The sequence below is a fragment of the Hemiscyllium ocellatum genome (assembly GCF_020745735.1).
Source record: "Hemiscyllium ocellatum isolate sHemOce1 chromosome 27 unlocalized genomic scaffold, sHemOce1.pat.X.cur. SUPER_27_unloc_28, whole genome shotgun sequence".
NCBI lineage: Eukaryota > Metazoa > Chordata > Chondrichthyes > Orectolobiformes > Hemiscylliidae > Hemiscyllium > Hemiscyllium ocellatum.
The window spans coordinates 248,973-316,910 of NW_026867496.1; the positions used below are offsets into that span (position 1 = coordinate 248,973).

The 67,938-nt window shown below is 44.0% G+C and overlaps 1 non-coding gene across 1 annotated transcript; it reads left to right on the forward strand.

The window, feature by feature from the left end:
* Positions 1-37,200: 37,200 nt before the first annotated feature.
* Positions 37,201-37,274, forward strand: trnan-auu (transfer RNA asparagine (anticodon AUU)). The gene has a single exon. It is a non-coding gene; the product is annotated as a tRNA-Asn (tRNA).
* The last annotated feature ends 30,664 nt before the right edge of the window (positions 37,275-67,938 follow it).

Consider the following 67,938-nt stretch of genomic DNA (forward strand, 5'->3'; position numbering starts at 1 on the left):
AATGCAATATTGAAAAGGTGCTCATCGTCACGGGTCTTTTAGTGAACGAGACATGTTCAACTACCAATCTCAATAGACCTGGTATACACCAATATTCCAGTTTATCTGGGGCAGACAGTTCGAATTCGCCATTGGGACGCTGAAAATGAGAAAAATTCTAATTGCTCTCCTGTTACTCTAACACTGAGATTATCTTTGAGCAACATGACTGTCAATATTTCTATCAGTGAACATTTTAGCAATAATTCCTGCCAGGGAAAGGTTTTATGGTCATGCATTACGTATTTTTATCATGCTCATTCGTGACTAATCAGTTCTTCGTCTTCTTCATCTTTGTATCTTCGTTTGCTGACGTGGTATTTTCTTTGTTATTACTTCTTTTTTTATCAATTTCATGTTTCTTTGCTTTTGTACTTCGTGAAATTGATTGGTTCTCATCAACACATATCTGAAATAAATCGACCTGTTGTTTTTTCACCAGTATAATTATGTTAATATCAGTAAAAGATAGCCATAATATGAGAAAAAGAACAATCTTAACATCACATCTCAAGAACGCAATTTTGTTTCTTTTTGTTTCGATACACGGAATGAATGTAACTGGCTATTCAACTCTTTATTCCTCCCTGTATTACAGCTAACCTGGCAGTGATTGTGATATTGTGCCGAAAAAGATGTGGTCTCTCTGGATGTATCACATATTACTTGGTGTCTATGGCGGTGACAGATCTCAGTGTCATGTTGGCTGTAGTCGGATTGAATCGGATAGTTGGCATTTATTTTCCAACCCGTTTCCTGTCTATCACTCCAATCTGCAGTGTACGCTCTGTTATATGCTTTGCAGTTATTGATTGTTCTATCTGGTTAACAGTCGCATTCACCGTTGATCGATTTGTGGCCATTTCTTGCCAGAACCTGAAAATAAAATATTGCAAGGAGAATACTGCGAGTTGGATTATAGGAACTGTTTCCGCTCTCGCCTGCATAAAAAATATCTTCAATTATTTTTCCTATGAGCCATTGTACATAATCAACAATGTCCCTTGGTTCTGTGCAATTACACCAACATATTACACCTTGCCTGTATGGGCTGTATATGATTGGATTTGGTCCATTTTAACTCTTTTTCTCCCTTTCATTCTGATTCTTTTCCTCAACGTACTGACGGTGAGACACATTCTAGTGGCGAATAGAGCAAGGAGGAGACTCCACACACAAAGTAATTCGGAGGTCCAGACTGACCCAGAGATGGAGAAGCGGAGAAAGTCCATTGTTTTGCTCTTCCTTATCTCGGCCAGCTTCATCCTTTTTTCATTATTATTGTTTATATCGGTCATCTATGTCCGAATTTCGAATGTCCCTTATTCATCAGTTTCTAATTTCAGAAGTTCTACGTTTGTTCTACAACAAGGTGGATATATGCTTCAGTTGTTGAGTTCTTGCATCAATCCGTTCATCTATGTGGGAACCCAGAACAAATTTAGACATGAGTTAATGAAAGGGACAAAGTATCCATTGAACATACTGAATAAACTTGTAACGTTGGGAAAGAAGTCAGCTTGTGTTTTGCTTGGACTTGTGCAAAAGACATGAAAGCCGGTTTCTCCTGCACAATCAGTTTTAAAAACTTTGCAAAGTCCATTAAGTAATGAAAATGAAACGGAAAATTACTGAATAATGCAGTTCTACAAAGTATCCTGTTCACACCTAAATCTGCTACATTTTTCCCGATTACAGTCTGCGCATTTGCATTATTATTTATTTTTTCAGATTAGTTGCATTCAGTACAGAAGTGGAATCGGTACGTTATGTGCCAGAAATTTTAATATCGCTGTTATGCACATTACTACGACAATTAGCAATAACATTAGTACTGTTCTTATTTTATTAACAATGTTAGAAATAACAACGAGACGAAGAGGAACAATAATCGTCATGATTGTGCTGCAATCAGTAGCTATTGCAGTTGTGATGGCTGCAGAGGTAAAACCTGTACGATAATGTCTGAAACTGAAGACAAAGCAAGCACTGGAAGAATTGTGCTAAATATTGCTGCACACAAGAGATTCAGTAATAATGATGACAATGACGATAGTACCAACGTTGAAATGAGAACTTCAGCAATGACATTCGAAATGATGATAATTTCAAAATAAGAGAAAAGAAATGGGGAAGAATGATAATTCACACCCTGGGGGTGGCGATCTATCGCACACTTCATCACATCGTTTCTCTCGTCCTAGGCTTCACCTGCCATTACACATACAAGATGATACAAGACTTTAGGCCACTAAAGAAAACAATTAATTACAGGCTAGTTATTAGATTGACAGCCATATGGACTGAAATAGAACAGAAAAAAGAACTGTCATCATGTGCAGACCATATTTCTATCCTGCTCATTTTTTGTAATAATAAAAGGATACACAACCCACCGACTGTGCTTATTTTGAGTTGAAAAGGCACTAGTGAGCAGTTATTCCAACCAGCATTCACGTTTCATCTCTGTCACCTAACACAAAAAAAAACTGGGGAAAGTGAAAACGATCACAGTTTGAAATGCAACCACAGAGATGGAAAGGGAGATTAGAAGCGGCCATAATGGAACTTCTCTGATTGTTTGGAAGGTAGGAGAAATATAATCACAAAGATTTGAAGACTGTGAAAGACAGAAAAAGACGTGAATGGAACGCGAAAATTAGCACGAGAGAGGTACTCTTGGTCAACCAGTTCTTTCTGCTAAGCAAATATTTTACCACTCTGATCACTGAGACTCCTTTCCACACTGATTACTCAAAATGCTTTCCTTCCATTGTGAATAATAAATATTTCATTGGTCAAACCCACGCAGATCACACAAAGTTTTTCATTGTGTACCACATAACACTGAGTGAAGTTGACTCTGTTCTCCTCACTCAGTCTTCTAGACCAGATTATTCCAGTCTTTTTCCACTTCGCCGTGAACCCATCATTATCTGTTCATACATATGTGATTAGTTTCACTCGGTGACTCTGAATGTGTTATCAGGTAACGGTACAACAGACAGCGAGGGCTTCATGGTATGCCTGCTGGACCTCCATGTTGAATAATTGGAACCAAATATCCCCTCCGTTCTCAGGATTTTTATGTGTTGCTGTGTATTCATTGAACGGATGTGGGCATGACTAGCCATTTAATGCCCATCTCTAATTGCGCAAAAGGTAAATAAGTATCAAGTACTTTGTTCGGTGTGTGGACGTATATGCAGGTCTCACGAGGTGAGGACACAAACCTCTGTCCTGAAAGTGCATTAGTGAACAAAACACGTTTTTCTTATCAATACACAATGGTTTAATAGTTATCATCATACTCTTGTCCTCTGTTATTTGTTAACTTCAAATTCCACCACCCACAATGCCAGGAATCTAAGCCGCATATACAGCACACCTCCAAGGTCTCTGGATTAAACGTTGGACAATAATGCCACGAAGCTTTCGACAATCAGCTAAGGCCACTGGTCCTGTGCGATACTACTGACAGGCACGATGGAAATCTTGTCAATAAGAGAATATATGGACTCATTGGTGAAAAAGTATTGGTTCAGTTAAACATTTGTCAGCGTCTACTGAAAATAAGAGTAACCAGAAACGTTTATAGGAATCATGGCCATATAACACTTCCCTTCACAAGGCAATTCCCAACAACTGTTGTGGATGGCACGGTGGCACAGTGGTTAGCACTGCTGCCTCACAGCGCCTGAGACCTGGGTTCAATTCTTGACTCAGGCGCCTGACTGTGTGGAGTTTGCACATTCTCCCCGTGTCTGCGTGGGTTTCCTCCGGGTGCTCTGGTTTCCTCCCACAGTCACAAAGATGTGCGGGTCAGGTGAATTGGCCATGCTAAATTGCCCGTAATGTTAGGTAAGGGGTAAATGTAGGGGTATGGGTGGGTTGCGCTTCGGCGGGTTGGTGTGGACTTGTTGGGCCGAAGGGCCTGTTTCCACACTGTAAGTAATCTAATCTAAAAAGAATGTTCAATAAACTCTATTGTTCCTTAGTGATCACTTATTTTCATGGCTGGCATGCTGGGCACCATTGTTTAACTCCTTGACAAGGCCAATTGTGTCTATACGGCTATTCGCTAAAAGAAATAAGCGAGCGTTGAATATAATAACCGTAAGTCATAGCGTGCTGTTGGCGACATATCCAAGACCAGATGGGTTCATGCTCAAATGCATCATCTGTATTGAAAACAGTTCACACGAAACTCAGAATACTTTGAAACTACATTGCAATAGACAGATTTGCACCGAACAGGACATACTCACATCCAACATAACTGCTCAACTGATCATTCGCCTGTTTTGACTGATGTATTGGTACCAACTTAAACAAGTTACCAAGAATGGAAGAATTGTGATTTTGCGCAGTGAAGATAACCTAACCAAGATGACCCTACCATAGGGTTAGGCAGCAGAAGGTAATTCTCACAGAAATTTGGAAACATATTGCTACTGTTCAGTGATGAATTGCTTGAAAATTTTTGTGACTGATGTCTTCCTTGGGTTGTTCCAATGAAAGTGCATTTTTCAGCGCAGTCAATGGCCAATGCCATTTACTTTGCATTGATCCAATTTTGAAACAGTTATTGATTTTAATTTAGAAATACTAATATCATTGCACTATGTGTGTTATTATAGATGCATTTCTGATTCCATTGAATGTAAACATCCATTCAATCAAAACATGAGCACCAGCCGAGCAACAGTTGCAGTTATTACTTTCCTTACAGTCGCTTGGTCAATATAAATAAAATTCAGTTTAATTAGCACGTTGATGCTTGAAAATTCAACAGGTTTTCAATGCAGTAACGGACATGCCCAGAACTTAACTTAGAAATGCATGGACTAGAAATAGGTCTGGTGTTTGCCATTTACTATCCTGTTCTTGCAGTGATTAGAGTTGCAAGTAGCAAGCGGCACGGTGACATGGTGGCGCAGTGGTGAGCGCTGCAAACTCCCAGTGCCAGAGACCCCGCTTCAATCCCTGCCTCAGGTGACTTACTGTGTGGAGTTTACACATTCTTCCTGTGTCTGCGTGGGATTCCTCCCACAGCCCAAAAATCTGAAGGTTAGGTCAGTTGACTGTGCTAGCTTGCCCATGGTGTTAGGTGAAGGGTGGGTTCTTCTTCGTAGGGTGGGTGTGGACTTGTTGGGCCGAAGGGCCTGTTTCCACGCTGTAAGTCATTATTTTCGATCTTTAACTGTGGTTAATTGGAGTCTGGAAAAGACGTTATCAATTGCTTTAGAAATTCAGCCAGCTAGACAGCTCCTGTACAAATAAAACAAACCCTGAACTGAAGCAGAATCAGTAGACTTGAAAGGTTAACTGTGTTTTCGCTCCATAGGATCTGCCAGACGTGTTGAGTTTGCCTTGCTTCACTCAATGTAGTTAGTCGGTGCCAGCTATGAAAATCGTTGGTTAACTGCATTGTTTCGTTAATTTTCACAACGATATATAATTGCATTGGCGATATCCTGCCTCACAGTTAATGTAAGATTTTATTCACAGATTCTTCTCAATGCTTATATGATATTCCCTTGAATGCAAAATCATCTTCTACTGTTGATTCCCATTTAATTCCTATAGTTATATTTTTGTCACGTTTACTGTCACCGTATGATCTGAAAACAGTTTTATTGCAGTATTAACACTGTCAGTGTGAGTGGAATTGATTTATGTCAATGCACCTGAAATTCCATTGCAATATTGATCGTCTAATTGTGAGTCCAATTATTGAATGTCATGATGATATCACCATAGTTTCATTGCAGCTTTGGCAGTACTGACATGCGTTTAAAGGTTATGTTGGAATATGATGTGAGTATTGTTACTTAATAATGCCTTATGGAACAATTGTGTCCCTGATCATGAGATCTATTTTATTCTGACAACATTTGCGTTGATTATAAATATACTTCATTCGCATGCCAATGTGGATAGATCATTTTTACATCGATTTCAAGGCATTATTGTAGATCTGTTACAGTATTGCCGTCGACAGTTATAGTATGATTCTGAGAAATTTGTCTTTGATCGGATTGGCGGCAGCTGTTTGTATGTAAATCCATATCTGCCATTTGGAAGCTTTTCAAAAGCTAGTTGACCAAACTTCAGGAACAACACGTTCCTGTCAGGATGAAATTTAAACACGACAAATTCAGAAACTTCGAATGATGAGAGTTGTAAGTTTAGACAAAAAGAAAAATGAAATATTTGAAAGGTTCAGCATACACCAACAAAACAATTTCCTTGAAGATCATAACGGAAATGAAAAGATTTTTTAAAAAATTAAGATGGCTGGAACGTGCCATGAAATGTCTTTGGCAAGGAGGATTTATAAAAAAAAACAAATAATTTTACATGTATTAGGAAATGCATGTAATTACAAAATACATAAATTGGAAAAGGGGAAAGGGCAGCAAAGATGATTCTTGATACGAGCGAGAGTGACAGTGTAGTTATTATGAGTGACTTCAACTTCCCAAATATTGACTTGGAATAGTACAGTTCAAATATGTTAGCTTGGTCAGTTTTTGTCCAATGTGCGCAGGCGGGTTTTCTGACACAATATATCGAAAGTCCAATGAGGGGCGAGGAAAATTACGATTTGGTACTGGGTAATGAACACGGTCAGGCATTAGATTAGGAGTGAGGTGAGCTCTTAGGTGATAGTGACCACAACTCAGTTATGTTTCCTTTAGTGATAGAAAGGGATCGATAAAGATCGGAGGACAACAGCTACAGCTGGGGGAATGTCAATTACGATATGATTAGACAAGGTTTGGGATACAAAGGATGGGGAAGGAAACTGCCGGGGAAGGGCACAATAGAAATGTGGAACTTATTCAAGGGACAGCTACTGTCTGCCCTTGATAAGAATGCACCTGTCAGACAGGGAGGAAGTTGCCAAACGATTGTCCCGTAGTTTACTCAGGAAGTTGAAACCGTTGTCTGGAGAAAGGTGAAGGCTTTTGTCAGGATAATATGTGTAAAGGCTCAGTTAGGGCGATTGGGCGTTACAAGCTAACCAGAAAAGACCTGCAGAGCGAGCTAAGACGAGCGAGGAGGGGATATGAGAAGTTGGTGGCAGATAGGAAGAAGGAAAAACCTAAAAATTTCTCTTGGTATATAAGCGATAAAAGGATGATTACAGTAAGATTAGGCCGATCAGCGTGGAGTGCGAGGAGATGGGGAAGAGCTAAATGAATATTTTCCAGCAGTATTCACACTGGAAAATGAAAAAAAAGGTTGAGGAGTATATTGAGAAACTGGCTATTAATCTAGATGGAATTGACATTCATAAGGAGGATTTGTTAGCAATTCTGGAAAGTGTGACAATAGATAATTCCCTGTGCTGGATGGGATTTATCCGAGGATACTCTGTGAAGCCAGGGCAGATTGTCGAGTCTTTGACTATGATCTTTATGTCATCATCTACAGGAATAATGCCCGAAGACTGGAGGATAGCAAATATTGTTCCATTGTTCAAAAAGGGGAGTAGAGAAAACATTGTTAATTATTGATCAGTGAGCCTTACTTCAGTTGTGGATAAATGTTGGAAACGTTTCTAAGAGATAGAATTTATAATCATCTCGATAGGGATAACTTGATTACAGAGTAGGTCGTACCTCACGAAACGTTGTGAAGACGACTAAACGGGGAACGAGGGTAAAGTCATTGATGTGGTGTATATGGCTTTCGGTTATGCGTTTGATAAGGTTCCCCATCTAAGTCCACTGCACATAATATGCAGGCATGGGATTGAGTGCAATTTAGTGGTTTGGATTAAAAATGGGCGAGCTGAATGAAGACAGAGGGTGGTGGTCGATGTGAAATATTCATCCTGGCAGTCAGTTACTTGTGGTGACTGCATGTATCTGTTTTGTTTCCACTGCTGTTTATCATTTTTATAACCGACCTGGAGTAGGATGTAGAAGGTAGGGTTAGTAAATTTGCTGATGGAACGAAGGTAGGTAGAGTTATAGATAGTGCCAAAGGATGTTGTAGGTTACAGAACGACATACATAACCTGCAGAACAGGGCTGATAGGTGGCAAATGGAGTTTAATGCAGAACAATGTGGGATTATTCTTTGGATGAATTAACAAGAATGCAGAGTACTGGCGAATAGTAAGGTTCTCGTTCGTGTAGATGTGCAGAGAGATATCGGTGTCCATGTACTTAGATCCATCAAAGTTGCCACACAGTTTGATAGGTTTGGATATAGATAAATTGGAAAGTTAGGCAGAGAAATAGCAGATCGAGTTTAATCCAAGCAATCCGTAGTTTGCTGCATGCGACAACACAAGTTGACAAAGAAGGAATGTGACATACGTTTGTACATCTTTTGGGGGACGTTGACTGGAAATGCTGGAAGGTTTTAAATATACAAGATATTAGTAAGCATAATTTTGGAGTGCAAAGCAAACTTCTGGTCTTCGAACATTATGGGAATAATGTGGGGGCTTTGGCATGAGTGCAGGATGTTGACTAGTTTGTAGTGTATTTACTTTGAGGAGACACTGGACAAACTTGGGTTGTTGTTCTTATCGTGGTCGGAGGCTGAGGGGTCCCATGATGTAATAAAACTCAATTTTGAGAGGCATGTATAAGGTGAATGTCAAGCATTTCGTTCCAAAGGTGGGAATTCGAATTATTCAAGGTTGCAGGTTTTATATAAAAGGTTGTTATGAATCGACCAGACGTTCAATTTTTGTTTTCTTCAATAACTGTGGTGCTCCACGTTTAATATTCGTAATGTAGCTGAGTAGATCAGGTAGGTAAAAACAAGGACTGCAGATGCTGGAAACCAGAGTCCAAATTAGAGAGGTGCAGGAAAAGCACAGCAGGTTAGGTAACATCCGAAAAACAGGACGTTTGCCCAAACCGTCGATTTTCCTGCTCCACGGATGCTTCCTGACCTGCTGTGCTTTTCCAGCACCACTCTAATCTAGACTCTGAAGAGATCAAGTGTCAACCTGAAATGGTGTTTGATCAGTGTGATATGTCTACCCTCAACTTCTCATTCTTAGCACTTCAGTCCAGTCGTCCAGTGTTGCACGCACTCTCACTGAATATTTTAAAGGCATAACTATTGCTTTGGAATGTTCTTCTAATCTTTGAATGCAGTAATATTCCGGATTGGTCAAATGTTTCATATTTTCTCTGCTTTAGGTCGGTATCATACCAGTTGACACACTGTTTATTTCTAGTTTAATAATTTACGATACTATCGGGTTTGTTTTAGTTTAGATTCGCTACAGCATGGAAACAGGACCTTTGGCCCAACAAGTCCACACCAATCCTCTGAAGAGTAACCCATCCAGACCTAAGCTCTTACCTTATATCTACCGCAGACGAATATATCTAACACTGTGGCCAATTCACCTGGCATGCATATCTTTGGATTGTTGGAGGAAACCAGAGCACACGGAGGACAGTGAAGCAGACTCGGGGAGAATGTGCAAACTCCACACAGATATTTGCCCAAGGTTAGAATCGAATGCAGCATTGCTAACCACTAAGCCACCATGCCGCCCCTCTCATCGGTCTTTTGTTTGCCTGTGTTGTGTATCACAAAGCTAGGATTACATTGTAGGAGCTTTATACCCGAATGAGATCTCACTATATGCTACGACGAATAATTCAGATCGACACACAATATCCCAGATGATCAGTAAGGGAAGATTACAGAATTCAGCAATGTCCAAATATCAATACCATTGTTTTTTGTCAAATTTGCAATTCGTATTGTTCTGTTTCAAGGCATTGAGGAAATTGACAAGCAACGTTGCTCAGAGTGAACAATTTCACAGCAATCCGTTGGAAAGAGCCGCATTTGCTCATTACTGAAACATAATTCGTATTTCTGAAAACCCCAACACTTCTTTTGATTCTTTTGATATACAAATAATTTAATGTTTTCCATAATTTGTTGCAGAGGTGTTATTCTTTCTTGCCTCTTTGTGTTTACGCTTTGAAATTGTTTTTGATTACTTCTAAATCTTCCAGTATTTGTAATTAGGATGCTTCATATTTCTTTTGTAATAGACCACATTTATTTGCTGATGCACAATCCAAGGCCCTTTCACAGGAGAATACAGAAAAGAGTCGTTCAGGCAAATGATTTTGTTCAGAGTCGAATAACTAAGTTCACGATTGCCTCAGTGCTTCAATTGCCCATTGGGGTGGGATGTTGGATCAGCCCTTAGAACTGCTGGATAGGGTTATTGGGTCGGGCACCTATCTATGTGGATTTTCCACGTTCATTGCATGTTTGCATAGGGTTTATCTGACTGCAGATGTCTGTTTCCAAAATACGAAAAATATGAAGGACTGACTACGCTAGATTGCTCATAGTATTCAGAGATGTGCAGACAAGTTGGGTTAGCCATGGGAAATTGAGGTTTATAGGTGTAGAGGATTGGGTCAAGATGGGATGCTCTTCTGAGTAACTGTGTGGACTCAATGAAAAAAACGACCTGCTTCCACATTAAGGGGTTTCTATTATTTTGCAGGCTAATCTGCCTGTTTCTCATGACCTATTTGAACATAAGACCAGAGGAGCATAAATGAGGCCATTCAAAAAATCAGGTCTGCTCTGTCATTCGATCACGGCTGACAAGTTTCTCAATCCCATCCTCCACTTACTCCCCAAAACCTTGGTCCTTTTGATACTCAGGAAAGTGTCGGTCTCAGACTCAAATAAACTCAATGACCTGGCCTCCGCACCCTTCTGTGGCAATTAATTCGAAAGATTCACCACTCTCTGGCTGAAGACGTTTCTCTTCATCGCCGTTCTAAAATATCTTGCCTTTACTCTTAAGGTATAAGCTCGGGTTATGGTCTCACCTACTAATGGAAACATCTTTCCAGCATCTAATGTTTCAAGGCCATTCAGTATTCTGTGTCTAAACTAGGTACCCCTTATTCTTGTAAACTACATCACGTAAAAACGCGAAAAAATCGAAACGTTCCTCATAATTTACATTTTACATTCCAGGGAATCATTCTCATGAACCTTCTCTGAACACGCTCCGGGGCAAGTAAGTGATTCTTGTGATATAGTGTGCAAATCTACTCACAGTCCTTCAGATTTGGTCTGACCAGAGCCTCTTAGAGAATGACAAGTGCATCACTGCTATTGTAGTCACGCCCTCTCAAAATCAATATTGTCATTGCATTTGTCTTCTTAACTACTGACTCAAACTTCTAGTTTACCTTGTGAGAATCGTGGTCTATAACTCACAAGTCTCTTTGCATTTCATAATTCTTAATTTTATGCCCATTTTGGAAATGGACCATGGCTCTACTCTTCCTACAACAGTACATGTTCTTACGCTTATGCGCGTTGTACCCTATCTGCCACTTCTTTGCTGACTCTTCCAACCTATACAAATCCTTCTTCAGTCTCCCCACGTCATCAAGCAGTCCCTCGACCTGTTTTTGTATCGTCTGTAAACTTAACCAGCATGCCCCATTCCCATCATCAAGATCGTTAATGAAAAACAAGACAAATTGTGGTCCCAATACTGACCCTTGTGGAAAAACAACATTTGTCACTAGCTGCTATTCTGAGGATGACCAGTTTATTCCCACTCTCTGCTTTTTGCCAGACAGTCAAGCTTCTATCCATGCTAGTGTGACATCCTTTTGAAGGACTTCTTGAAGTCCAGGTAGATAAAATGCATTGGCTCTCCTTAGTCCAACCTGTTACAAATAATTGTAACAGCTTTGTCAGCGATGAACTCCCCTTGAGTAAACCATGCTAATATTACCCTATTTTACTAAAAACTTCCAAGTTTTAAAAAATCTCATCATTTACAATGTGTTCTAGGATCTTACGCGAGACCAAGATTAGGCTAATCAGTATGTAAGTTTCTGTTTACTGCCTTATTCGTTTTTAAAACAGGGATGTTACATTAGCGGTTTTTCAGTTCTCTGGAACCCTCCCTACTTCAGTAATTCCGGAAAAATAACCACTAACACCTGCACTAGCTCTTCAGCTATGTCCGTTTGAGTTCTGGGGTGTAGTCCACCCGGTTCAGGTGACTTATCAACCTTCAGGCCATTCAGTTTTTCTGGCACCTTCTACTTGTTGTTGGACATCATATTCAGCTCTGCCCCATCACTGTCTTGAATTTTTGGGATATTGCTTATGTTGCTGCTGTAGAGGCTGATGCAAAGTAATCATTCAGTTGCTCTGCCATTTCCTTGTTCCCCATGACTGGAAAGCGTTTCCAGCAGAGGTTAAATTCATTTTAGATGCATCTGGACAGATGCATGAGTAGGAGGAGAGAGGAGGAATACAGATACTTAGGAATTTGGCGACATATTTAGACATTCGATTTGAATAGACTCAGGCTTGGATGGCTGAAGGGCTTGTTCCTGGGCTGTAAATTTTCTTTATTCTTCTTTGTTCTGCTATCTCTCAAGCGTCACTTTCCAGCCACCGAAGTTTAACCGTTGTTTCTCTTTTTGGCCTTTATATATCTAAACAACCTGACGTCCTTTATGTTATTAGCTGGCTTGCTCTCATATTTAATCTTGTCCTTCCTTTTACTTTTTCCTGCACTCTGTTGTTTTTATTAAGATTCCCAATCCTCGGGTTTCCCTCTGTTCTTCCCCACATTACATGCTTTCTCGTTTGTGTTTACCTATTCTTGACTTCTCCCATCAGCCATGATTGCCTCCCTCTCCCTGCACCATGCTTTTTGTTCCTGGAAATGAATCACTGCTCTGACTCCTGAATTATTCCCACAAAGTACTGCCATTGCAATTGCACTGTGGTTCACGCGAGGCACCTTCACCATTCAATTCTATCCAATTCCTCCTTCATGCCCCTGTTGTTGTCTTTATTCAGCTACAATTCCTTTACCTCTGGTTCTATTTTCATCTTCACAAATTGCAAAGTATATTCAGGCATATTTTGATCACTACCTCCTCAAGATTCAATCACCTTAAGCTCCCTTATCAAGTATGCCTCATTGCACAACACAAAATACAGCACTGCCTGACACCTACCAGGTCACGGTCTTCAAATAGCCATCTCATAGATATTACACGAATTCCTTTTCTTGCAATTCATGACTAACCTGATGTTCCGTGTTCCCATTCGACTTGCATATTGAAATCCCCTGTTATTACTGTAATTTGACCTTTCCCACGCATCTTTTCTATATCATTTTGTTTCTTATAATCTTTTTCGCGAGTAATGCTTAGAGGCCTGAACATCATTTCTTCTTTATTTTTAACTTTTGCGTTTTCTCAATTCTACTCAGTCCGATTCCACATCATCTGACCCCAGTTCGTTTCGAACTACTGATTTGATTTCATGTTTTGATAATAAGGCACCTCCACTTTCCTGCCCATCTGCCTATCTTTTTGATAAGATGTATATCCTTGAATATTCGGCTCATAATCCTGATGACCCTGCAACCATCGCTCCATAATGCCCGCCACATCATACCTGCCCAATTTTGATATGTGCCACATGTCCATTTACTTTATTCCTTATACTGAAAGCATTGAGAAATAACACCTTCAACCGAATATTAATTGCCCTTCTTTTCATTGCCATTCGTTCATCCAGTTTGTCCAATGCTTGAAGTTTGACTTTCAATTCTTAGTATAAATTCTGTACTTTTTGTGTCAGTGTTGCAGATTTTAATAATTTCTTCTGAGTTCTGCTTGCTTACGTCGTTCTTTTATTTGGGTTTTCTAATTATCTGGACGGTCCGCCCCGCACCCCGCCATCCTCACTCATTTAGTTTAATGCCCTGACTGCAGCTGTAGTTATTTGATTCTCTAGGAATCTAGTCCCGGCACTGTTCAGATGAATACTGTTGCATTGGAACAGCCCCTTTCTTCACCAGCATGGGTACCAATGTCACATCAATTCAAACATATTTCTTCCCCGCCAATCTGAATCATTTACCTTCTTAATCTTACTGTCTCTATGCCAATAAACTTGTCGCTCAGGTAAGAAATCCAGTGATTATCACTATTTTGTTCCTGCTTTTTAATTTAGCTCCAAGCTGTTCATACCCCCTTCGCAGAACATATGCCGTAGTTTTATCTACAACATTGGTGCCGATGTGGGCCAAGACCACTGGACTTCTACTCACCCACTCCAAATTTCTCTATAGTCAGACGAGATATCCTGAACCCGACGAATAGTCATGCAACAAAACCTTGGGACTCTTTTAAAAGTCACACAATACCAGGTTATAGTCCAAATTTAATTGGAAGCAGTAGCTTTTGGAACGCTGCTCCTTCATCAGGTGATTGTGAACAACTTGATAAAGGAGCAGCAGTCCGAAAGCTAGTGCTTGCAAATAAACTGTTGGACTGTAACCTGGTTTTGCGTCATGTTTAACTTCGTAAACCCCAGTCCAAAACCAGCACCTCAAAATTTGGAAATCTTGATCGTGGTCACACAGAACAGTGTCTGAAACACTAACTATAATGCCCACAATTACAACAATATTTATTTCCTCTCCCATCAGTTGAATAGCTTCTTGGTCCACGGTTCTCCTGTCCGTTTGTTCATCCACCCTGAAGTCCCTATTCCCATCCACCCAGGGAGCAAAACTCTTGAACCTCTCGAACAAGGACAGGGGCTGAGACTACTGCAACTCTGCCTACTGCATCATTCTACCTGCCTCTCTCACAGCCACACCCTCCTGTCCCTGATGGTGTTGCCGTACTTGATTTAGTTTGCTTCGAGATATGACTGTCTCCTGAAATACAGCATCCAGGTAATTCTATGCCATCCGGATATATCGCAGTGTTCGAAACTCGGACTCCAGCTCATCGACTCTAAGCTGGAATTCTTCTTGCAACCAACGTTTGCAACAGGCGTGATCCGTGGGAACCACAATGGGATCTACCAGCTTTCACATTGTGTAGAAACAACCTATCTTCTGACTTTCCATCCTTACCTTGTATTTTTTTTATTTAATTTTTAAGATGTAACGAAAACATTGTTGTAATCAATAAATTAACAAGATTCAATTTAACACAGATTCAAATTTACCAGACCCCTTTTGGCTAATCAACACGCCATTCTCTTGTGACATTACTTTTCTGCTTCTCTCACTGAATCAGAATCACTTATCTTCTTCGGATGCTCTCTGTTCCCTCCCGTTCAGCTCTGGTCCCAAAGTGTAGTTCCCAAAACCACAAGATGAGTTTTTATAATGCGTTGGCTTACCAGACTATTGTCCATTTGCTACAGGTGAGTTCTGGATCCAGAGATCTCTCCATTACAGCTCAGCTGACAATGAACGTCATCCTGTCTAGAGATAGAATGAAGTTCTAGGGATGTATTACTTATTATCTTGTGTCAATGTCAAAGACGAAATTCGTGCTCATCATCATGGCTGAAATGTTAAAATATATTGCTAGCATTTACTTTCCATTTAGTTTTGGGTCCATTCCCCCAATAAGCAATCTCTTCATAGCCTTTAATTTTGAAGTGATTGACAGGTCTGCCTTGTTAACGGTCAACAATGGGTATTTGATTATTTGAATTTCTCCATTGTTCTGATCAACACATTAACATTATTGTTTTGAAATACAATGTATCTGTTGAGCATTATGATATTACACATTTTAGAGCTTCGCAACCGTGTCACCATTAACCTGCCCGTCAAGTGTCAGTCTTTTATCATGAATGTACGGATGAACATGAATGGCACAATGCCTGCGATTCATGTCCTTCAACTGTGTTTTACCTCCCTTTCTCTGCTAATATGTACCCATGTGTTATTGAACGTCCGTCAAACGCACGCGCGCGCGCACACACACACACACACACACAAACACACGATGTCCTTGCTCACATCAGAGGGCATCAATGAACAATCGACATCGCTCGTGCGCTTATCCATTCAGTATTGACTGTGGAAAAATCACTGACGCCATCACATTGGGATATGCAACTAACACTCTTCCAATAAGCAATGCTGGTTTCTGTGCCCACAGTGTTGTCCAAAGCATTCACAACAGGGGACAGAAGTTAAATATAAATGGTGAAAAATGGCGCCTGCAGATGAAAATGACTTAAAGCTATAATTTAATTATTTAGATACTTCATAAATTGCTTATTTACGCGTTGGAGGCAGGTTAAACTTCTTTATTCAAAAGGAAATTAACATTTGGCAGATTGTACTAAGCGAAACTGATCAAGAGTGACAAACGTTCCTGTGAAGAAGTAGACAGAATTCTTTCGAAAAAAAAACCCACCATTCATATTTATCAGTTCTCCACCCTAATTTATTACTATTTAAAAAAATACTTCGCCACATGTCAATGATCTTGCCATTTCCACTTTCATTCCTTCTTTCGTTTTCTCCTAATTTTAGAAAGAAACTTTGCCACAATATTGAGAATATTTCAATGACTGCGATTCGGGCATTGCTCATTTATAACCATCATTACAACTGCAACATTAAACGTTTCTGGATCTGGATATCTTCTTTTTGAAAACAGACGTTTGCTATTTAAGTTAGTTCTCAGTTATCATCTGGATTTGTGTGATAGATATTTTGACACATAACACCGATAAAGCTGAAGCATTTGCAACAATTTGCATGCAGAAGTGCAGAGAGTGTCTGAGTGCCCTATATCATACCGATACACTCGAGAACCTCACACTGTTCAAGTAACATGCTTTTTGGAGATGTGAGTGGTCTTCTCCTGTTCTTCGTCGGTTTTCTATGAACTGATTCGCAAAACCACTTCTCTGAGATGCCAATGAGCTGATAAAGCTGAAACGCATACCATGCGGTTTCGTCCATTCCCTGCAGTAATTCGCCACGCCGGGTTGGACGTGAATGACAAGACGATCAGCATGTCAGAAACTGTATCACCACTCAGACACAGTCCCTTACTATTTGGACAGATATCACTGATTGTGAATAACCTCAGAGAGAGAGAGAAAGTGACAGACAGTTGCCATGACTCAATGGGCTGAACCGCCTCTGTCGGCGGGAGAACGATGCCTCGCGTTTATGCCGTCCAGCTGCCTGTCTCTGGGACAGACAGACTGAGGGAGCAACAACGTTCAGTATTAACCGTCCCTTCCGTAATGGACTGCTTGCAGTCCCTCAGCTCAGGGCCGTGGGGATGACTCTCAGTGAGCGAAGGTTTCACTCGGATTCTCTTCATCTGGGACACTTGGGGCTCAGATGTTAACTGCTGCGTGGTAGTAACAAAGAAAGCGATGCCCACTTTGCAATAGACTTTCCGTAAGATTGCTGCGTGTGAGGAATTCTGAACATTAAGCAGGCTGCACAACAATGTATTCATATGGATTTACCTGAGGGAAGAGTCCTCGGTGTCCATTTCTCTCTGATCCGCCAGCACAGCATCTTTCTACCTCTCCGATAACAGACCTTTGGAGCAAGTTCACAATCAAAATTGTTCACTTCCCACGCGTTAGTGTAACTGACACCTCTCACCCCAAGGGTTTCAGAGAGAGAGAGAGAGAGCAGAAGAGCGAATGTACTCGCCCCCGACCCCAGGACAGTTTGCAAGTAGGAACAGATTGGGTTAATTATCCGCCAGTGGAGAGAATCCAGTTCCTGGGGATGAGACAAACATCAGCGCCCCGGGGACAGGATGACAAGCAGAAGTTCTGGAAACTCTGCTGCTTGCAATTCTTGGAGCAATGTGGAATGTATTTCACACTGAATAAGTTTCAGCTAGCTCAGAGTCTCCAGTGTACATTGCTCTCTGAGTTTATATTTGCAAATCGGCGACATGTCTGCACAACAGCACATGACACTACAGCAATGAAGATCTTTTCGGTCATTCTCGAACGTGCAAGTCACACGCCAGATGAAAAGCTGAAAACTTCTCTGGAAAAGCGACCGTGCAATGCAGGAGAATGGCACAGCGGGTGCATGCTGGGATCACAACCCAAAAGCGAAGCCATTTTCTCCTATTCACTCAATGTCGTCTTCGACAGCTTTCCCGTATAACGGCGCTTTGTTCTGTTCCTTGCCTTGTCATCTGCTTCCCAAAACTTCGGGTATCTGAGTTAAATATGTCACATCGATACACAAGTCAAATTTATACAATTGCACTGGCACACTTGTGGAGTTCTGAGTTGTCTTGTCAAGTTTTCTGTCGGTGTGTTCTGATCTCAAGTATTAAACCTCTTCTTTCAGATGGAAATGTACCGTTGAAGTTGTAACGCATGACTTGCTGGTTTGGTCCATTCCTGCAGTAAAGAAACCAAAAGAAAGTAAAAAGACTTTCTGTAGGATTGCTCTGTCAAGACAAATTCTGAACACCAAGCAGGCTGCACAAAAATGCACTCATATCAATTTACGTGAGGGAAGAGTCTCCGGTGTCCATTTCTCTCTGTCCCAGCAACACAGCAGCTTTCTATCTCTCCGTTGACAAGATTTTTGCAACAAGTTCAAAGTTGCCCATTTCCTACGCATGACTGTAACTGACTTCTCCTGCCTCAATTCATACTGAGAGAGAGAGAGAGCAGAAGAGCGAATGGGCTCTGCCTTCCACCAGCACAGCTTGTAAGTAGAAACGAAATGGTTCAATTATCCACCAGTGGAGACAGCCCGGTTCCTGGGGACGGAACAACCAGCAGCGTCCTCGGAGCAGGGAGACAGATTGAGAAGCAGATGTTCTTGAAACTCTTTGCTGCTTGTAATTCCCGGAGCAATGTACAATATATTTTGTACTGAGCAACTCCCAGTTGCTTCAGGAGCTGGACGCGCACATAGTTTTTGGCTCGTTGGTCTCGGGGTATGATGCTAGCTTTGTGTTTTCTAGCTTATACAGACGGGTGTGAGCGGATGAGTTCCAATCCCAGGCGAACCCTCATTTCTTAAATTGACCTGAGCAAAGATGCCGGGTCAGTTTTCTCAAAAAGCCGCTTCGTTAAATCAGATCGGACTGCCTGAATTAGGGACGGCACAGAGCTGCCATTGCAGAGAACACGGCGAAGGGAAACACTTGTTCAAAGTGAAAACAAATATTGCAGATTTCTCGCCCGCTCAATCCGAGTCTGAATGAAACCTCCACCTGTATTATGCTCAGTTCTGAGTGTGATACTTCAGGAAGCTGAGAAGTGAAGTGATTGCAGTCAGCACTGAACAGGTTGAAGTGAATGGTACCGTGTATGAGGACTGTCAGTCATGAAGGGAGATTGGAAAGTTGGGACAGTTGTCTTTGGTGAAGAGAAGGCTGAAAGCTGGCCTGATTGAAGTTTTCCACGTCATGAGGGTTTTAGACAGAGGAAATAATGCAGTGAAAATGCTCCCATGCCTGAAAGGATCGAGAACGATTTGGCAGAGATTGAAAGTCATCAGGAAAATAAGTAAAAGTGACATTAGGAAGACCGTTTTCGCACAGGGAGTGGGGTCAGTAAGTTCCTGTATGACAGTGATCAAGAGGTAGATTCAATGGACACAAAAGGGAATTCGGTGGGCATGTTCACTGTAACAATGTGCAGATATACAGGGAGAAGGCGACAGAATGAGACACGTATTTACATATTGTGTTGAACCAGCAGAGCTAAGGTGGGCTGCATGGCCTCAGTCTGCGCTGTCACACATTTTGTGATTCTGAGTGAAATCGGTGTTGGACCAACAGAACGTAGGAAATTTGACAACGGGTATATTCTGTCCAACAGGATGCTCCATCACAGCAATGAAGGTGTTTTGACATCATTCTCGAAGGTACATGACACAATGCAGATTCAAAACCGAGTATTCCTTTGAATCACTGAGTAATTTGTTTAGTTATTCAGTTGAGGTGAGTGGAGTTGCACATTGGGAGCCACTCCAGTTGATCTGTCGAAGCCGTTTTCTCCTGTGTGATAGTCCCACCAGCACTCCAATTTGCTGTGCTTCCAGTCAGTAGATGCAGATTACTATCCCATACTGATACATGGGCCACGATGACCCAGCTGTGGTGACAAGCTTGTGAAGGTCTGTGTGCTCATCTCCCGTTCTCTGTCTGGCTGCTATGATCAGAATCATCAAACCTCTCTTCTCCGAGATAGAAATAACATGGTGAAGGTGAAACACATCAGTTGCAGTGTGTCCCATGCGCAGGAGGCCCTACAATAATTCCCCACGCTGTCTCACACAGCAGCATCCTCTCGGTGAATTACGCTTGGCAAAAAAAAACGATTGAACCAAATCCGTGTCCGCCACAGTATTTTACTGACACCGTTTATAAAATTCAGGCTCACCGTTAATGTGGAGAGGGGCCGTCAGACTGTAGTTTCCGCTCCTTCTATTGAATAAAGATAATTTTAACTGTGTCCAGTGAGAAGAAAGAATTTACTGCTGGTGGGAAACATTTCTATCTGAACTCGCTGTCACGCTCCTGATAAATTGAAACATAAAGCTGGAAGTCTCTGGATTATGTTGTAAAAATATTGGTATTATGTTATTCCCACCTCGCTGTCACCAACTGAATGAAACGGCTGCGTTTAAATCCCGTGATGAACTGGGGGAAGCTGAGCATTTTCCCAAACACTGGGCACACCACCTCCCTGACACAGTGTTCACAAATCAAACTGACAGCAAAGCTTCACGTGTGATCGAAAGTTTCTGCAAAGAAGACTTGGCTCAACAGATATCCGGAGTGAACGCACTCCTTTCTTGATTTGAAATATAAGAAGTTAGTGTCCGTTAGCCTGACGTGATTTGAAGACGCAACCTTCTAATCTGGAGTCAGACGCGCTACCGTTGCACCACTAGCTCACAGTTGACCTGTACCCTCTATTCATGCTTAAGGGAAGTGATAGCACTGCAATGATTTTAAGTAATGAGTAACAACGGAGATCAACAGTTCATGTCTGTTCTGTCTCTCCCCCGTCTCCTTCTGTCTCTCGAAACAATTTCCAACTCTACCTCAATAAAAAGCTGAAAGAACTGTGGATGCTGTATATCAGAAACAAAAAGAAACAGGAGTTGCCAGTGACCCTTCCACAGAACTGATGGTAATTGGGAAAACGTTGGTTTCTCTGCAGGAGATATTGTGGGAGGAAGGCGGATGCAGTAAATGATAGATCAGGACAGAGCCCAAAGCGAGGGAAGAACTGTTGGACAGGAAAGGGAGTTGATAACGATCTGTGTGGGAGGGTGAATGGAGACTGTTCGTGGCTAAGAATAGGTAGTATGTAATGACAGACTATGTGATAACAAGGCTTAGTGTGTGTGGAAGGGACGAGGAAACTATGGATTTCAGGCCCTAGAATTATTGAAATCGATATTGGGAGCGGAGGGATGTATGGTCCCCAAGTGTAATATTCGGTGCTCTTCGTTCTGCTGATGCTGAGCTTCGCTGGGACAATACAGCAAACCTGAGACAGAGATGTTGGTCAAAGAACAGGGTGGGGTGTGGTATTGGCAGGCAACTGGAAGCTCAGGGTGTTTTTTGCGGGCAGAACTTAGATGTTCTGTGCAGCAGTCACCCAGTTTAGGCTTGGTTTTCCCCATTGTAGATGAGACCACATTGTGAGCATCAAATGCAGTAGACTGGGTTGTGGGAAATGCAGGTAAAGTGCCGCTTCACGGGAAAGCAAGTTTGGGCCCTTGGATATTGAGGAGGGAGCAGGAAAATGGGCTGGTGTCACACATTCGGCAGTGGCAGGGGAAAGTGTCATTGGACTATTGGGATGGGAATGGGGTTAGGGTTGATGGGAATGAAGGAAGAGTGGACGCAAGGTATAACTCCTGCCCAATTACTTAACAGTCAAATAGAGGAATTTATTAAGTGTGTACAAGGAAATTTTCTAATTCACAATGTGGATGTTCATACTGGCGAGGGTGCAAAACCTAAGGGCCATCAACCATAATTCTATTAATATTAGAACAATGATTGGAAATAATATATGAGATCTAAAAGTTGAAGTTCTAAATTGAAGGAAGACTCAGATATTAGGCAAGATCTTTCAAAAGCTGATTGGGGCAGTTGTTCGCAGGTTAAAGGACTGCTGGAAAATGGGAAACCTTCAAATATGAGATAACAAGAGTCCAGACACAGTATGTTCCTGTAAGGGTGAAAGTAAAAGCTGGTAGGTGTAGGGAATGTTGGATGACTAGAGAAATTGAGATTTTGGTTAAGATAAAGAAGGATGCATACGTCAGGTATCGATAGAGAGATCGAGTGAATCCTTAGAGTCTAAAGGCAGTACAAGAATACTTAAGAAGGAAATTATGAGAGCAAAAAGGGGACATGAGATAGCTTTGGCAAATAGAGTTTAGGATAGCCCAAAGGCTTTTTATAAATACATTAAGGACAAAGGGATAACAAGGCAGAGAATACGACCCCCCAAAGACCAGGAAGCTGGCCTTTGGGTAGAGCTGCATTAGATAGGGGGCGGAGGGATACCGAACGGATATTGTGCATCAGTGTTTACTGTGGAGAAGGGCATGGAAGATATAGAATGTGAGAAAGTAGATGGGACATGTTGTATAAAATGTCCATATTACATATGAGAAATTGCTGCATATCTTGACCTGCATAAACGTGGATAAATCCCAAGGACCTGATCGGAGTACCCTAGAACTCTGTGGGAAACTGGGGAAGTGATTGCTGGGCCTCTCACTGAGATATTTGTATCATCAATAGTCACAGGTGAGGTGCCGGAAGGCTAGAGATTGGCTAACGTGGTGCCACTATTTAAGAAAGGTGGTAAGAAAAAGCCAGGGAACTATAGACCGGTGAGCCAGACATCCATGATGGGCAAGTCTCCGGAGAGAATCCTGAGAGATAGGATTTACATGTATTTGGAAAGGCAAGAATTGATTTGGGATAGTCAGCATGGCTTTATGCTTGGGAAATCATGTCTCAGGAACATGATTAAGTTTTTTGAAGAAATACAAAGTGGATTGATGAGGGCAGAGTGATGGATGTGATCTATATGGACTTCAGGAAGGCGTTCATCAAGGTACCTCATGGGAGACTGGTGAGCAAGGTTTAATGTCATGGCGTGCAGGGACAACTCACCATTTGGATACAGAACTGGCTAGATGGCAGAAGACAGAGAGTGGTGATGGAGGGTTGCTTTTTAGATTGAAGGCCTGTGACCAATGGGGTATCACAAGAATCGATGCTGGGTCCGCTATTTTTTGTCATTCATATAAATCATTTGTATGTAAACAGAGGAGGTATAGTTAGTAAGTTTGTAGATGACACCAAAATTGGACGTGTAGTGGACAGCAAAGAAGGTTACTTCAGATTACAACAGGACATTGATCAGATGGGCCAATGGGCTGAGAAGTGGCATATGGAGGTTAATGTAGATAAATGTGAGGTGCTGCATTTTGGAAAAACAAATCAGGGCAGGACTTTTACACTTAATGGTAATTTCCTTGAAAGTGTTGCTGAACAAAGACACCTTGGAGTTCAGGTTGATAGTTCCTTAAACGTAGAGACGCAGGCAGATTGGATAGTAAAGAAGGCGTTTAGTATGCTTTCCTTTGAAAGTCAGAGCATCAAGGATAGATGTTGGGAGCTCATGTTGCTACTGTACAGAACATTGGTCAGGCCACGTTTGGAATATTGCATGCAATTTTGGTCTGCTTCCTATTGGAAAGATGTTGTGAAACTAGAAAAGGTGCAGAAAAGATTTACAAGGATGTTGCCAGGGTTGGAGGGTTGAGCTATAGGGCGAGGCTGAATAGACTGTTTTCTCTGGACCGTCGGAGCCCAAGGGGTGACCTTTCGAGGTTTGTAAAATCATGAGGGATATGGATAGGGCAAATAGACAAGTTCATTTCCCTGGGATGGGGGAATCCAGAACTAGAGGGCGTAGTTTTTAGGGAGGGGAGGGGAAAGATATAGAAGGGACTTACAGGGCAACCTTTTCACGCAGAGGGTGATGCACGTACGGCATGAGCTGCTGGAGTAAGTGATGGAGGCTGATATAATTACAGCATTTAAAATACATCTGGATGTGTATATGAATAGGAAGGTTTTATGGGGATTTGGGCCAAGTGCTGGCAAATGGGACTAGATTAGGTCAGGATATCAGGGCTGCATGGACGAGTTGGACCGAATGGTCTGTTTCCGTGCTGTACATCTGTGTCACTCTGTGAGACTCCATGGGATTCTCTAGGAGAAAGTGAGGACTGCAGATGCTGGATATCAGATCCGAAAATGTGTTGCTGGAAAAGCGCAGCAGGTCAGGCAACATCCAAGGAGAAGGAGAATCGACGTTTCCGGCATGAGCCCATCTTCAGGAATTTTTAACTATAAACTATAAACCATTCCCTTAGTTAAATATTGTGAAGTGTGAAGCCATTGTTTTAGTCCCCAAGTTCGACCTGAGCCTACCCCCCCCACCCCCGCCACCCCTCCATCCCAGTAACTCTATTGACAGCCTTCATGTCACACTTAAAACTAGCATCGATTGATTTGTGATCAGTTGGGGGATGAACAGGAACAGGAAAAGGGCAGGAAAGTGCATGTGGGGAATATCAGATCAGCCACAATCCTATTGAATGGAGAAGTAGGCTCAAGGGGTTGAATGGCATTTTCTTGTTCCTATTTCTTACGGTTCCCGAGCCCTTACCTCTGAGGGTCCTGGCTTCAGTGTGTGCCATTACTGAGAGCGCTGATGTTCCCTTGTGTAACATCAACAACTTAGCTGCTGCTGAAACCTCTTGCTCCTCTGTTACCTCTAAACACAATAAGCCAACGTGCTCAGGGGAGGCGATGATCAACTTTATTGTCACCAGACTATTCACCCAGGTAATGTTCTGGGAACCTGGGTTCAAAACCTGCCACGGCAGATGGTGACATCTGAATTCAATATAAATCTGGGATGAAGTCTAATGATGAAACCGTTGTGGTTTGTTGTAAAAACTTATCTGGTTTCCTGCTGACCGAATCTGATCTACATGTGATCTCAGATTCACTGTCAGCTGGTCGAAACTTCACTGCCCTTTCAGTCAATTCTTAAAGCTCACCTTTTTTAACTATGATGTTGCCAGAATGATTTATAGACGGCATAGGCTGGGACTTTTTTTCACTGGAGTGTTGAAGGTTGAGGGTGGAGGTTATGGAGGTTTATGAAGTCATGAGGGACAAAGATAAGTTGAATAACCAGTGTCTTTTCCAGAATGGTAGGGGAGTTCAAAATTTGTGAGTATAGTTTTAAGATGAGAGAGCGAAAATTCAAAAAGGACGGTGGGTGGGGGAGCAACGTTTTTTACATTGAAGGTGGTTCGTGTGTAGAATGAACTCTCAGAGGAAGTGGTGGATGTAGGTAATGTTACAATGTTTGAAATTATTTGGATAAGTACATATGAGCCAAACACAGGCAGGTGGGCCTAATCGTCCACCAGATATTCAAAGGGACAGCCATACAGAGGGGGGTAGGGCCATGCCTATCGTTGTTGTGTGGAATGTGTGACAGATGCAACAAGACGTCCCAACTCCTGTGCTCAATGCGCTGACCAATGAAAGCAAGAATGCCAAAAGCCTTCTTCACCACTCTGTCTACCCACGACTCCATGATTTTATAAACATCTATAAAGCCACCCCTCACCCTTCAAAACTTCCGAGAAAATGACCCCAGTCGATTCAACATCTTCCTGTAGCTCAAAACTTCCAACCCTGGCAGCATGCTTGTAAATGTTTTCTTAACCCTTTCAAGTTTCACAACCTCCTTCCTGTAGCAGACAGCCCAGAATTGTATGCAGTATTCAAACAGTGGTGTAAACAATGTCCTCTCTGAAGAGAATTTAAAAAAATATAACTACAAGCAAATCAGGTTAGTTGGGCATGACTTTCCCACAGCAGTTTGTTTTGGCTGTCCTTCATTAATCTATGTATTTTTTTCAGTTATGAGAAAATATTCTGTGGGATGTGATGAGTGCGAACACATCCAACATTTGCTCATTGTCCCTCATGGCCCTTGGACAGAGTAATTGTGACGACATGCTAGAAGGCAGTTGAGAATCAACCACATTATAATAGGTCTGGAGTCACAAGGTGTGTGTGTGCATGTATGCACGCACGTACATACCTGCATGCAGGGTTCATGAATGGTAGATTTCCTGCCTTGAAAAGGACAGTTTCTGGAGAAACACAAGAGTTCTGGTAGCATCTATGAAGAGACATCAGTGTTACTGCTTTGAGTCCAGTGGTCCTTCAAAACTTGGCTGCATTCAAAACATTAACTGGTTTCTCTCCACAAATGTTGCCAGACCTGCTGCGTTTCCCCAGCAATTTTGCCTTTTGTTGCTGATCTCTAACATCTGCAATTCATTATTTTAGTGAATAACAATTTCCTGGTTGCCAGGACCGAGAGAAACTTTCACTTCCAGATCTTTTTATGAGTTGAACATAAATTCCACCAGCAGCCATGATGGGATTTGAAATTGTGTTCTCAGAAGACCTAGATCTCTGGGTTACTCAACTATTATCACTAGATCCCAAACTCACCTCCAATGAAAATTTTCTCCTAAAAAAATTCCTTTATTCATGCATGGGATGTCGCACTTTGTCTCCAACTGTTGTTCTGGTAAACATCAACTTCACTTTCCCGCTGTTTCCCCATAATCCTCAATTCCCTTTCTGATTTTAAAAAAATCTTAGTTTGAATGCACTTAACAATCCAGGCTCAACAGCTGTCCTACACATGCAATCCCTTATTTGCAGGTTATTCCCTTTGGTCCTCAACTCACCCACAAGGGGAAGCTTTCCCACATCTAGCCTGTCACGTCTCCTCAGAATCTTGTTTGTGACAATAAGGTTACCTCGAAATCTTCTAACTTCTATTAACCACAGGCCCAACCTATTCATTTCTCCTCATAAGACATTATTTCCATCCCTGATATCATCTTGGTCAACCTTCTCTGGACTGCCTCCAATGCCAGTATACCTTTCCTTAGCTAAAAGGCCCAAAACTCTTCCCAGTGTTCAGTTGTGGCCTGACTGGCGTCTGATATAGGTTCACTATAACCTCTCTACTTTTATACTACATTTAAAGGCCAACCTCCCAATTGCCTTCCCTATTACTCACTGAACTTGGACTAAGTGTTCATGGATGCGAGATTGCAAATCCTCCTATTCAGCAGATTTCTCCATTTAGCATTCAGCACTTTTCCTCCTGGCAAAGTGCTCAACCTCATTTTCCCACATTCTATTCCATTGTCCAAGGTTTTGCTCATTTGCTTAACCTGTCGATATCCCTCTCCATGTCATCCTCACCACCTGCATTCCAATCAACCGTCTCTCCTGCAGTCTTGGCAATAGCACATTCACTTCACTTATCGAAGTAATTCATATCCATATTGTAAATAATTTTGGACCCAGCATTGATCCCTGTGGCACATTGCTACTTACAAGTTGCGATCCTGAACATGCCCCTTATCCCTACTGTATCATTGGTTAGCCAATCATCTATCCATACGATTAGATTGTCTCCAATATCATGTGAATATCATTGGCTCTGCCAGCAAGTCTTCCCAACCCGCCCTTGAAAAAGTGGTGGTGAGCTGCCTCTTAAATTGCTTCACAAATATGATGTGGTCTGTAATAAAGGTTCAGGAGCGATTTCCAGGATTTTGATCAATAACATCGAAGCAATGCGTATATGTCACAGTTGGAATGTTGTGTTCACACTTATCTCCTCTTGCTGGTTGAAGTGATGGAGTGAAAGTTGCTCTTGAAGAGCCGCCACTCATATAACCAAGCCAGACAGATCGATTGTGGCCAGAGACTCTGCCATTTTGACTTCTCATCAATCTACATTCTTTCTATCCAAGTTTTAGTCACATCAAACTGCCGCGCAATGCTGTTATGGCCTCAGTAAACTATAATAACGTGAAGATCACTGGGATGATTTTCTACATCCGACTGCAATATAAACACAGATCATCGTTTCCAGTTTTGGTGGAACAAAAGACATCCTACTGGTAGAGAATTGCAGTTAGAGGAAACACAGCTAGCCATTGATAAATATTAATCCTGTTCACTTCAATGGTCAAATTTCAATACAAAAACCAAGTGCACTCGGCTGCTTGTAGCATAGACAACATGACAAAATGGCTCATAGGAGGAGAAATGGGACATTGAGGAGGAGTGAAATGTTTGCTTTTGGTCACCTCCACAATTGTTAGAAAAACAGGTTGAAAGGATTCTTAAAAGTTGGCTGAAGTAGTGGTGTGGCATAACACTTCAGACAGCGCAAAGTGGAAGACTACTTTCTAGTGGAAGAAAAAGACATTTCTTATTTCTGAAAGAACTGGGAAACAGAAGAGGGGATGAAATCTGACTTGGGAGCTATTTCCTATTTGTTGAGGATGTTGCTTCATCACAGTCTTGGTTGAGAGCACAAGCTCTACATCAAGAATTATGGCTGTCCCAAGGGGGCTGAGAGATAAATGGAAAGGAAGTGGGGCTAGAGGGAAGGTAGATGGGAGTGCAATAGGTAGATGGAGATAGGGATTGATGGTGATAGGTCAGAGATGAGGGTGGAGCAAATAGGTGAGAAGCAAGGTGGACAGGTATGACAGGTCAAGAGAATGGTGTCGAATTGGAAGGTTGGATCTGGGACAAGGTGGGGGAGAGGAAATGAGGAAAATGATGAAATCTACATTGATCCCATGTGCTTGGAGGGTCCCAAGGTAGAAGATGAGGTGTTTTTTCGCCAAGCGTCTGGTAGCAAGAGTTTGGCAGTGGAGGAGGCCCAGGACTTGCATGTCCTTGGTGGAATGGGAGGGCGAGTTAAAATGTTCAGTCAAAGGGCGTCGGTCGTTTAGTTTCAGTGTCCTAGAGTTGTTTCCTGAAACGTTCTGCTAGTTGGCATCCAGTTTCCCCAATGTGGATGAGACCATATTGCGAGCAATGGACACAATCTTATAAATAGATTGTATAAATGTTAGCCTGCCAGTGTAATTTTCTTTAATTAAATTAAATAAAATTTTAATTAAATTGGGTGACTGCATGAAACGGTTTGTTGGTCAGGTTTGAGTCATCACTCCCAAATGAGACAATGCCATGAATATTAATGAACTGCTCTTTTTGTTAAAAACCACAAGTTCTTGATTTATTTTCACAACTTACTGGTATTCACTGCACATTCAATGTCAAACTCTGACACCAGAAATGAAATTACAGCATTAATTTTGACTTACAATATTCGAACAAGTAAATTAATAGCACACAGTGAATACCAAGTCTGATTAATATGAAATTAAATTTGTCCAAATAAACATAAAATCAAGCTGGGAGATAACAAATGAGGGAAGGGCAGAAGGCAAGAAATGCAGCATCATAGAAGGTACTCCTACATGGAGTGTATTTTACGAACTACAACAGCTAAATATAAACAAACACTCTGACATGATCCTCTGGTTTTAATGTAAACCATAGCCCCACACAGTAGGTACTATTTAAATGAGTTGATAGATGCAAGCATTGAGCAAATTCAGCCTCCAGCCTTACACCCCTCTTCTTGGAGCTTGGACTTTCCTCCAGTTCTTGGGGGTTATTGAACTCCTGGGCTCCAGCTGCCACTGCCACTCCTCCACCAAAGAAGCTTTGGGACGTTAATGCAAAGGCAAGATACAGAACAGAGCACCTTTGCAAAGGACAGCAGCTTACGGAGACATTGAGCAAAAGCATCACACAGTTTTGACCCATCGATCTCTGGGTTATTTGCGCAGCACACTCATGCTGCACTACTCTGCTCTTGTGCTCCCAGACGTTGAATTGTAGATCAGATTAAAGTAGGTCCTATATCTCTGATTACATCGGTACACAAGGCAGTGAAGAAATGTTTCAGCACACTGGCCTTCATCAGTTAGGGAATTGAGTACAGATGTTGGCAAATTATGTTGCAGTTATACAGGAGGTTGATGAGGTTGCACCTGGAATATTGTCATCAGTTTTGGTCCCCTTTGTGTTCTGACTTCTCACTTCTTCAACTCTGGGATTGTGTTGAACTTGATGGGATACTTTGTCCAACTCGGCATGTTTAAACAGTATCGCTCGGAGAGATTCATTTGTAGCATTTGAGTCGGTGAGTGCAACAAGATTGAACTGTTCAAAGTTACTTGGACTCTATTTTAAACTTACATCAGGACCAGTAGTCAGAGACACGTACAGCATGGAAACAGACCCTTCGGTCCAACTTGTCCATGCTGACCTGATATCCTAAATTAATCTCGTCCCATTTGACAGCACCTGACCCATATGCTCTGGCAGCTCATTTCATATATATATATATACCACCCTCTGCATGAAGAAGTTGTCCCTTTAATATATTTCGCCTCTTACCCTAAACCTATGCCCTCTAGTTCGGGACTCCCCCATCCCAGGGAAAAGACCTTGTCTATTACCCTGTCCATGTCCCTCATGATTTTGTAACCTCTATTAGGTCACTCCTCTCCCTCCGAAGCTGCAGTGAAAACAGCCCCAGTATATTCAGCCTCTCCCTGCACCTCAAGTCCTCCAACCCCCAGTAACATTCCAGTAAATCGTTTCTCATAGAGAAGTCAATGTTTTAGTCCTGAAGAAGGGTTAATACCCAAAACGCTGACTACTCCACATCCTGGTTCTGCCTGGCTGGCTGTATTCTCCCTACCTCCTGCTTGCCTACATCGGGTTGCAATAGGTAGTGACTCAGTGGTTACCACTGCAGCCTCACAGCACCGGGGACCCAGGTTTGATTCCAGCATTGGGTGACTGTCTGTGAGGAGTTTCCACATTCTCCCAATGTCTGCGTGGGTTTTCTCTGGGTGATCCTGTTTTCCTCCATAAACCAAAGATGTGCAGGTCATGTGGATTGGCCATGCTTAATTGCCCATAGAGTTAGGTACATTAGTCAGAGCGAAATGGGTCTGGATGGGTTACACTTCGGAGGGTTGGTGTGGACTTGTTGGGACAAATGGCCTGTTGCCACACTGCAGTTAATCTCATCTGCACTACTTTTGTCACTTACGAATGGCAGAGTAAACTCAACGGGCCAAATGGCCTAACTTCTGCTCCGATGGTCTTGCGGTCTTAGGTTTCTCTGGATTATTTCATTGGCAATGAGCAGTCCCGGGCTCAATGAGCAGCAGTGTCCACTGAAAGCAAAGCTCAGAGGATCGTAGAACTCCTACAATGTGGAAACATGTCCTTCAGCCCAACATATCTGCACTGGTCTTCCGAAGAGTAACCCACTCAGATCCGTTTTCCTACCCTCCATAAATTGCACACAAACCCCCAAGGGTGGAATTATTCCTGGGTTCCTGGTGCCCTGAGGAAGCAGTGCACACCCTGAGCCACCATGGGTTGTGGTTGTGGGGGGTATGGGAGGCAATTGCAGTCCATCAGAAAACAAAAACAGCCCACCTACTCTCCCACTGCACCCACTGTCAGAGCTGGCAGGAGGTTCAGTCCTGGGGGTTGTCCCAAGGCAGCATCACCGGTGGGATCGGGTTGCTGGGAGCGCTGGTGCCCCCGCTGGTGCTTCTGCAAGTTGTAGGAAGACATGAACCTCTTCCCACACTCGGGCCAACTGAAGGGCACCTCCCCGGTGTGGACACATTGGTGCTTCAGTAGGGCGGAGGAATTGCTGAAGGCCTTCCCGCATCAGGGCAGCAGAATGGCCACCCCAACCCCCCCTCCCTCCCCCATGTTTGGACCAGCTGGTGCTTCAGCAGTGTGGAGGAACGGGTAAAGACCTCCTCACATTCGGGGCAGGAGAACGGCTTCTCCCCGATGTAGATGGACTGGTATCTCAGCAAGGCCATGGAATTGCTGAAAATCTACCTGCACTGAGGGCAACTGAACGACATCTGACCAATGGGTCAATAGGTCGGAGGAAAGAGCAAAGCCCTTCCTGCACTCGGGGCAGAAGAATGGCCTGTCCTCGGTGTGCACCCATTGGTGTCTCAGCAGGTGGCAAGAACTGCTGAAGGCCATCTCGCACGTGGGGCTGGAGAACAGCCTTCCCTGGTGTGGACCAACTGATGCGTCAGCAGGGCAGAGGAATCACTGAAAGCCTTCCCACACTCAGGGCAGCAGAAGGGCCTCTTCCCCTCTGTGGACCCATTGATGCTTCAGAACCCTTTCAATTTTCACAATATCCTTCTGATAGGAGGAAGACCAGAATTGCACACAATATTCCCAAAGTGGTCTAACCAATGTCCTATACAGCTACAACATAACTTCCCAACTCCAATACAGTCAGAGGATTGGAAAAGCTCTCAAAACCCACAAAAAAACAAACAGGAAAGAATGGAGGACAAACCGAATTTTTGAGAGTCAGCTTGGAAGCATCAATGAGAAATCGGCGGACTGGGTTTATTGGGTACCCGTTCTCCTTAAATACGCTATATACGTATTTCACTTGTACTCTTCGTAGTTTCTCTGTGCTGCAGTGTGTAGTGGTTCATTAAAATAATGTCCTGATGCAGCTTCGTTTGTGGGTGTTGGGATGATTGCTTCTGTGGTTAAGTATTTGGTTTGTCTGTGTTGTTTTTCTGTAGACGCTAGTTTGAAGTTCCCCATTGACTGTTCGCTCTTCTGTGACTTCTAAGAATGGCACTTTGTTGCTGTTCTCCTCCTCTTCAAACCAGGAGCCCCCCTCAGGCCACAGTCTCACCACTTGGAACACCAATATACAGACTATTCAAAGGCATCTACTGAAGACTAAAACACCAAGTCGAAGATTCACGCCACTCCATTTACTCCATCTAAGAATTCTTGAAAATCAAAGACACTAAGATAAAAGAGGATGGAATAATGCTGTCCTTTGACATAACAACCCTGTTCACATCCATGAACATCAACGTGACCAAAGAAAACTGAAGACACTACTCGAAGAACCAAAGACACAAACACAGCACCAACTGCATCAGCAAAGATAACACTGTCAAGCTCGTGGAGCTGTGCCTTAGCTCCCACTTCATATTCAGTAACAAGCCCTTCAAACAAATATACGAAATAACCAATAACACCACCAGTATCAGGATTCGGAGCAGAAGCAATAATGCAGAGACTCGAACAAACAGCCCTTCCAACGACCCAACCCAAACTTTGTGTCCGCCACAGTGATGACACCTTTGTCATGAAAAAATGAAACAAATTAGAGGAAACCTGCAACACCATCAACAATATCCTTACTGGCATAAAATTCACAAAATAGGAGTACAACAACAAAGTGCCATTTCTAGATGTCACAGTCGAGCGAGCAGTCAATGGTAAATTCAAAACAGCCTCAACAGGAAAACTGCGCACGCCAACCAAGTACTCAGCTACAGAAGCAATCATCCCGACACATACAAACAAACTGAATCAGGACACTATTTCAACGAGCCATTACACACTGCAGCACCCAGTAACTACCAAGACTAATAAGGAACTGAACAGTGCATTTCAGGAGAGTGGGTAGCCAAAACATCCACTGAAAATTGTTTCCCTAACCGGGAATCGAAGCCAGACCACAGCAGTGAAAGCGCCGAATCCTAACCACTAAACCACCAGGGAGATATTGGCATGGGTCAACAGCTCTACTAAAGATTGCTTTCCTGCCCGGAAATCGAACACGCGCCAAGGTTGTGAGAAGGCTTCCACCAATGTCATTACTTGTATCCATTGCTCCCGATGCGGTCTCCTCTTCATTGGGGAGACTGGAGTCTCCTCGCAGTCAAGTTACAATGCTTGAGGGAACATCTCCAGGACACCTGCAACAATCAACCCCATCGCCCTATGGCACAACATTTCAAACCCCCCTCCCACTCTGCCGAGGACGTGCAGGTCCTGGGCCTCCTCCATCGCCGCTCCCTCCCCACCCGATGCCTGGAGGAATAACGCCCCATCTTCCGTCAGGGATGAATTCAACCCCAGGGCATCTGTTTCCTCATTTTCCCTCCCTCACCTTACCTCAGTTCCAACCTTACAGCTCAGCGCTGTCCTCATGACCTGTCCTACCTGCCAATCTCCCTTCCCACCTATCCGCTCCACCTTCCTCTCTGATCTATCACCTCATTCCCATCACCATTCACCTATTGTGCTCTTTGCTATCTTCGGCCCAGCACCCCCCAATTTATCTCGCCACCCCTGGACGCGTCCTGCCTCTTTTCATGATAAAGGGCTTCAGCCCGAAACGTCGATTTTCCTGTTCCTCGGAAGCTGTCTGACCTGCTGCGCTTTTCCAGCACCACTTTGATCTGAACTCTGGTTTCCAGCATCTGCAGTCCTCACTTTTGCCTATCCAATAAACCCAGTGTGTCGATTTCTCATCAACAAACTGACACAAGCAGACACAACGTCTGCAGAAACCCTGGCACATTACCTTACATTAAAGACATCTGTGAAATGATGTCCAGACAACGCAACCCTCTCAGCATTAAACAGCGGCTGATGAACCTGAAATACCCTATACAAACAACCAGCAAACGAATGTTATTTACAAAATACCATACAAGGAAATATATACAAGGACTCTGCCGCACAGTTCCCTGCGGCAACAAATGCTAGGATGAGATAAAAAAGATTTTTTCAGCCAAAACGAATCGGCACTGACTGGACAGCCATTTAAAATCAACGCTGTCAGGTCAGGATAGAAGATCCAAAGGGATGTGCGGTTTTCTTATTTCCTGAAGATTTAAAAAGCTGAGACTGGGTTTGGTGTTTGCTCCCTTTCTACTCCCAGGAGCCGCAGTGGTTGGGGCGGTGAGTTGGGGAAAGTGAAATGTGCCCGTGAGCAGCGTGTGGGGCTATTTCAGCTTCCCCTCCTATGACAGCGCTGTGACGTGACTCTGATGTTCTCACGGACACTGACTGACGCCAAACAGTGAAAAGTGTCTCGTTCCTGCAGATCAGGAATTCAAACAGTATGCCGGCTTCAAACCAAATGCTTTCCATAGTCCCAACTTTGTGGAGCAGTATCTTTCACTGGCAAATAAAACACCTTTGTCCTCAGGTGGCTGCTTCATTTCGATCACGACTTCACGCCCCTCACTGTTCTAGTTTCATTTCCAAACACTTGGCTCATAGCTTCAAAAGCAGCTCTGTGGGTATCTGCTTGTTCCACCCGAACAGGCAGTGGGTTACAGATTCCCACCAGTCCCAATGTGAGTGAAATATTTCAACCCCTCCACTGATTTGCATCTTTAAAAAAACCGTGGAGCAATCTACCTTTCCTTTTGACGACATTTCTCAAACGTATTTTGGATCAGTGGTGCTGGAAGAGCACAACAGTTCAGGCAGCATTCAACGAGCAGTGAAATCGACGTTTCGGGCAAAAGCCCTTCATCAGGAATGTAGTCGGCAGGGTTCACACCTGCGTGGGGAAACCGCAATGGATTTCATGTCTATCGCATTAACCACTCGGCCCACCAATACAGAACCACACTGACAGCTTCAGTTCCCAGGTATCTCTGCCTGTGGAGATGAGAAAGAGTGAATCATTGCAGAGTTTGTTTGAATCCAGTCACTTCACAGGTTTCGAAAGGGTTAAATATCTGCAAATGGCGAGTCTGTGTGTTTCATCCCGAAAGATGAAATGGACGTTCAGTTAAAAACAAAAACAGAAATTGCAGAAGCAACTCAGCAGGTCAGGCAGCATCTGTGGAAAGAGAATCAGAGACAACATTTCAGAACTCTTTTTTTCCCCTTCTCCAGGTACAGCCAAACCCGCTGAGTTTCTCCAGCAGTTTCTCTTTCTGTCTCGGATTCTCAGCATCCTTAGTCCTTTACGTTAGAAATTCAATCAATTCAGAAACTCCTTTGTACTTCCTCAGTGGAGAAGATTTCCGTATGGGAAACATTTTCCTGACACCATTAAAAACGCGAAATTCGCAGCGGTAGGAGCGAAAAAAAAAACAAACACTCTGCCTATCGCTGGTCTCGAACCACCAGCCTTTTGACTAACAGCCGAACGCGCGCACTTATTGAGCCACAGAGACAGGACAGGGCACCAGGCCCGCAGTCTCTTTGAGGAAGTTACTATTCAATTCATAATTCAACCTGCCCCGCCCAGAATTACCATTGTCTTCTATCAGTTTTACTTTTACATAATAAAGCCTTGGACATTCATTGTGGAGACACCGGGGATAGTCTGATCCCACCATCTGCAGGCACATCCATGTCACGAGGAACTAGCCCTCCTACACCAGGGCCAACGCCCTTCGAGCCTTTCAGTGTTTTGCCTCTTACTGAATTTTCTCATTGACCCCGAGCCGTGAAGGGGTTTGAATTCCTGATGTGCAGAGAATTCTTTCAATGTCTCAGATCAGTTCATGTCCCGAGAATATCAGAGTCACTCTCCTGGCCTCTTAAACAAGGGGACGGTGTCTGGACTGTCTCTGCTCAGTCGGACAGTTCGTCTTTCATTCTCCTCTAATTCCACTTCCCAAAGAGTTTCTAAAGGTTCACAAAGCTGGAGACTGGGATTTCTGTTTTACTTCCTGAAAATTATTCCACCTGCTAACTTACAATATTTTGCCAAAATCTCTTCCCTATTGTAACACTTGCATCATGTCCAGGGATGAGGAATTTACATTTTGTGGAGACATTCCCAATTTGGGAATGTTCTCTTAGGAGCAAAGGTTAACTGGAGATTTCCAGGGCTGTTGGCAATGATGGAAGAAGACGTGGTGGGACTGAGCAGGTTAATGATCAGAAGAACCTATTACCACTGGCCAGGGTCAGTTACCAGAGGACAGGGTTTGAAGTTCTTTAATGGAAAGCAGCATTTGTGTAGAACAAACACAGCGAATACTGCAGAAAGCCAACGGGTCGAGCAGCATCTGTGGCAAGGTAAACAGAGCCGACGTTTTGAGTGTGCTACGGTTTTTGTTCAGAACTCAGTGATTTGCCTCTTCCCGAAGTTGGTCCAGGTCTGTGACTCAACTGGCAAACACATGGCAAGTGCAGTGACGCAATGTGGCTCCGGGCCAATGAGAAAATTCGGGAAGAGGCAAAACACTGAAAGGCTCGGAGGGCGATGGACCCGGTGTAGAAGGGCTTGTTCCTCGTGACATGGATGTGCCTGCAGATGGTGGGATCAGACTGTCCCCGGTGTCTCCACAGTGAATGTCCAAGGCGTTATTAAGGAAAAGTAAAACTGATAGACGACAATGGTAATTCTGGGCGGGGCAGGTTGAATTATGAATTGAATAGTAACTCCCTCAAAGAGAGTGGGCGGCCAGTGCTGTAACTTGTCTCTGTGGCGCAATTGGTTAGCGCGTTTGGCTATTAGCCGAAAGGTTGGTGGTTCGAGCCCCCTCAGAGGCGGAGTGTTTGCTGTTTTTTTTTTAAAAAATCAGTGCATTGTTTCAATGGTGATATATTGGAATGTGGAGAAAGTGAGGACAAGAGGTGAAAGTCAAAAAATGTGGCACTGGAAAAGCGCAATAGGTCAGGCAGCATCTGAGGAGCAGGACAGTGAACTTTTCGGGCACAGGCCCTTCATCAGGAATGATGCATGGATGTACAAAGGGGTCTCAGAGTCCCCCCACACCAGTCAATGTCAGTTTTCGGGCAGATGCAGCAGGCAATGAACAAGCAAGTGATATGTTACGAAGAGGAATTGAGTTCAGAAGTGGGGTCATTGAACATATTCAAGGCAAAGTTCATCTGAGTTTTGAACAACAAAGAAGTGGATAGTTTGGGGGGGAGGTAAGAAAATGGTTCTAAGACCAGTACAGGTCAGTCACAGAGTCTCACAGCACTGAACAGACCCTTCATCCAACTAGTCCATGCTGAGTATGCTCTCAAACTAAACTCGTCCCACCTACCAGTGTTTGGCCCATAAACCTTAGAACGTTTCGTATTCATGTACTTATCCAAATGTCTTTTAAACATTGCAACTGAACATGCATAAAATCATTAGGAGTATGGATAGGATAAATAGACAAAGTCTTTTCTCTGGGGTGGGGAGTTCAGAACGAGAGAGCATGGGTTTAGTGTTAGAGGGGAAAGATACAAAAGAGATCTAAGGGGCAACTTTTTCGAGCAGGGGATGGTACGTTTATTGAATGAACTGCTAAACGAAGTGGTGAAGTCGAGTAGGATTGCAACATTTAAAAGGCATTTGGTTAGGAATATGAATAGAAAGGGTTTGGAGGGATATGGGGCCGTGTGCTGTCAGGCAGAACTAGATTGAGTTGCGATAGTTGGTCGGCATGGACAAGTTGGATCAAACAGTCTGTTTCTGTGCTGTACATCTCTATGACTCTATGACGTCCTCTGGACATTCATTCTACACTCAGACCACTCTCTTAAAAAAATCCTTGTCCTGTCTTTATAAAATCTTTCTCTACTCACCTCAAGATATTTGCTCCCGGATCCTGAAACCCCCAGCTGAGGGAAAGGACACCTGTTGTTCACCTCATCCTTATCCCTCATGATTTTATAATCCACTATAAGGTCGCCTCTCAATCTCCTATGTCCAGTGAGAAAAGTTCCAGCCTATCCACCCTAGATGTAGGTATATTCATATCCAGTAATGAAGTGTTCAATGCTGGTGCAGGCTGGAAAGACCATGGGGTCTACTCCTGCTCCCAATTAATCCTGGCTGTTACGTTTCTCAGCCCCATTCTCCCAATTTCTCCCCGCAACTCTCAACTGCTGATACTCATCTCAGTGTTAAACATACTCAGTGACTTGGCCGCCACAGTTTTCTGTGACAATGAATTCCATATATTCACCACTCTCTGGTAAAGAAATTTCTCCTAATCTCTATTCTCCCTTTATGCTGAGGCTATGCCCATGGGTATTAGTCTCTCCTCCCAATGAAAACATCTTACCAATGTACACTCTGTCCAGGCTGTTCAATATTCTGTACGTTTCAATTAGACCACCCCCCCCCCCAACCGAGAGTGGGCCTGTTAATCAGCAATAATCAGACCCTTCAGGATGAGGACAGCAGGGATTAGGTTCAACAAAGTGAGAATGGAGGGAGAGTGTGTGGGATGGAGATTTTCAGCTTTCAGAGAATAAGAGAGGAAAGAAAGTTTGACGTAAATTTTTATTGATCAGATGAGCCGATGGGCCAAGGAGTGGCGGATGGAGTTTAATTTTGACAAAATGAGCTGTTGCATTTTGATGAGTCAAATCAGGGCAGGACCTATGTGGAGTGTTGCTGAACAAAGAAACCTTGGAAAGCAGCTTCATAGTTCCTTGAAAGTGGAGTTGCAAGTAGATAGGATAGCAAGGAAGGCGTTTGGTACGCTTTCCTTTATTGGTCAGAACACTGCGTATAGGAATTTAGAGGTAATGTTGTGGCTGCACAGGACATTGGAAATGCCACTTCTGGAATACCGCACTCAGTTCTGATTTCTCTGCTGTCGAAAAGGTGTTATGAAAATTGAAAGGGTTCGGAGAAGATTTAGGAGGTTGTTGCCAGAGTTAGAGGGTTGAGCTACAGGGAGAGGATGAAAAAGCTGGGGCTGTATTCCCTGGAGCGTCTGTGATCATTCGAAGTTTATAAGGAGCATGTGTAGGGTGAATAGCAGAGATCTTTTCCCCAGGATATGGGCATCCTAAAGTAGAGAGTATAAGTTTGCGGTGGGGGGGAGGGGGGGGGGAGAGACTTTAAACGGACCTGAGGGGCAACATTTTCATGCAGAGGGTGATGCATGTATGGAACGAGCTGCCAGAGGAAATGGTGGAGGCTGGTACAATTACAATATTTAAAGGCATCTGGATGGGTATATGAATAGGAAGGGTTTAGAGGGTTATGGGCCAAATGCTGGCAAATGGGAAGAGATTAATTTTGGATATCTGGTTGGCATGGACGAGTTGAACGAAGGGTCTGTTTTTGTGCTGCATGACTCCAATGATCTTTGGTGAAAGCAAAAGTGTCGTTGTGAAGAGTGGACTTTCAGAAGCAGCTTTCAAAGATGTTTTACCCTTTCGAGGAGCAGAAATCTTCCATTTGTGAGATTGCAGCTGGGTGAGTGAGTGACATCCAGGACTTTGTTAGAAAGTGGGAATTCATTGCACTGTGGGGATGAAGTGTTTTAAGTTTTACCGGCAGTAAGTACAGTGTGCTGAGCGGGGAGCCTAGTGAAGGGTGAGGTAGGTTTTTGTTTAAACTGCTCATTTCTGTCAGGTTCCAACATTGTATTTCCAATGCTGTCAATCAGAAGGTGCAGTGAATCAGTAACTGGTATCGTTAGAAGCCTTACGATTTTCAGTACTGCAGGTATTGCATTGTTTCATCAGCATTGTAAAGGTCACTGGCAGCAGCAGTAGGTGTGGGCTGTATTCACTAGAAATGATTATGCATTTAGATAATACACATACAAGGGGGCAGGGTGGGAATTGTCTTTCGATTTGTGGAAGATGAGACATCCTGGGTGCTGTGATCTGGGGCAAATATAGCTGCAGTATATCATTGAATCCCTACAGTGTGGAAGCAGGCCATTCAGGCCATCGAGTCCACACGGAGCCCTCCAAAAATATACCACCCAGACACACCTCCCAACCATTCCACCATCACCATCCCATCAGGTCTTTTCTGCTGGTGGGTGAGACCAGGCCGCAAGATTAGGGGGGAGTAGAATTCGGACAGAAATGAGGAGGAGCTGGTTTTCCCAGAGGTAAGTGCATCTATGGAATTCTGTACCCAAGGAAGCAGGAAAGGCAGCTTCATCAAGACCCTGTTGAATGGGTTTTTGCCTGGTAGGGGAATTAAGGGTAGTTGGAATAATGCAAGTAGGAGGAGCTGAGGTGATTGATAGATCAGCCATGATTTTAATGAATGGCGGAGCAGGGTCGATAGGCCAAATGGCCTACTGCTTCTATTACTTTGAAACGATAATCCTGCTTTTCCCATGGCTAACCCACCTAACCTGCACATCCTGGACACTGGGCAATTTCGCATGGCCAATCAAAATCAAGGCCAAGTGAGCAATGTAGTAATGTGGAAAACAAGCATCAGAGAATGAGAGAAAGGGACAAGGAGAATAAATGTACTAGCAATCAAAACTGGATTCTAACCATCACAAAAATTAAAATTAAACCTCAGTATGTGAATGTGTGCTGCATTGTAACAAAAGCGAATTAATTGACTGCACACGTTGAAGAGAATAATTCTGATTTGAGACTCCTTGCAGAGATATGGCTTCAGAATGACAAGGATTGGATCCGGAATATCGAGGGGATACGTGGCATTCAAGTCGAGTGAGAAGCTCAATAAAGGTAGAAGGTGGGCACTGCTAATCAAAGCACTGATGACATGGTAGTCTGGTGTCAGCTCGGATTTCAGGTCCTGATTTCTCTGTCCGCTGATCTTCCTGATCCCATAGAGCTAGATGTTTTCTGTTCTCAGCTCTGCTTGATTTCTGCTGAAGCTTTGTCCCCTTTTTACACCTTCTAAAGCAATAAAATATTCTGAGCCTCCTGGAAATGACACCTTATGTATACCTCTCCTGATTTTAAAAATCCCTATAAAGTTATCTGTCAGCTTGCTCGGCTCCATTGGAAAAATGTCTCAGCTTCTTCTTAACTCAAACCCTCCATTCCCAGCAACATCCTGGTAAGGTAGGGAATAGGGAATTGTATCAAATCACGTAAATGCACTGCCTGAAACAATCTGGCTGTGTTCTTGCCTGAGATATTGAGAATCCCTGGTGGAAGTAATTACGAATGCAATAATTTTGGTCACAGAATTGGGTAATCATTTTGCAATAAAGTGATCTATCCTGATAAGGAGGTAGTGGTCATTTTTAGGGTAAGTGAAAGTTTGTAGATCAGGGAGATGAAGTTCCAAACACTTGGGACGGGCAAGAAATGGCTGTGATAAATAAGACAAAGAACTGTGGATGCTGGAAATCTGAAACAAAAACTGAGAACACTGGAAAAACTCAGCAGAACTGGAAGCATCTGTGCAGAGAAAGCAGAGTTAAAGTTTCGAGTCCAACAACTCCTTTTCAGGATTCTGAAATAGTTTGTGAGAACCCCTTAAGACATCTGCCCAGCTTTAAGACCATAATACACAGGAGCAGGATGAGGCCATTTGGCCCATCGAGTCTGCTCCACCAGTCGATCACTGCTGATATGTTTCTCCATCCCATTCTGCTGCCGTCTCCTCATAACCCTTGACCCCTTTCTCATCAAGAACCTATCTCTGTCTTAAATGCCCTCAATGACTTGGCATCCTCAACCCTTCTCCGAGTGGAAACATCATCTCCACGTCCACACTATCCAGTCATAGAGTAGCACAGCGCTGCCTGACCCATTGGGATCTCCAGCATTTATTGTTTTCAGGAAGGATTCCAGCATCTACAACAATGCGCTTCAAAATTTTGTACCCAGTTGGTTAGCTCTCCCGGGATCCCGTGAGATTTAACCTTACTCAACAATCCACTGTGTGGTACAATTAACAAAGTTCCCAGTCCTCACCTCTTTCTGCCCACAGCAGTAGCACGATAGATCAGTGATTAGAACTGCATCATAATAGCAAGGACCAGTGTTCGATTCCAGGCTTGGGGCGACTGTCTGTGTGGAGTCTGCACGTTCTCCCCGCCGTGTCTGCGTGGGTTTCCTCCGGGTGCTCTGGTTTACTCCCAAAATCTAAAAATGTTCTGGTGAATTGGCTGAACTAAACGGGCCCTCAGTGTGCATTAGTCAGGAGTAAATGTGGAATAATGGGATAGAGGAATGTGTCTGGATGGGTTACACTTTGAACAGGCGGTGTGGACTTGGTGGGCTGAATGGCGTATTTCCACATTGTAGGAATTCTACGTGGCATTCCCGCAACTCCAGAGTTTCAGAACTCTTGGCTTTTCCCGTGGACAGAGTGGGACAAGGAAACAATGTTTACACGGGACGAAGGTTTGGTGAGTGTGAAGCTAAAAGTAAACGCAGTGCATTACTTGAGCTGTTTCCCCGGTATACCAGAGGCTGAGGGTTGACCTTACCGACGTTTATCGAATCATGCGAGGCATGCATAGGGTAAATAGACAAGGTCATTTCCCTGGGATGGGAGAAGTCCAGAACAGGAGGGTAATATGTTTGGGGTGAGGGAGGCAAGTGTAAGGAATGATCTGCCGGAGGAAGTGGTGGGTGTAGCTCCAATTATAACATTTAAAAGGCAGTTGGATGGGTATATGAATAGGAAGAGTTCAGAGGAATATGGGTCAAGTACTGGTAAATGAGATGAGATTAATTTAGGCTATCTGGTCGGCACGGATGAGTTGGACCGAACGACCTGTTTCTGTGCCGTGTATCTCTATGACTCTGGCTTGCCCGTAATGTTTGCCATGCCTGTGTGTTGAGTTTCTGTCTGGTGTCGGTGCCAATGCCTTGATATCTCATTTCCCCCATCTCCCCACTTTCACCTCCCCAGATGTTAACCATTCCGTGTCTGGTTGTTTCTCAAGAAGCTGCGTTGAAGGTTCATCCTGAATTGACATATTTTCTGCTTCCCAAAAGCAGACTTACTCACTCCTAGATGTCGTGAAAGATGCTAGCTTTCAGGTAGATGTAGCCAAAATTCAGAGATGTCTATCTTGATGTTTTCACTTTTCGGTCTCTGTAAGATCCTGAATCAGTACCGTCAGGAGAATTAGTTTGAGCAGAGTGAGAATCGACGGGTGAGAGGGGGTGGGATGGTGCTTTCAATTTTGTGGAAAAAGAAAAGAATGTTCTGCAGAAAGTAGAATTGCTTGTTTAGAATTTCTAACCTGGACTGACAGTGATGATTTTTGTAATCTCTTTTTACAGATTATTTGAAGATCTGAAGACGGAAGTTTCAAAATCAATAGCTGAAAGGCTTTGCCTGAAACAGTGACTCTGCTGCTTCTCAGATGCTGCCTGATCTGCTGTGCTTTTCCAGCATTGCACTTTGACTCTGACTCTCCAGCATTGGCAGTCCTCAATTTCACGTCAGTGTCTGACAGTCACTGAATCCATCGGGATCGCAACAATTTTCGACTATGATTCTGTGAGAAGGAACCAAGATTTTTGGTCCCGATTGTTGCAGCACTCTGATTGTGGAGCCAGAAAAACTTATACAGACTGGGAGGAGGAATTCACGGCAGAGAGGTGCTGTACACGCGTTTGTGTGGAGCTGAAGCTTCAGTCATGGAGAAACTCAAGAAATCCCGCCTCGTGGAGAAGCCATGGAAGTGTGGCGAATGTGGGAAAAGCTTCTGTTTCCCTTCTGACCTGTAGACTCATGGGCGCAGTCACACCTGGGAGAGGCCGATCTCCTGCCCTGAGTGCGGGACGGGCTTCAGCAATTCCTGCCACCTGCTGGGCCATCAGTGGGTCCACATTAGGGACAGACTCTTCAGCTGCCCTGAGTGCGGGAAGGTTTTCAGCAAGTCTTCCGTACTGCAGAGGCACCAGCGGGTCCACACGGGGGATAGGCCATTCTCCTGTCTCAAGTGTGGGAAGGGTTTACCCAGGCATCCCACCTTCGGGTCCATACGGGGGAGAGGCCCTTACCCTGCCCAGAGTGCGGGAAGACCTTCTGCAATTCCTCCCACCTGCTGAGGCACCAGCGGGGCCACACCGGGGAGAGGCCCTTCAGTTGCTCCGAGTGCAGGTGGAGGTTGTCATCATTCTGCACCTTGCAGGAGCACCAGCGGGCACACCAGTGTTCCCAACAATCTGATTCTGCAGGTGAAACTAATGTGGGTCACTGCGAGGACTGAACCCCTGCCCATTCTGACAGTGCTTATAATGGGAGAGTCGGTCAGAATTTTTAGTTGTATGCCGTCGTGCACCCCCACCCCCGCATCTTTGCTTCCAATGGGCGCTGCTGCTCGTTGAGACCAGGAGCTGTTCTCTCTAGTTTTTTTTCTGTCCAGTTAAAGAATTATTGGCTCTGTCTGGGAACGAGCCCCAGTATGTCAGAAATAGCTGAATACTCCAGGCTGTCCATTGGCATTCAGCAGTGACTTTGAAATTAAATTTACGGTTATGTGCCTGTGAACAACTCATCATCGAAGGATTGCCTAACAGCTTGGCAATCCATTGTTGGAAACTGTTTGCTTGAGTTGATAATTTTAAACATTTTCTTCCTTAACTTACCCCTTAAGTTTCTGTCTATGAGATGGTGGAGGACTTGATCAAAGGGCTTAAATCATTGCTATCAACTGGATTGTCTTGTTTAACTTTGCCCTCATAAATTCATGGTATTCATAATTGTTTGTTTTTGTTTAAATTATAATTGTGGTGTGCAAGATCTGTTCATCAATTGTGGTTCTCTTGATCAAACTGCTGTGGGTCACTCCCAGTACTGAGCCCCTGTGCATTCTGACAGTGGGTGTGCAGTGGGAGAGTCAGTGGGCTTTTTTGTTTTATGCCCTTGCCCCGCCTTGCCCCGCTGCCAACTTTGCTTCCATTGGGCGTTGCTGCTTGTTGAGCCCACAAGCTGCTCTCTCTAGATTCTACTATCCCATTAAAGAATTGTTGACTCTTTCTGGGAATGAGTCCCAGCCTGTAAGAAATGGCTGAATACTTTGGGGTGTCTATTCACATTCAGCAGTGACTTTTAAGTTAGATTTACAGTTACGTGTCTGTTAAAACCTCATAGTCCAAGGATTGCACAAAGGCTTGGCAATCCATTGTTGGAAACTGTTTGTTTGAATTGGTAAGTTAAAAAAAATTCTTTCTTAATTTGTCGCTTAAGTTTCTGTCTCTGAGATGGAGGGGGACTTGACCAAAGGGTTTAAATCATTGCTACTCATTAGATTATCTTCTTTAACTTTGCCCTGGAAAAGTTGCCGTGTTTATAATTATTGGGTTTTTGTTTAAATTATAATGTTGATGTGCAAGACCTGTTCTTCATCAAGTCTGGATAGGAACATTTGAGAAATGGAGGGACATTGCATGTTTTAATTTCACTGTGTTGTGAATCTGGTGACAGTGACATTCATTTGTATTGGGTTGCTTGCCCTTAGTTGTAATGGCTTTCACCCCAACTATTCACTATGGGAGTGAGTTCCAAAGTCTCACCACATTCTGAGGTTTTTCATGAAATCCTTAGTACAGAATTGGAAGGGAAAATGTTGACGAGGTCAGAATATTGAGTATTAACTGCAAAAGCCAGGAAGACGTGACAAAGTAAAACCATGACAATGTAGGGACAAATAAGGAACTTTGACAGAAATGAAGAGGTCACACGTCAGAGTTCAAGATAATGGTCGTGACAAAAAGAAAAAGTACTCTGCAGATATTGGACATTGTAATTAAGCAAGTTTCTAGATGCTGTAGTTGGTTGAATACGATAACGTAAGAGATGAAATAACCAAAACCACTAATGTAATTGGATGTCGGTAACCATAAAGCAAGTGTATACTATTGATTGATATAGGTAAATTGCGTGCAAGTAGGCCATTCAGCCCATCGAGTCAACATTGACTGACCGTCCCACCCAGACCCAGTTCGTTACCCTATACCTGTAACCTTGCATCTCCCATGGTCAATCTACCTTCACCTGCACATCCTTTGGACTGTGGGAGGAGGCCAGAGCACCAGAGGAAACCCACGCAGACACAAGGGGAGAATGTGCAAACTCCACACAGACAGTCGGCCCGAGGGTGGGATCAAACCCAGGTCGCTGATGCCGTGAGGCAGCAGTGCTCACCATCGTGCCACCACCACACGTTGCTCTCTTGAGAAGTGAATTTCAAAGACTCGAGAACACTTGAGAGAAAAAAACAAAACTCTCCTATCTTAAATGAAAGGCTAGTCTCTGGCTCGAAATGAGTGGACATTACATTTACATTACATCCTCTCCAGATGTTATACAGCTCCATCATATCATCTGTTTCTTCGAAGCTCAAACTGATACAAGCCCAGCCTGACATCCCCTTGTCCCTGATTATAAGTTGAGTAAATCAGCGACCGTCGACCTCACTGGCATGACACAGGATTCCCTCAATCCAAGTTGACTTTAATTGTCTAACCTCTTGACCCCCACGCCACCATGTGATCAGCCGCCACTCAGCACTGAACGAGAGCAGACGAACTGAATAGACAGCAGTGTGGTGGACATTGCATTCCCAGGGAATATTTTTCAAGTGAGAAAGTTGTTCAGCTCACATTCGGATCATTGCAGGGACGATATCTCCTGTCATTTAAATGTCTTTGATCCCAATAACCGACAAGTTTTGTTGTACATTGTTTATGTTTTATCTGTGTTTCTGTATCTGTCATTCCCATTAGGATGTGTGAATTTATTGCAAGATAATAGTCTCAGTTCTGAATTTTCCTTGAGGATTGGTGTAGAGCGTACTAAGTGTCAGTCATAATGGAAGAAGCTCTACTGTTTACAGTCGTTGTCCTGGGACTGTATGAATGGGAATGTGTAGAGGGAGTTTTACTCTGTATCTAACTCAATACTGTCTCTGTCTTGTCAGTGTTTGTTGGGGACAGTGTTGAGGTAGCTTCACTTTCAATTTAAGAAGAGAAGAAGCTTTATTCTGATTGTAATCCCATGCTGTCCTTATCCTGGGAGTTTTAGATAGCATATTTAATTGCAATGAATGCAGACTTGGCTGTGGGAGTGAAGGGTACTTCTACTTGAGCACACCCATCTTTGAGATTGCTGTGCTGATCAAAACAATCTCAGACCCCTTCATTCACTTTTCCAATCAACCACAGGGTGATTAGGGATGGTATAAATGCTGGCATTGTCAGCGATGCCCACACCCCATGCATGAATAAATACTTTCTGTTTAAAAGTTACATTCACGTTCCAAACCCTCTAATGTATGATTACTTACATGGAAAATTCCTGTCTGTTTGGAATATCATTTTAAAACATAGGAATGTGTCAACCATGTAGAAATATAACAAGAACAACAAATGGAGCAGGTAACAGGTAATGAGCAGGACCAGAATGCTGAGTCAGTCTGACCTCCATGGCTGAGAGAGTTCTCCCAGATGTTGAAGTTACACCAGTGCCTTTCACTCTTGCAGCTTCCCCAAACGTTTGCCCCTGATGTAAGATCATTCAATGAACCGAAGAACTAACTGTTTTTATCTCCATAGCTGTTGCCAGACTGGCTGAGTAATTCCAGCCCTTCTGCTTTATTCTTTTATGGGATTTGAGCTTCCCTATGCCAGTGTAATGAAGAACTGCAGATGCTGGAGATCTGAAACACAAAAGTGCATCAATTGCTGGAGAAACTCAATAGGACTGGCAGCACATGTGGAGAGAGAAGCAGAGTTAGCATTTCAAGTGTTGTGACCCTTCTTCACAACTGTTCTGGACGCAGGCCAGGATATTGACTCTGTTTCTTTCTGCCTCTCCACTGGTATTGCCAGACTGACTGAGTTTCTCCAGCAATTTCTGTTCAGACACTTTCACAAGGTTGATGTTTGTTATCCATCCCTCATTGCAAGGTATGTTGCTTGTGCCAATTCAGTGGGCAGTTTAAGAGTCAACCACATTGCTGTGGGTCTGGAGTCACATGTCGGTCAGATCAGAGAAGAATGGCAGTTTCCCTCCTGAAAGGACATTGGTGAACATGTGTTTTTATGACAATTGATGTCAATGCCATCGATACCATACTCAGGCTAACTTTGTGTTCCCCATTTATGATTTGAATTATTCACATCTCACCTCTTGCTGAGGTGGGATTTGAACTCAAGTTCCCTGGATTACTCATCCTGTGACATTATGTCTACACTGTTGCTTCCCATCCTTTGCTATTTTGTGTTTGCTGTTTACGTCTTTGTCCTCTGATGTTTGGGAAATTGAACCTGTTTAAAAGATTGCCCTTAACCAGCCCCTTTGACCAAGTCTTTGGTCACCTATCCTCATCTGTGCTCCGCTCTTGTGACTTCTAAAGGAATTCTCATTATGTTCACGTGAAGCACTTTGGGATAGTTAACTGTACCACAGGTATTATTTGAATGCAGCTTGTATCCCTATCTTAATATCTGAAAGTAGAGGATCATATTTTAAAGGTAGAAGAGAAAAATGAGGATGATTTCTTTTCTTTCTGAGGGTTGTGTGTCTTCCCCAAAAGGCAGTGGATTCAAAATCTTTAAGGCAGAGGTAGATAGGTTCTTGATAACCAAGTGGATGAAAGATTGTCGGGATGTGTAGGAATGTAGAGTTGAGGTTGAATTCAGATCCGCCATGATCTTATTGAATGTTACAGTAGGCTCGAAGGGCCGAGTGGCCTACTCCCGCCCACTCAATGTTTCTATCAAGCAGTCTGTGTCTTCCCTCTTCTAGCTATGAACTGGGTCATTCCTTTCCAATATTGCCCCTTGTAGACAGTTAATTGAACACCAGATGGCCTCCTATGGGGAGCAGGCACATTGGAGCAATTGCAGTATTTCTTGTGTTAATTTTGTTGCTTCTTACTGTTGCTGAGAATCTTCTAAATAAAAACCAAAACACTTCTATTATTATCGCACCAATGGAAGTATTGGTTTGGATGTAACATTGTTGAATTAACCATTCCCATTTTTTCCAGAATTCTGAGTTTAAAGACCTCGAGTCTGGTTTCTACCCCTGAAACAGTTCTTATCAAGGTCATACTTGACATCCTTTGTAAGGGTGATAGGGATGAACATTGCCTCGTCCACCTGCGGTCAGGCTTGTTCAGGGTTAACGACAGTACTGACCCTTTCCAAAATCGCTGTATCCTCTGGGAGGGTCTGCTTTTAGCGTCTTCCGTTCTTATTTGTTTAACCGTAGCTGATGGTGTTGACATCTATACTGATGATGTCCAACTGTACCTGAACACCACTTCTCTCCCGACTCCTCTGTCATTCATAATTTACCAATAATTTCATCTGAATGCCTGCCTAATTTCCAGTATTGGATAACCATAAGCATTCCCTTAGTTAAATATTATGCAGTGTGAAGCCATTGTTTTAGTCCCCAAGTTCGAACTGATCCCCCCGCCACCCCCACCCCAGTAACTCTGTTGACATCCTTCATGTCACATTTAAAACTAGGATCGATAGATTCGTGAACAGTCGGGGGACAAATAGTTACAGGAAAAGGGCAGGAACGTGGATGTGGGGAATGTCAGATCAGCCACGATCCTACTGAATGGAGGAGCAGGCTGTTGAGTGGCATTTACCTGTTCCTATTTCTTATGGTTGCCGAGCCCTTACCTCTAATGCAGGACACTGGCTTCAGTATCTGCCATTACTGAGAGTGCTGATGTTCCCTCGTGTAATATCAACAACTTAGCAGCTGCTGAAACCTCTTGCTCCTTTGTTACCTTTAAACACAATCTGCCAATGTGTTCAGGGGAGGCGATGGCCGACTTTGTTGTCACCAGACTATTCACCCAGGTAATGTTCTGGGGATTAGGTTCAAAAGCTGCCACGGCAGATGGTGGAATCTGAATCCAATATAAATCTGGAATTAAGAGTCTAATGATGAAATCGTTGTGGTTTGTTATAAAACCTTATCTGGTTTCCTGTTGTCCGAACCTGATCTACATGTGATTCAGATCCACTGTCAGCTGGTTGAATCTTCACTGCACTTTCAATTCAAACCTCCAGGCGGAGGTTCACTATAACCTCCCCACTTTTATACTCTAGTTAAAGGCCAACCTCCCATTTGGCTTCCCTATTACTCACTGAACTTGGATGAAGAGTTTATGGATGCGAGCTTCCAAATCCTCCTATTCTCTATTCCAGATTCAGCACTTTTCCTCCGGGCAAAGTGCACAGCCTCATTTTCCCACATTGTATTCCATCTGCCAAGGTTTTGCTCATTTGTTTAACCTGTCTATATCCCTCTCCAGATATTTCATGACATCCTCACCACCTGCATTCCCATCAACTGTCTCTACTGCAGTCTTGGCAATAGTACATTCACTTCACTTATCCAAGTAATTCACATCCATAATGTAAATAATTTTGGCCCCAGCACTGATCCCTGTGGCACATTGCTAGTTAAAAGTTGCGATCCTGAACATGCCCCTTATCCCTACTGTGTCATTGGTTAGCCAATCATCTATCCATACGATTAGACTGTCTCCAATATTATGTGAATATCATTGGCTCTGCCAGCAAGTCTCCCAAACTTTTCACTTCTCCTTGAAAAAGTGGTGGTGAGCTGCCTTTTAAATTGCTTCACAAATATGACGTGGTCTATAGTAAAGGTTCAGGAGCGAGTTCCAGGATTTTGATCAATAACATCGAAGTAATGCATATATGTCACAGTTGGAATGTTGTGTTCACACTTATCTCCTCTTGCTGGTTGAAGTGATGGAGTGGAAGTTGCTCTTGAAGAGCCGCCACTCACATAATCAAGTCAGACAGATCGATTGTGACCAGAGACTCTGCCATTTTGACTTCTCATCAACCTACATTCTTTCCATCCAAGTTTTAGTCACATCAAACTGCCACGCAATGCTGTTATGGCCACAGCAAACTACAATAACGTGAAGATCGCTGGGATGATTTTCTACATCCGACTGCAATATTAACACAGATCAATGTTTCCAGTTTTGTTGGAGCAAAAGACATCATATTGGTGGATAATTACAGTTAGTGCAAACACAGCTAGCCATCAATAAATATTAATCCTGTTCACTTCAATGGCCAAATTTCAATTCGGAAACTAAGTGCACTTGGCTGCTTGTAACATAGATAACATACAAAATGGCTCATAGGAGGAGAAATGGGACATTGAGGAGGAGTGAAATGCTCGCTTTCGGTCACCTCCACAATTGTTAGAAAAACAGGTTGAAAGGTGGCAGAAGTAATGGTGTGGCATAACACTTCAGACAGCGGAAAGTGGAAGACTACTTTCTAGTGGAAGAAAAAGACATTTCTTATTTCTGAAAGAACTGGGAAGAAGAGGGAATGAAATCTGGTTTGGGAGCTATTTCCTATTTGTTGAGGATGTTGCTTCATCACAGTCTTGATTTAGAGCATAAGCTTCTCATCAGGAATAAAGGGCGGCCCAAGGGGGCTGAGAGATAAATGGGAAGGACGTAGGGCTGGGGGAAAGGCGGCTGGGAGTGCAGTAGGTAGATGGAGATAGGGATTGATGGTGATAGGTCAGAGATGAGGGTGGAGCAAAAATGTGGGAAGCAAGGTGGACAGGTATGACAGGTCAAGAGGTTGGTGTAGAATTGGAAAGTTGGATCTGGGACAAGGTGGGGGAGAGGAAATGAAGAAACTGATGAAATCTACATTGATCCCATGTGCTTGGAGGGTCCCAAAGCAGAAGATGAGTTGTTTTTTCGACAAGCGTCGGGTAGCAAGAGTTTGGCAGTGGAGGAGGCCCAGGACTTGCATGTCCTTGGTGGAATGGGAGGGGGAGATAAAGTGGTCAGCCACAGGGCGTTGGTCGTTTAGTGTCAGTGACCCAGAGTTGGTCCCTGAAACGTTCCGCTTGTTGGCATCCAGTGTCCCCAATGTGGATGAGACCATATTGCGAGCAATGGACATAATCTTCTAAATAGATTGCATAAATCTTAGCCTGCCAGAGTTGAAAATTTTATTCAAATTGGATGACTGCATGAAACGGTTTGTTGGTCAGATTTGAATCATCACACCCAAATGAGACAATGCCATGAATATCAGTGAACTGCTGTTTTTGTTAAAAACCACAAGTTCTTGACATATTTTCACAACTTACACGTATTCACATCTGCACATTCAATGTCAAACTCTGACATCAGAAATGAAATTACAGCATTAATTTTGACTTACAATATTCGAACAAACAAATTAATAACACACAGTGAATACCAAATCTGATTAATGTGAAATTAAATTTGACCAAAAAAATATAAAATCAAGATTGGAGATAAGAAAGGGGGAAGGGCAGAAGGCAAGAAATGCAGCATCATAGAAGGTCCTCCTCCAGGGGGTGTATTTTACCAACTACCACGGCTAAATATAAACACTCTGATATGATCCTCCAGTTTTAATGTAAACCATAGCCCCATACAGTAGGTACCATTTAAATGAGTTAAAAATGCAAGCCTTGAGCAAATCCAGCCTCCAGCCTTACCCCCCGCTTCTTGGAGCTTGGACCTTCCTCCAGCTGCGGGGGGTAGTTGAACCCCTGGGCTCCAGCTGCCACTCCTCCACTGAAGAAGCTTTGGGAAACAGATGCAAAGGCAAGATACAGAACAGAGCACCTTTGTAAATGAAAGCAGCTTACGGAGACATCACATGGTTTTTAGCCATCGACCTCAAGGTTATCTGCCCAGCACACTCACGCAGCACTACTCTGCTTCTGTGCTCCCAGCAGCTGGATTGTGGATCAGTTTAAAGTAGGTCCTATATCTCTGACAACATCGGTACACAAGGCAGTGAAGAAAGGTTTCAGCACACTGGCCTTCATCAGTTAGGGAATTGAGTACAGATGCTGCCAAGTTATGTTGTAGTTATACAGGACGTGGATGAGGCTGCACCTGGAATATTGTGATCAGTTTTGGTCCCCTTGGTGTTCTGACTTCTGACTTCTTCAACTCTGTGTTTGTGTTGAACTTGAGGGGATACATTGTCTAACTTAGCATGATTAAACATTATCGCTCAGAGGGATTCATTTGAAACTTTTCAGGAGGTGAGCTCAACAAGATTAAAAAATTCGAAGTTACTTGGACTCTATTTTAAACTTACATCAGGACCAGTAGTCAGAGACACGTACAGCATTGAAACAAACCCTTCAGTCCAACTTGTCCATGCTGACCTGATATCCTAAATTAACCTAGTCCTAGTGGTTGTCGGGTGTAGGGGAGGCAATTGCAGTCCAGCAGAAAACAAAAACAGCCCACCTACTCTCCCACTGCACCCAGTGTCAGAACTGGCAGGAGGTTCAGTCCTGGGGGTAACCCACGGCAGCGTCACCGGCGGGATCTGATTGCTGGGAGCGCTGATGCTTCCGCAAGTTGCAGGAAAACATGAATCTCTTCCCACACTCGGGCAAATTGAAGGGCTTCTCCCCAGTGTGGACACACTGGTGCTTCAGCAGGGAGGAGGAATTGCTGAAGGCCTTCCCGCACTCAGGGCAGCAGAATGGCCTCCTCCGTCCACCCCCTCTCCCCCGCGTGTGGATCAGCTGGTGCATCAGCAGTGTGGAGGAGCGGGTATAGCCCTTCCCACATTCTGGGCAGGAGAACAGCTTCTCCCCGGTGTGGACGGACTAGTGCCTCAGCAGGGCTGAGAAATTGCTGAAGGCCTTCCTGCACTTAGGGCAACTGAACGACCTCTCCACCATGTGGGCCAGCAGGTCGGAAGAAAGAGCAAAGCCCTTCCTGCACCCGCACCAATCAACCCCATCGCCCTATGGTCCAACATTTCAACACCCCCTCCCACTCTACCGAGGACATGCAGGTCCTGGGCCTCCTCCATCGCCGCTCCCTCTCCACCCGATGCCTGGAGGATGAACACCTCATCTTCCACCTCGGATAAATTCAACCCCAGGCCATCAATGCGGACTTCACCAGTTTCCTCATTTCCCCTCCCCCCACCTTACCTCAGTTCCAACCTTACAGCTCAGCGCTGTCCTCATGACCTGTCCTACCTGCCAATCTCCCTTCCCACCTATCTGCTCTACCCTCCTCTCGGACCTGTCACCTCCATCCCCAACCCCATTCACCTATTGTACTCTTTGATACCTTCGGCCCAGAACCCCCCAATTTATGTCTCCACCCTGAGGCATCCTGCCTTTATTCCTGATGAAGGGTTTTTGCCAGAAACGTTGATTCTCCTGCTCCTCGGAAGCTGTCTTACCTGCTGTGATTTTCCAGCACCACTCTGATCTAAACTCTGGTGTCCAGCATCTGCAGTCCTCACTTTTGCCTACCCAATAAACCCAGTGTGCCGATTTCACATCAACAAACTGACACAAGCAGACACAACGTCTGCAGAAACCCTAGCCACATTACTTTACATTAAAGACATCTGGAAAATGATGTTCAGACAACTCAACTCTCTCAACATCATGGTAGCTCACAAACCTACCAAATCACTTAAACAGCGGCTAATGAACCTGAAGTATACAAACAACCAGCAAACGAATGTAATTTACAAAGTATCATACAAAGAAATATATACATGAACTCTGGCGCACAGTTCTGTCTGGCAAGAAATGCTGGGATGAGATAAGGAAGAGTTTTTTCAGCCAAAACGAATCGGCACTGAATGGGCAGCCATTTAAAATCAACGCTGTCAGCCCAGGATGGAAGATCCAAAGGGATGAACAGTTTTCTTATTTCCTAAAGATTTACAAAGCTGAGACCGGGTTTTGGTGATTGTTCCCTTTCCACTCCCAGGAGCAGCCGTGGTTGGGTCGGTGAGTTGGGGAAAGTGACTCTGATGTTCTCAGGGACATTTACTGACGCGAGACCGTGAAAAGAGTCTCGTTCCTGCAGATCAGGAATTCAAACCGGCTTCAGGACAATGAGAAAGATTAATTGGGGTGTGTGAAGAAACTGTGAGCTGTATTTCAAACAGGTAGCTGGAGTCAGATGCATCACCCATTGCGCCCCTGGCACTGTGCATACCTGACACCGCCATACTGCAGAGTTCTGACGTTAACACGGACATGCGCAGCAATGGGAATATTCACAGGTGAACAGCCAAAGATGAACACCGTCACTGATTCCCTTCCACAGTCCCAACTTTGTGAAGCAGTATCTTTCACTGGCAAAGGAAATACCCTTGTCCTCAGGTGCCTGCTTCATTTTGATCACGACTTCACGCCCCTCACTGTTCTAGTCTCATTTCCAAACACTTGACTCTTTGCCTCAAAAGCAGCTCTGTGGGTATCTGCTTGTTCCACCCGAACAGGCAGTGGGTTGCAGATTTCCGACCTCTCCATTGATTCGAATCTTAAATAAGAAACTGGGGAACAGTCTTCCTTTCTTTTTTGACGACATTTCTCAACTGTAGTGGCAAGGTTCACACCTGCATGGCGAAACCGCAATCGATCTCAAATCCATTGTATTAACCACTCGACCCACGAATAAAGAACCACGCGGACAGCCTCATTTCCCAGGTCTCTCTGCCTGTGGAGCTGAGAAAGAGTGAATTATTGCTGGGTTTGTTTGAATCACTTCACAGGTTTCAAAAGGATTAAATATCGCACGTGGCGAGTCTGGTTGTTCCATCACGAAAGATGAAATAAACTTTCAGTTAAAAACAAAAACAGAAATTGCAGGAGCAACTCAGCAGGTCAGGCACCATCGATAGAAAGAGAATCAGAGACAATATTTCAGAACTCTGTTTTCTCCCACAGGTACTGCCAAACCTACTGAGTTTCTCCAGCAGTTCCTCTTTCTGTCTCGGATTCTCAGCAGCCGCAGTCCTTTACGTTAGAAATTAAATCAATTCAGCCTCAATCCTTTCAATTTCCCAAAACATTGGCAGAGATTTCAAGGCATTTAGAAAAAAAGTAACAGTGACATTAGGAAGAACATTTTCTTGTCCCTGTCTGACCGTGAAAAAGAGGCAGAGTCAAGTACACTAAAGGGAATTCGGTGGTGATGTCCAAAGTAACAATGTAGAGGTTTACAGGGAGAAGGCAAGAGAATGATACGAATAGAGACTCTCACTTACTTGTTGTGTAGAACCAGCAGAGCTAAGGTGGGCCTCCAAGTGCGCTGTGACACGTGTTGTGATTCAGAGTGAACTCACAGTTCGACCAACGGAAGGTGGGAATTTAGAATAAGTTCATATTTACACAGTCTCCTCACGTCAACGCAACAACAAAATGGTTTAATTATCCGCCAGTGGAGAGAGCCCTGATCCTGGAGATGGGACAAACAGCTAGCTCAGGGATATCAGTCCACATTGCTCTTTTTGCTGCCAGTTCAGAGGGAGAACATTGGAGGGACAAAGGAGTGAATAACGATCTGTGTAGGAGGGTGACTAACTGTTAATGGAGACTATTTCTGGCTAACAATAAGTCGTGTGCAACAGCAGACTATGTGATAACAAGGCATCGTGTGGGTGTGGTAGGGGTCACGGGCATGGGTGAGTTCGGGTCCAGACAATACTGAACTCATAGAACATAGAACATAGAACAATACAGCACAGAACAGGCCCTTCGGCCCACGATGTTGTGCCGAACATTTGTTCTAGTTTAAGCACCCATCCATGGACCGATCCAATTGCCGCTTAAAGGTCACCAATGATTCTGACTCTGCCACTCCCACAGGCAGCGCATTCCATGCCCCCACCACTCTCTGGGTAAAGAACCTACCCCTGACATCCCCCTTATACCTTCCACCCTTCACCTTAAATTTATGTCCCCTTGTAACCCTCTGTTGTACCCGAGGGAAAAGTCTCTGACTGTCTAATCTATCTATTCCTCTGATCATCTTATAAACCTCTATCAAGTCACCCCTCATACTTCGCCGTTCCATGGAGAAAAGGCCTAGCACTCTCAACCTATCTTCGTACAACCTATTCTCCATTCCAGGGAACATCCTGGTAAATCTTCTCTGCATCCTCGCCAAAGCTTCCACATCTTTCCTAAAGTGAGGCGACAGGAACTGCACACAGTACTCCAAATGTGGCCTCACCAAGGCCCTGTACAGTTACAACATCACTTCAGGACTCTTGAATTCAATCCCTCTGCTAATGAACGCTAATACACCATAGGCCTTCTTACAAGCTCTATCCACCTGAGTGGCAGCCTTCAAACATCTATGAGCAAAGACCCCAAGATCCCTTTGCTCCTCCACCTTACTAAGAACCCTACCGTTAACCCTGTATTCTGCACTCTTACTTGTCCTTCCAAAATGGACAACCTCACACTTGACAGGGTTGAATTCCATCTGCCACTCCTCAGCCCAGCTCTGCATCATATCTAAGTCCCATTGCAGCCGACAACAGCCCTCCTCACTATCCACAACTCCACCAATCTTCATATCATCTGCAAATTTACTGACCCACCCTTCGACTTTCTCTTCCAAGTCATTAATAAAAATTACAAAGAGTTATAATTTTGAAGACTGTCAGTGTTGAAGACTGGAGGGCTATAGGATCTCCAAGTGGAAAATGAGGCGTTGGTCTTCCATCTAGAGCTGAGCTTTGCTGGAACACTGCTGCATGCCTGAGACAGAGATGTTGGCCAGGGAACAGGGTGGCGTGTTCAAGTGACAGGCAACCAGAAGCTCAGGGACATTTTTGCAGGCAGAACCGAGATGTTCTGCGAAGCAGTCACCCAGTTTATGCTTCATGCTACGTTGGAGAAACGACACTGTGAGCAGAGAATGCAGTAGACTAGGTTTTGGCAAATATGCAGGTAAAGTGCTGCTTCACCTGGCAGGTATGTTCGAGCCCTTGGATATTCAGGAGGGAGCAGGTAAATGGGCAGGTGTTACACATTCGGCGGTTGCAGGCGAAAGTGCCTTGGGACAATGGGAGGTGGGTGTGGGGTGTTGCGAGTGAAGGAAGGATGGACCCGAGGTGTAAGTCCTGCCCATTTACCTCCTCTGATATGTAAACCCGTGAAGTTGAAAGAACACTCTATAGAATGATTCAGTATCAAGTGACTCATGAACTAATTCGTATTCATGTTCCGGGGCCAGCGTTATTGTTGTGTCACAGCAGCTGCAGGCCATCACCGCGGGCTCGCCCTATGACGTCATGGTGCGGCTGGAAACCCCCGGGAAGTTTATCAAAGAAACCTCCCTGTGGGTCAGGGCAGCCCTGCATCGGGAAGCATTGGGATGGCTAACCACTATCAGTTTTCATGGAGAACACATCTCCACATTACGCAGCCTCGAGGCAAATTTCCCGTCCTTCTACTTAAAGTTCAGGAGCCCTCAGACCGAAATTCCCCAGGTAAGTTTGGAAGAATCTTTTCCAGGTGTTCGCAAAGTATATCTAAGAGCACTTTGTTAAAGTTTGAACATTGCGAGTGCTGAAATTGTGTGATTCTGAGCGAAATCACAGTTCGAAAAACAGAATATGGGAGCTTTGACAGAGTTTATACGATTTGCACGTCGGAGATATGTCTGCAGGTGCGTGATGGGAGCATAACCCAGGAGGGAAACCATCTCTCCTTTTCACTTAGTGTCGTCTTTAGCAGCTTTCCCGTATGAAGGCGCACTGTTCTGCACGTCGTCTTCTGACCTGCTTTCCAAAAATCTTCGACATAATTATTTCACATTGAAATACTGGCCCAATGTGCACAGTTAAGATGACACACTCTTAGAGGTCTGCATAGTCTTCTCCTGTTCTCTGTACCCTATGTTGAGGAGGGCAATGCTTGTCACTGGTCACACAGGTGTCAGAGAAAGGTTTAGAAACAAAACGGTTTAATTTTCTGTCAGTAGAGAGGGCCCGGTTCCTGGGGACGAGCAAACGGCAGCGGGGAGACAGAATGAGAAGCAGCTGTTCTGGCAACCCTCTGCGGCTTGCAATTCATAGAACAATGTCAAATGTATTTCACACTGAGCATGTCTCAGCTCGCTCAAGAGGTAGGGCGGGGGTGCATAGCGGTCAGATGTGTCGCTCGTTGGTCTAGGGGTATGATTCTCGATTTGGGTCTTTTTCTACGCAGACTTGCGAGAGATCCAGGACAAGCCCGCATTTCATGGCTTGTACCAAGTGTTTTCAAAAATTTCACAACAAGTATCTTCGTTAAACGAGGTTGGGCTCCTTGGAGTACGAGTGGTGCAGAAAGTGAAATGATTGGAGATAGCGTTAAACAGTTTGACGTGAGTGGTGCGATGTTTGAGGAATGTCAGTGATAAAACTAGATTAGAAAATGCGAACAGCTCTCCTCGGAGAACGGAAGTTTGAAATCTGGCCTGAAGGAACTTTACCAAGTCATGCGGGGTCTGGACAGAGAAAGTAATGTAGTCAAAATGCTCCCACGCCTGGAAGGATCGGCAACGATTCGGCAGAGTTTTAAAGTCTTGAGGAAATGAACTAAAAGTGACATTAGGAAGAATGCTTTCGTACAGGGAGTGGTTGGGGTCAGCAAACCCCGATCTGACATTTACACAGAGGCATAGACGCAAAAGGGAAATTGGTGGTCATGTTTAAAGTAACAATGTGGAGAATTACATGGAGAAGGCAAGAGAATGATACGAATGGAGACCCACGTTTACTTACTGTTTCGAACCAACAGAGCGAAGGTGGGCCGCATGGCCTCCGTCTGCGCAGTGACACATGCTGGTATTCAGAATGAATGCCCAGTTCGACCAACAGAATGTGGGAATTTAGAAAAATGTTTCTATTTACACAGTCTCCATACGTCTGCGCAACAGCATATTACATGACAGCAGTGGAGGTCTTTGACATCAGGCTCGAACGTGCATGCCACACGCCAGACGAAAGGCTGAAGGGACCTGTGGAAAGTTGCACAGAGGTTGGGTGCAGAGTGGTACAGCGGGAGTGTGCTGGTCCTCCAAACCAGAGATCGATGAATCGAAGCTGTCTTTTGTAATGGTATTTTGTTTTGTATCTTGCCTTTGCATCTACTTCCTGAGAGTCTGAATGCCAGGCATCATTCCGAAACTCACGCGGTTCAAGTAACATGCTTTTTGGAGGTCTGAGTGGTTTCCCCCCTATTCTTCGTAGGTTTTCTATGAAATAAATCGCAAAACCACTTCTGTGAAATGCCAAGGAGCTGATAAAGTTGAAACGCATGCCTTGCAGTTTCGTCCATTCCCTGCAGTAATTCGCCACGCCGGTTCGGACGTGAATGACAAGCCGATCAGTATGTCAGAAACCGTATCACCACTCAGACACAGTCCCCTACTATTAGTACGCATTTCACGGGTTGTGAATAACCTCAGAGAGAGACAAGTGACAGACAGTCGCCGTGGACTCGATGGGCTGAACGGCTTCTGTCTGCACGAGAATGGTGCTATGTGTTTATGCCGTCCCACTGCCTGTCTCTGAGACAGAGAGGCTCAGGGAGCAAAACTGGTTCATTTTTAACCGTCCCTTCCGTGTTGGACTGCCTGCAGCCCCTCAGCTCAGGCCCGTGGGGATGACTGTCAGTGAGTGAGGGTTTCACTCGGATTCTCTTCATCTGGGACACTTGGGGCTCAGATGTTAACTGCTGCGTGGTCGCAGCAAAGAAAGCGATGCCCACTTTGCAATAAACTTTCCTTCAGATTGCTGCGTGGAGACTACTTCTGAACACCAAGCAGGCTGCACAACAATGTGAATTTACCTGAGCGAAGAGTCTTCGGTGTCCATTTCTCTCTGCCCCACCAGCACAGCATATTTCTATCTCTCCGATAACAGACCTTTGTAGCAAGTTCACAATCAAATTTGCTCACTTCCCACGCATTAGTGTAACTGATACCTCTCACCCAAAGAGATTGAGAGAGAGAGAACAGAAGAGCGAATGAACTCTTGCCCTCTAACCCCCGCCCCCTACCCCCCCCCAGAACAACGTGCAAGAAGAAACAAATTGGTTTAATTATCCGCCAGTGGAGATAGTCCAGTTCCTGGGGATGAGACAAACATCAGCGCCCGGGGACAGAATGACAATCAGATGTTCTGGAAACTCTGCTGCTTGCAATTCTTGGAGCAATGTGGAATGTATTTCACACTGAGCAAGTTTCAGTTGGCTCAGAGTCTCTACTGTACATTGCTCTGAGTTTATATTTGCACATCGACGACATGTCTGCACAACAGCACATGACACTATAGCAGGAAGATCGATGACGTCATTCTCGAACATGCAAGTCACACGCCAGATGAAAAGCTGAATACTTCTCTGCATCAACTGCCGTGCAATGCAGGAGAATGGCACAGCGGGTGCATGCTAGGATCATAACCCAGAAGCAAAACCATTTTCTCTTATTCATTCAATGTAGTCTTTAGCAGCATTCTTTACAACGGCGCCCTGTTCTGTTCCTTACCTTGTCATGTGCTTCCCAAAACTTCGGGTATCTGAGTTAACTATGTCACATCGATACACAAGTCAAATTTACACAGTTGCACTGGCACACTTGTGGAGCTCTGAGTTGTCTTGTCCTGTTCTCTGTCGATGTGTCCTGATCTCGTGTGAAACCTCTTCTCTCAGATGGCAATGAACCAGTGAAGTTGTAACACATGACTTGTTGGTTTGGTCCATTTCCTGCAGTAAAGAAACCAACGCCCGTATAAGAAAAGACTTTCTGCAGGATTGCTGTGTCAAGACAAATTCTGAACACCAAGCAGGCTGCACAAAAATGCACTCATACCAATTTACCTGAGGGAAGAGCCTCCGGTGTCCATTTCTCTCTGTCCCGACAGCATAGCATCTTTCTGTCTCTCCGTTAACGAGACCTTTGGATCAAGTTCAAAGTTTCCCATTTCCTACGAATGACTGTAACTGACTTCTCCTGCCTCACGTAATAGTGAGAGAGAGAGAGAGAGAGAGAGAGAGAGCAGAAGAGCGAATGGGCTCTGGCTTCCACCAGCACAGCTTGCTCGGAGAAACAAAATGGTTCAATTATCCACCAGTGGAGAGAGCCTGGTCCCTGGGGACGGGACAAACAGCAGGGTGCAGGGAGCAGGGAGACAGATTGAGAAGCAGGTGTTCTTGAAACTCTTCGCTGCTTGCAATTCTGGGCGCAAAGTACAATGTATTTCGAACTGAGCAAGTCTCAGCTGCTTCAGGAGATGGCTGCACGCATGGCTGGTGGCTCGTTAGCCTAGGGTATGATTCTAGCTTTGGGTCTTCTCGCGAATGCAGACGTGTGAGAGTTTCTGGGTTCCAATACCAGGCGAGCCATTTCTTAAATTGACCTGAGCAAAATGCCCGATCAATTTTCTCAAAAAGCCGCTTTGTTAAATAAGATCGGACTGCCTGAGTTAGGGACGGTGCGGAGCTGCCATTGCAGTGAACACGGCGAAGGGAAACACTTGTTTAAAGTGAAAACAAGTATTGCAGTTTTTTTCACCACGTAATACGAGTCTGAATGAATCCTCCACCTGTATTACGCTCAATTCTGAGGGTGATACTTCAGGAAGGGGGAAGTGAAGTGATTGCAGACGGCACTGAACAGGTTGAAGTGAATGGTACCGTCCTGAGGAATGTCAGCAATGAAGGGAGAATGGAAAGTTAGGGCAGCTCTCTTTGGAGAACAGAGGGCTGAAAGCTGGCCTGATTGAAGTTTTCCACGTCATGAGGGTTTTAGACAGAGGCAATACTGCAGTGAAAATGCTCCCAGGCCTGAAAAGATCGAGAACGATTTGGCAGAGATTGAAAGTCATCAGGAAAATAAGTAAAAGTGACATTAGGAGGACCGTTTTCGCACAGGGAGTGGGGTCAGTAAGTCGCTGTCTGACAGTGACAAACAGGCAGATTCAATGGACCCAAAGGGAATTCGGTGGGCATGTTCAATGTAACATTATGCAGATTTACAGGGAGAAGGCGACAGAATGAGACACTTATTTACATATTGTGTTGAGCCAGCGGAGCTAAGGTGGGCTGCATGGCCTCAGTCTGCGCTGTCACACATTTTGTGATTCTGAGTGAAACCGGAGTGGGACCAACAGAACGTAGGAAATTTGACAACGGATATATTCTGCCCAACAGGATACTCCATCACACCAATGAAGGTGGTTTGACATCATTCTCGAAGGTGCATGACACAATGCAGATTCAAAACTGAGTATTCATTTGAATCACTGAGTAATTTGTTTACAGTTATTCAGTAGAGGTGAGCGGAGTTGCGCATTGGGAGCCACTCCAGTTGATCTGTCGAAGCCGTTTTTCTCCAGTGTGATAGTCCCACCAGCATTCCAACTTGCTGTGCTTCCAGTCAGTAGATGCAGATTACTGTCTCATACTGATACACGGGCCACGATGACCCAGCTGTGGTGACAAGCTTGTGAAGGTCTGAGTGCTCTTCTCATGTTCTTTGTCTGGCTGCTATGATCCGAATCATCAAACCTCTCTTCTCCGAGATAGGAATAAACTGGTGAAGGTGAAACACATCAGTTGCGGTGTGTTCCATGTGCAGGAGGCCCTGCAGTAATTTCCCACGCTGTCTCACACAGCAGCATCCTCTCGGTGAATTATGCTTGGCAAATAAAAACGATTGAACCAAATCAGTGTCCGCCCACTGGATTTTACTGACACCGTTTATACAATTCAGGCTCACCGTTAATGTGGAGAGGGGCCGTCAGACTGTAGTTTCCGCTCCTTCTGTTGAATAAAGATAATTTTAACTGTGTCCAGTGAGAAGAAAGAATTTACTGCTGTGGGAAACATTTCTATTTGAACTCGCTGTCACGCTCCTGATAATTGAAACATAAAGCTGGGGGGTCTCTAGATTATGTGTAAAAACATCGGTATTATGTTATTCACACCACACTGTCACCAACTGAACGAAGCAGCTGCCCAGAGGGAGGCGGCTGTGTTTCAATCCCTGGGGAGCTGAGCATTTACCCAAACACTGGCACACCACCTCCCTGACACTGTTCACAAATCAAACTGACAGTGAAGCTTCACGTGTGATCGAAAGTTTCTGGAAAGAAGACTTGGATCAACAGATATCTCGAGTGAACGTACTCCTTTTTTGATTTGAAATGTAAGAAGTTGAGATCAGAGAGCTTGACGTAATTTGAACACCCAACCTTCTGATCTGGAGTCAGACGCGCTAACCGTTGCGCCACAAGCTCACGGATGAGCTGCGACCTCTATTCATGCTTAAGGGAAGTGATCGCACTACGATGATTTTACGTTATGAGTAACAACGGAGATCAACAGTTCATGTCTGTTCTGTCTCTCCCCCCCTCCTTATGTCTCTCGAAACAATTTCCAACTCTACCTCAATAAAAAGCTGGAAGAACTGCGGCTGCTGTAAATCAGAAACAAAAAAACAGTAGTTGCCGATGACCCTTCCACAGAACTGATGGTGATTGGGAAAATGCCGGTTTATATGCAGGAGATATCGTGGGAGGAAGGCGGATGCAGTAAATGATAGATCAGGACAGACCCCAAAGCGAGGGAAGAACTGTTGAACAGGAAGGGAGTTTATAACGATCTGCGTGGGAGGGTAAATGGAGACTGTTCGTGGCTAAGAATAGGTAGTGTGTAATGACAGACTATGTGATAACAAGGCTTGGTGAGTGTGGTAGGGACGAGGCACTAGAAATTATTGAATTCGATATTGGGACCGGAGGGATGGATTGTCCCCAAGTGGAATATTCAGTGCTCTCATTCTGCTGGTGCTGGTGCTGAGCTTCGCTGGAAAAATACAGCAAATCTGAGACAGAGATGTTGGTCAGGGAACAGGGTGGTGTGTGGAATTGGCAGGCAACTGGAAGCTCAGGGTCTTTTTTGCGGGCAGAACGTAAATGTTCTGTGCAGCAGTCCCCCAGTTTATGCTTCGTTTTCCCCATTGTAGATGAGGCCACATTGTGAGCAGTAAATACAGTAGACTGGGTTGTGGGAAGTGCAGATAAGTGCCACTTCACCTGGAAGGTATTTTTGGGCCCTTCGATGGTCAGGAGGGAGCAGGTAAATGGGCTGGTGTCACACATTCGGCAGTTGCAGGGGAAAGTGCCGTTGGACTATTGGGGTGGGAATGGGGTTAGGGTTGTTGGGAATGAAGGAAGAGTGGACCCAAGGTATAACTCCTGCCATTTACTTATCCGCCAAATAGAGGAATTTATTAAGTGTGTACAAGGAAATTTTCTAATTCACAATGTGGATGTACATACTGGCGAGGGTGCAAACCTAAGGGCCAGCAACCATAATTCTATTAACATTAGAATAGTGATTGAAAATAATATATCAGATCTAAAAGTTGAAGTTCTAAATTGGAGGAAGACTCAGATATTAGGCAAGATCTTTCAAAAGCTGACTGGGGGCATTGTTCGCAGGTTAAAGGACTGCTGGAAAATGAGCAGCCTTCAAATATGAGATAACAAGAGTCCAGACACAGTGTATTCCTGTTAGGGTGAAAGAAAAGGCTGGTAGGTGTAGGGAATATTGGATGACTAGAGACATTGAGAAATGGTTTAGACAAAAGAAGGATGCATACGTCAGGTATCGACAGAGAGATCGAGTGACTCCTTAGAGCATAAAGGTAGGACGAGTATACTTAAGAGGAAAATCATGAGGGCAAAAAGGAGACATGAGTAGCTTTGGCAAATAGAGTTAAGGATAAACCAAAGGGTTTTTATAAATACATTAGGACAAAAGGATAACAAAGGAGAGAATAGGGCCCCTGTAAGATCAGCAAGGTGGCCTTTGTGTGGAGCTGCAGTAGAGTGTGGGGGATACTGAACGGATATTGTGCATTAGTGTTTACTGTGGAGAAGGGAATGGAAGATATAGAATGTGAGAAAGTAGATGGTGACATGTTGAAAAAATGTCCATATTACAGATGAGAAATTGCTGCATATCTTGAAATGCTTAAAAGTGGATCAATCCTAAGGTCCTGATCAGGAGTACCCTAGAATTCTGTGGAAGCTGGGGAAGTGATTGCTGGGCCTCTCACTGAGATATTTGCATCATCAATAGTCACAGGTGAGGTGCCAGAAGGCTAGAGGGTGGCTACCGTGGTGCCACTATTTAAGAAAGGTGAAAAGGAAAAGCCAGGGAACTATAGACCAGTGAGCCAGACATCCCTGATGGGCAGCCTTTGCAGAGAATCCTAAGAAATAGGATTTACATGTATTTGGAAACGCAAGAATTGATTAGGGATAGTCAGCATGGCTTTATGCTTGGGAAATCATGTCTCACGAACATGATTCAGTTTTTTGAAGAAGTACAAAGTGGATTGATGAGGGCAGAGCGATGGAAGTGATCTATATGGACTTCAGGGAAGGCGTTCATCAAGGTTCCCCATGGGAGACGGGTGAGCAAGGTTTATGGCATGCAGGGACAACTAGCCATTTGGATACAGAACTGGCTAGAAGGAAGAAAATATAGGGTGATGATGGAGGGTTGCTTTTCAGACTGAAGGCCTGTGACCAATGGTGTACCACAAGGATCGATGTTGGGTCGGCTACTTTTTTGTCATTTATATAAATGATTTGTATGTAAACAGAGGAGGTATAGTTAGTAAGTTTGTAGATGACACCAAAATTGGAGGGGTAGTGGACAGCAAGGACGGTTACCTCAGATGATTACAGCGGGACCTTGATCAGATGGGCCAATGGGCTGAGAGAAGTGGCTTTTGGAGGTTAATGTAGATAAATATGAGGTGCTGCATTTTGAAAAAACAAATCAGAGCAGGACGTTTACACTTAATGGTAGGTTCCTTGGAAGTGTTGCTGAACAAAGAGACCTTGGAGTTCAGGTTGATAGTTCCTTAAACGTAGAGACACAGGCAGATTGGATAGTAAAGAAGGCGTTTGGTGTGCTTTCCTTTGTTGGTCAGAGCATCGAGGATAGATGTTGGGAGCTCATGTTGCAACTGTACAGAACATTGGTCAGGCCACGTTTGGAATATTGCATGTAATTTTGGTCTGCTTCCTATTGGAAAGATGTTGTGAAACTAGAAAAGTGCAGAAAAGATTTACAAGAATTTGGCCAGGGTTGGAGGGTTGAGCTATAGGAGAAGGGTGAACAGAGTATTTTCTCTGGAGCATCAGATGCTAAGGGGTGACCGTATAGAGGTTTATAAAATCATGAGGGATATGGATAGGGCAAATAGACAAGTCTTTTCCCTGGGATGGGGGAGAACAGAACTAGAGGGCATAGGTTTAGGGAGGGGAGGGGAAAGATATAGAAGGGACATAAGGGGCAACCTTTTCACGCAGAGGGTGATGCATGTACGGCATGAGCTGCTGGAGTAAGTGATGGAGGCTAGAATAATTACAGCATTTAAAATGCATCTGGATGTGTATATGATAGGAAGGTTTTGTGGGGATTTGTCCAAGTGCTGCAAATGGGACTAGATTAGGTTAGGATATCTGGGCTGCATGGATGGAGTTGGACGAAGGGTCTGTTTTCCGTGCTCTGTACATCTGTGTCACTCTGTGAGACTCCATGGGATTCTCTGCCCAAGGAGCAGTTGAGACAGCTTCATGAAGTATATTGAAGACACAGTTGGATGGGTATTTGCGTGGTAGG